This window comes from Ammospiza nelsoni, chromosome 16, assembly GCF_027579445.1.
Source record: "Ammospiza nelsoni isolate bAmmNel1 chromosome 16, bAmmNel1.pri, whole genome shotgun sequence".
NCBI classification, from domain to species: Eukaryota; Metazoa; Chordata; class Aves; order Passeriformes; family Passerellidae; genus Ammospiza; species Ammospiza nelsoni.
Genome location: NC_080648.1, coordinates 9524557 through 9596645, shown reverse-complemented (window position 1 = coordinate 9596645; position 72089 = coordinate 9524557). Strand labels below are relative to the sequence as shown.

Below are 72089 nucleotides of genomic sequence, written 5' to 3'. Positions count from 1 at the left end.
GGAGAGAGATCAGGCTTCCTTGGTCCAGCTCACTCTGAAGAATCACAGAATGGTGTGGGTTGGAAGGAACCTTAGGGATCATCCAGTTGTGACCCCCTCCCATGGGCAGGGACACCTTCCATTGACCAGGCTGGTCCAGCACCCATCCAACCCAGCCTTGAACACCTCCAGGAAGGACATTCACAGCTCCTCAAGAAGCTCTCCCCAGTGGCAGGGCAGGAGCAGGGCACTGGTCTGTGGAACACCCAAGGGAAAGCACCTGGATGGCAGCTGGACAAGGGTGAGATCACTGCTGTTGTGCTCATATCTAATTACTCCCAAAAAAGTGCTAAGCACCAGTGCTGTCTCCAGTGCTCCTCTGGCAGCTCATGCAGGGCATTTGGATCGTGCTTCTTCTCCCCAGCTTCAGTTATGTACAACTCCTTCACCCTATGCTTACCTCTGAATTGTTTTGGCTATTTTACTGCAACCAACTTTGCTCAACATGCCTCAAAGCTTCATGTGAAGATTCTTTACTTCTGTCCTCCAGACAGAAAACATTTGCTTGTTTTTCCTATAACCTTCAGCATGTTTCCTGCTAATCCTGCAGTGCTAAGGCAGTTTAATGCTCCATTAATTATTTTGGAGGTGGTGTGGGAACTGCACATGGTAACGACTGCGCTCTTCATTCAATGGGAAGTTCTCAGCACAATGTGCCTGGTCATCAAGGAGAGACTTTCCCCTCTAAGGGCAGTTAAAGCCTTTTCTTATCCTGCTTCTGACCCAGAGCTTTCCCCTTCTAATGCTCCTTTCAGTGGGCACAAAGCACCACATTATGAATTAACAGAGTTCAAGCAACTTTATGGAAGCAGATGAATCCCTAAATACGTAAGATGTCAAAAAAGTTCTGATACTTCAGGTTTCTGCCACTGAGTCACAGGAAGGGATAACATTGTGAGTTTGTAATTTATTTCCATATTCCTTAATCATATTTCAGTAGCTGTTTGGTTTATGACCTTTAAAACCGCCTCAGATTTAGATTGATAAATGGGTAGCAAATAAATTTAGCAAAATAAGCAATTTCAGCCTATGGAAGGTCAGCAGAGGGCTGTGCAATCACAGCTTCCATTAATATGTTATATTTCAGTCAAAAGCTTTTAAATGCTGAAGGTTTTCAGAGGGAAAACCTATAGCTGTGATGAATGGGTTTCTTCTAATAGCTGAATGGGAAATGAAAATCAAAGTTAGGGGAAAAGGCTTTGTTTCTGCAGCACAGATGGAGTTGGAAGTGGTTTTCCTCTGGCACAGGGCAAGACAGTTGAGAGGACTCAGTAACAAGCAAATTACATTTCAGCTCAAAGACCATTTGAATAGTCTTGTAAATGAGTTATTTGACAGAGATTATTCATAATAGCTATTATTATTATGATTACTATTATTGATATGAGGTTTGAGCTGAGGAGAATGACACAGGACAGGTAAACTAAATAGCAGAGAGAGAGAGAGGGGAGAGAGCTCAGTGATGCCAGCTCTCCATTTCCCACTGGCAGCTCTTCCAGCAGCTTCTGTCAAAGGAGGCTGACTGGGCAGGGCACTGCACCTCATTGAAGAGGAAAGGTTTCTGAAATTAATTGCTAACTGCACATTAACTTAGCTGTGTTCATAACCATGTGTAGGGCTCTCCTTTTTGCTGGGATATGAAAAGAGATTAAAGGAGAAAGCAATGCAAAATCTTGTTGGGAGAGAGATGATGTTTCCTTCGTGTTTAAAGCTATGGAGCTTTGTATGGGAGCCTGAGAAATTTGACCTGGTGGGTGGCATCCCTGTCCATGGCAGGTGAATTGGAACTGGGTGATCTCTAAGGTCCCTTCCAATCCAAACCATTCTGATTTTATATGTTATATGTTCTGTATGATATGTGTTCTATATGATGCAATAGGATCTGTCAGAAGAAGAATTGAGGGAGAATCATTAAAGGAGAGATCCATGAGGTGCAAAAATGCTGCATATTAAAAGGTGAATTAGAACTTGTTTCTGCTTCTTACAAAAGAGTACTTTCACAACAAGTGAAGTTAAAAATCCATTATAATCCTTTTGGGTGTTTTTTTAAAAAATGAAACAAATTTAGTTTCTAAGAGCTGTGGGTCAGAGCAGCCTGGATAAAAATCTCTTGGATGGCTCCCAGAAGGCAAAGTTGCCTTACAGTGACGTGACCTGGTCTAATGGAAAGTGTCCCTGCCCATGGCAGATGGTTGGAACTAGATAAGCTTTAAAGTGCCAATCCAAACCATCCTGTGATTCAGTGACTCATGGGACTGGAAGTTGCACAGGGCAGGGCGTTGGGGTGGCTCTGTCCCCCATGTGAGAGGTTGCTGGGGCAGGCTGTGGATGGGGTGGCCTCAGCCCTGGCACTGACAGGAGAATGTCCTGCAGCCCCCAGCTCCAGGGAAGAGCAGTCAGGGATGTGTCATTGCCCCATTTCCCTCGTCCCACAGGAGCACAGCTCAGTGCAGCCTTCTCCTGGCACCTAAATTAAAATGCATGACCTCTGAGGGAAAAACTCACCTGTGGGACCGATGTGCACAGCAGCAGTGTGGGGACAGGCTGGCAGGAGCAGGGTAGGGGTGGCTCTGTGGGAAGCTGTGAGGGTTGTGTTGTCAGAGGACCTGTTGTCTTTGGAGCAGGGAGCTGGTTATTAATGCTTGAATTGCCAGAGATGTTTTCTCTGATTTAGTATCACTTAAGTAAGTGATGTATGATTTCAATTAGGAAGCAAAGATGCTTACTGCATCTCCATGATGTGTTTGGATGGAGAAAAGTGCTTTGCACAGTCTTTCTGTTTCGGGGGAGGTAAATGGAGCACGGGGTGTCTGTGGGTTGCTTGCTGCAAAGTTATTTCAATGTCAGCTGGGAAAGCAAACTGTGCCAAAGTCACTGCAAAGCCACTGGGGTGGGCTCAGGCTCTGCCTGGCACCAGAGCCAGGCTGGTGAGTGCCATCAGGGGATGCTTTCTTTTGGGTTTAGTGCTCTGTGCCAGTTGGAAGAAGAGCAGCTCTGCTGAGTGCTGCTGACACCCAGCAGATCTTTCAGGGCTGTAAGATCCCCATGTCTTGTAGAAAAATGAAAGGTTTATCCTTGTCACTAATATGAAGTTCATCAATGTCTGCATTTCATGGACTGCAGCAGTTTGAGGAGCTTCTGTATTTATTAAAGTGCAGAAGCTTTGTCCTAAAATAAGGGGCCAAAACAAAAGCCAATGCTGAGCAGGCACAGGCAGTGAAATGAGGGAAGGAAACATCAAAAGACTTTTAACCAAGACCAGCCCCATAATGCTTGAGTCATTAACATCTGAAAGGGCTTTGTGTAGCAGGATACACACATATTTCTGCCTGGAATTAACACGTTGCACTCAAAGAGAGCTACACTGATGTCTGTCGAGGAGGCAACACCTCCTGCTCCTCCAGCTGTACCCTGTGCCCAGATCTGCTCCAAGCCTCAAACTGAGATGTCAGTGCCCCCATATGCCACCCAGTGTCAGCAGCACCTCAAAAACGCCCTCAGACCCTGAGTCTGTGTTTGCCTTCAGCTCCTGCTGTGTGTTTTAGCAGGAAGCAGCTGGAGATGAGGGAAGCTGCAAGGGAAGGGAAAGGCTTTGAAATAACAGAGGGCAGGGTTAGAGTGAACATTAGGGAGATCTTCACTGTGCCTGGAGGTGCTGACACAGGCTGCACAGAGAAGCTGAGGATACCCCACCCCTGGAAATGCCCAGGGCCAGGCTGGATGGGGCTTGGAGCAACCTGGGACAGTGGAAAATGTCTCTGCTTGTGGCGGGGGTTGAAATGAGATTCTCTTTAAGGTCCCTTCCAACCAAAACCATTCTGCGATTCTGTGTTCCCATGATTGAGATCATTGATGGAGAACAGAGAGGCATAAGAATCAGATTTTATTTAGAAATGAAATAAGTTTTAAAACTACAGGTGAGAAAATATACAGTGCCAAGGACAGCCAAATCCAGGATCTGTAACTTAGTGTTTTTCACACTGCCCATCATTCCTGCTTGGGTCAGCTGTAACCCAGCACACTCCAGGCAGTTGGGCTGTAAAACAGACAGAGTACAGAACCTGTGTAGGTGTGGGCTTGGGGACCAGAGCCACGCTGGATTTGGTGGGAAAGTGAGAGGCTTTGGCTGTCTCCTCACACTCTCCATGTGAATGTTGCAGTAGCACTGTGGTTTTGAGCAGATTAACTGATACCAGTACTATTATATGTAGAAAATAAATGCCAGTGATGATTTAAAATGCTGTTTTCAGAACTTGCTTGCTGCCATCTCTCCTGGTGAGAGATGTTCCCATGTTTCAGCCAAATGAACTTTCAGACTGCTGAGCTAAATGAGAGAGAGATAATTTTCCTTTAAGATAACATATTGAAGTGGTTATAAATGAATGAAAGTTACCTTGTGCAGATTAGAGGAGTAGTTGGGAGGCCTCTGTAACACAGTGAGAGATGACTTATTGCTCAGTGTGATGCATGGCCAATTGTGGCAGTGCTGCTTTCCTACCAGATCCCATCTGACCTGGAGGCAGAGCAGATTTCCTAGAAGAGGCAAATCCCAAACTTTGCTTTTTCCTGTGGTAGCTGGGACTTTGTCTTTCTCAGTGAGATGATAGAAGAAATCTTTAATGGGAGCTGGGGTGATTGGAGGTGCTGGGTGAGGCTGCTCTGCTGACTGCTGGAATGTCCTCTTGATGGTCTTTTCCAGCTTTAATGATTCTGTAATAATCTAAACCCACCATTCTTCCTCTCCTGCCTCCTCCTATCTTGCCCATGACCATTCCTGCTTTACCTGCACAGTCCAGCACTTTCCTGTGTCACTACAACATGCTCACTCCAACTTCAGGAAGGGTTTCCCCCTTAATTAAATGTGTTTTATTTACATTGTGTTGAACTTCAAAAGACTTGAGATTCCAGCCCTCTCCCAAAGCCAGGATCAGCTCCTGAGCATGTTTTCTATCCTCAGCCAAGGCATCCTTCAGGTCTGGGCTCCCACAAGCCACATTTTCAAGCTGAAGGTGAGGATGACAGCAAAACTCTTCAGATTCATGCACTATTCATGCAGTCCTCTAGGCTCCAGTGAAGCCCTTATAAGATAATAAGAAATTAATGAAACGTGGCAGTCTACAACTCCACTCCAGTTTTCATCCAGGGATCTCTGCATTTCACTAATATTTATTAACTGAGTCTTGTGATAGTATGGTGAGGTCTGAGATTAATTTTAGATCTGGGGGGCCCTTGCTGTGCAGTGAGTCTGTGCCAGGGTAAAACCTCAGCTCCTGTTTGCACCTGCTAATTGAGGACACAGGCACCCTGCTTTGGACTTCTCACCCCCATTTCTCTCCTTAGGGTGCTGTGGGTTTTGCTGACAGATTTCCTAGCACCTCTGGGTTCCTCCAGCACCATGGGAATGACAGGAAAGCTTTGGATCCAGTACCTAAGGAAGGGGGAAGCAATAATAAACACAGCTGTGAGTCGAGATTGGTACGGGTGGAAGGATAAAAGGGAGGATGAAATGGAGAACAAGGTCAAAAATTGTGCCCTATTTCTCAGCTTTCCTGGGGCAGATGGAACTGAGGTGTCTTGGGACAGAAAGTTACGGATGAGAAAGGGCAGGAGATTGAGCAGGAAAGGTTAGGGAAGGACAGACCTGAGTGAGAAGGGAATGGCCAAAGCAGGACATGGAAGGTGACAAGAAGGAGGTGCAGGAAAAAGACCTTTGAAGACTGACAAAAATAATGGTCTGGGAAAATTAGAGTTATCAGAAGGGATTAGAAAGAACCTGTATTACCTGTGTGCTGCTCTGTGTGCAGGGTGGTTGTGGCTGAGTCACTCCCTGAACATTTCCCATTTTTAGGGAGATGTTTTTCCAACCCAGTTTAAGTGTGGTGGTGGCTCTGCCTGAGATCACCCACCACCAGGACTGTTCTCTCCCACTTTGGCATTTGGAGCTCCAGCCAAGACAAGGGGTGACCCTCTCAGTGCCTGTGCTGTCCCTCACTGTCCTCATGAACAGATGTGCTAAAAACAGCACTGCCAGGATTGATGTGGCTGCATATCTGCAGCCTATTAAGTGTAACAGTGTACAGGAAGGAAGAGGCCCATAATATTTCAGGTTATTGAATCTGTCTGGGTAGCCCACAGATGCGAGGAAGCCAACATTCTGTTTGCTTCAGAAATGGGAATAATTCAAATCCACAGGCTAATTCCCTTTCACAGAGATTTCATATGTTTCATTGCCTTTTCTTTTTTTTTTTAATAAATTGGACAATTAGATTGAAAAGGACCTGTTTATTCTCTGTGCTTCCTAAGCAATATTTGGACGTAAGCTCCTTCTGTACTTGTATGAATTTAATTTAAAACTGTTTGTTTAGATCTGTGATATTAAGAAATGGAACACCTTTCCCACACAGGTAGTAGCATCCTCACAGAGGCAAGGATGTTAAAAATTGCCTGAGTGACTCCACTGCAGGCTGTGTTGACTCTTTCATGGTGGTGGATATCAAATGCTGAAGGAGTCTCATTGTAGGCAGATGTTAAATAATCTACTTCTATCCCTCAATTCCTGATCCTAGCCCCTAACAGACAGTGAGTGTCTTAGTCCCAGAAACCCCAAAGTCTGATATTCTTTGTAATGTCTCCTCCTGTTTTTAATTGTAAAACTCAGTCAGCTCTGTTGATTTTCTGCTCCTTTATCTAAAATCCTTGGGAACAATCTCATCCCAGCAATTTAAACTAAGACTGGTGTAATTTCATTTCTCTGCCTACTGAAATTAGATTTCCTTTATATTATGTACAGTTGTTTGCCATCATCCTGGTGCAATATACAGCACCTTTGTGTCTTTTCTGCAAAAATCAGTTGCTAACTTGTCATGACAACCCCTCACACAACCATGTGGCAGCACAGGGTGCTCCTCACGCTTCGTGTTCAAAGTCAGGAGTGATTTACATTTGTGAAATGTCACTTGCTGAGGTTACTTGTACAAAAATCAGTGCTTATAACAGCTGCTCACACTGGGTTTTTGAAGCGTCTCACCCTCTTCTGCTGGTTTCTGGAGGAGGCTGAGCCTCAGAGGAATTTGGGGTGACAGGGAGCTGTTCCTCTTCCCGAGAGCAAAGGGAGTGCCCATGATCAAAGCCAGAGGTGATGGTGGCAGTGACAGATACTGCCTGGCTGTGCCTCTTCTTTTGTAATCCCAGGGAGCTGGCATTGATTCACTTTCATTCTCAAAGACAGGGGAGAAAGAAAGAATTCCAAAGCACTGGATGGGATTCCAAAGTACTGAATGGGATCCTGCAAGGCAAAGCCTAAGGGGTGATGTAAACCTGAGATCTCGAATTCCTGTAAAATCACTCTTTCCAAGGAGTGGAGCAAGTGAGGGAAGAGGGTGTTTGCTTTCAGTAAATGAAATGAGGTGTCTAAGTGAAAACCAAGGGCTCCTGAGGGGTAGGGGTAAGCAAAGACTCTCCATTTTGGGGTGTGTTCATCATTCAGCTCTGGAAATTTGTGACACTGAGATCTCATGGCTGGGACCTCCCATCTGAAGTGCTCATGGTGACCCAGGGCTAGAGGCCAGGGCTGGCTCCTGTTCCCTGCTTCAGAGCAGGGAGGGGCTCTTAGGGGCACACTTCCACACAGATTTCCACCCTGTACTGTACATGTCACCAGAAATCCAGAGGGGTGTTTCCCACCTGCCAAGGTGCTCTGCCTCTTGCACCTCCATGTGTGAAAAAGGATAATTTATTTAAATTTATGATGGCTAACGGGCTTATCTAACTACAGTTAAAATAACTTGATGAATTACTTGTGTGATATTTGGAATCATGGCTGTGAGAACAAATTAGCTGACTGAAAACTGGAGACTGATATTGCTCATTAATAATGCATGGAGGGAGGCTGGTGCTGGCTGAGCAGGTGGGCTGGCTCCAAGCATACAAATGGGGTGTTTCCATGCTGGAAATTTTCTCTCTGTGCAGAGATTGTGGGCGAGTTGCAGGTCTGGGTGGCCAGCTGTGGCTGCAGAATCAGGAGTGTGTGTTTCATTGATCAGGGGTTCTGCTCCTGGTGCTTAGAGCACTGGAGGGCTCAGCTGGAGGAGCTGAGGATCATGTCCCAGTAAAATGCATCTCCATCCCACGGAAAATTGGATCAGCTGAGGACCACAAAGAGCAGGGGGACTGAGGAGCTCGAGGATCGTGTCCCAGGGAAGTGTATGGCCATCCCACAGAGAATTTTTGCTTTTCAAATATCTCCAAGAACATGTGACTGTTGCCAGCTTCACTGTGCAGGTAATACCAGCAAGGACATTTGATTCTAGAGTTTCCTTTTAAAGATTAAGTGGTACCCTGGACCACCTGTATTAAGCAGAGTGATGCTTTCCTTCTGTTAGGTCTTATTTAACAGGTCAGATAAAATGGTGGATGTGTAAAGAAAGCCCTCTCATCACCGGGATGTCATGCAATAGTCATTGCTCTACATAGAAATGAGTTCTTGCAGAACAAAAGAATGGGAAAATCTTTAGGGACTCAGGATTGCATTAGCCCTGAGGATTTGCGGGTGGCTTGGTGTGCCATCAGATAAGGATGATATAATACAAACAGGGCACGACTTGGATAATTGGGGGCTATAAGTGAAGTGACATGATTGCTTGATTAGGATAATAGTTGAAGCATGTGGAGAAGGAAATTATAATTTATATATTGCTGATTGTCAGGTTTATTTTAAGGACATAATTTGAAGTTTGTCAAAATCAGAGAGATCCCGAGTATAAGAAAGTCACTGAAAGAAAAAAGAAAATTCTATCAAAAAAATTAAATACCTGAAGCCAAACAAGAGGTGGCAAGCAAAGGTTGGAGAAGCCAAAGGCAGGAGCTCCTGTTCTTAGAAATGGACAGAGCCAGGAGGCAAACACTTGTTTGATGGTCAGGAAGGGCACTGGCTGTGTGTACCTCATCCTTCAGGGGTGGGTGCTGCTTGAGCTCAGCTGGGTGCAGGGAATGTCCTGTCCTTGAGCTCAGCTGGGTGCAGGGAATGTCCTGTCCTGGCTCTCCCAGCTTCCCACACCCCTGTGCTGGGACACAGGGCATGGTCTGAGCCAGCCAGTCCCTCTGCATGGCTGAAGCCACCTGCACAGAGCCACCATCCTCAGCTGTGGGCAGGCATTGGAAAAATGGATCTCTCCCACCAGGGACACCAAGATCGCAGGGATTCTGCGGGTCAGAGTGACCCCAAGATGTGTTAGAAAGTCTCTTTTCCCAGCCTGGTGGTCGAAGAAGGAGTCAGAACTCTTCTGTTCTCATTCCCAAGGTTGTTTATTGTATCCTATCTATAAAATTATTTCTTCTGGCCTGCTGAGGTCTGTTCAGCAGCTGTGCCTCAGACAGAGGCACACTGGTGTTACATTTTAATACTAAAAACTACGTGTACATTATTTACCATAACTTCCCCATACCTATCACCTATGTTAGACAGTGAGCTTCTACCTTAAACCAATACAAAAGTGCCACCATCACAGCAGAAGATGGAGGCCAAGAAGAAGAAGGAGAAAGGCTGGACAGGCCCAGATTCCTCCATCTTGCCTCCTGAAACCCCTTCTAAAAACTCCAAAAAATCTATTTTTCACCCTAAGACAAACTAATTATTTTTCTACTTAGACTTTTGTGGCCTAATTACCATCCTCATCCAAGGTTGGTAATTTTTTCCATGGGTCATAATCAAAGTCACAGGGGTCCTGGGCTCTGTGCCAAGGTCTCTGAGCCCCCTGGCAGGGATTTGGGCAATCCAGGACAGCCAGAGGGATGTCCTGAATTCTGACAGCCATGGTGCTGTCATGGCCCACAGGCACCTGCAGTGACATTCAGGCCTCCCTGTGTCCCCATGTCAGGAGCATTTGAGGACTTTCTTCAAGGCAGCCAGATTTCTGCCTGCATTGCTGATTTGTTCATCTGCAGTGTCTTTAATATGATTAATGTAGAGGGGTTTGCAAACTGATCAAGACAGACCTGGTCTGCCTGTAATTTCAGTTAAATTACAGTGATGTTCAATTTCAAGCATACCTTTGATATGGTAATAGAAAAAGCTAATTTAGCATATTGCACAGCCTCTGGGTAAAGTGGAGCTGATACTGAATATTGATCAGATCCATACACAGGTAGAAATATTGGGGAATAGTGATAAATATTTCTGTAGAGTGTGAATGGATTTATCTTGTTATCCTTCTGCAAGCTTGTACCTTAACTCCTAATACTTTTGACTGAAGCTGTTGGAGGCAGGCTTTCAGCTCGCTTCCATTGTGCTCCCATTATGAATCAAAAGTTTATTTGCCTCTCCAGGTGATGTGTGGGAAATAATGATATGGCATATGAGCTCCCACCTAGCACAGCCACCATCAAAATGCCACGGTGAGTGAAGCTACCCATGTGTTATGACCTTGATGCATAATTTAAATAGATGATTTTTCAAGACAAATAAAACCTATCACATTAGGCAGGAGATGAGCCACCAGTATATGCTACAAATACTGCTCCCCCCTCTCCTAATTAATAATACAAAATAGTGTTGGAATAGATTTATGCTTGTCAGCAGAGCAGTTAACTGTCATGCTGCTGATGAGTCAATGGCTTGTTGTATCATAAGTGCCATAATACCCAGATCTGGGCTGGGCACTAAGCTGTGATATGGCAATTTAGTTTTCACACATCATTTACTTATGCTTTTATTTCTGATTATCTCTGTTTTTTCCCCCTTTTTATTTCAGTTCTGATGCAATAGGCTCAGAAGTGACCCAGGTCACGATGTGAGAACTTGCTGCCACAGGCTGAACTTCAGATGGAGGTTTTGGAGTGCAGGATGCCTGGCACAGCCAGGGAAACAACGAGCTCATAGGAGCACCAGTGCCTGGTCTAACTAGGAACCAAATTTGGAGGCCACAGAGATCCTAAAAGCAATAGGGGAATGCCACCACAGGTAACTGAGGTCGCATTCGCCTTCCCACAGCAACATCCAGTTCAAGAATTCAAATGGATTGCAAAAGGAAAAGTGTCCTGTTCCCAGCCATGCATTCTTTAGAGGAAGGGTAATGTGAGGGCTTTTAGGATGCACCAGTGGAGAGCTGTTGCTGCTCCATGTGGGATTTAAAGTGGAATTTAAGATGCATTCAGGGAGTGCAGGAAGGGCCTGGGTCAGAACTTGGAGTAAGATCTCCCATGCACTTGGGAGAGTGGAGGGATCTCTGTCCAGCAGCTCTTCTCTGCATTTTCTCTCTCCTGGTGATATAGTAGAGAATTCACAACGAGAGTTTATTTCTGCTGCCCTAAATCTCAAAATTTTTTAAAGGTCCGTCTGAATCGTCTTTGTACTTGTGATCTACACAAAGGAAAAATTACAGTCCATCTGGAGTAGGGGCTGGAAATTTGTAGAAAAAATGCAACAAATCTTTTAGAAGTAATTTCAGAATGTTCAGATGGAAGGGGGTGCTGGAAAAACTAGTATTGAAAGAGAAAATATTGTATATGTACGGGTAGCTGCTAACACTGTGATATATATTCTGCTCCTCTGAAATATGAATTATTTATTCTATGTAGCATGGCAGCAAATGGCACCAGAAATGGTTCTGACCATTTCTTTGTCCTGGTGCTGGAGCAAAAACCTGTTTGGGGCAGATGTCCTCACAGGAGGATCTGCAGTCTCAGCAGCAATAAGGAAATTTTAATTTTTTTCCCACCTCATACTCCTGTCTGGCAGTGTCAGCTCTGGAGTGTGGACCCTCCAGGAAAGGAGAGATCTGCACAGCTGAAAGAGGATGGACTTAAATTGGATCTGAGGAAGAAATTCCACCCTGTGAGGGTGGAGAGGCCCTGGCACAGGGTGCCCAGAGCGGCTGTGGCTGCCCCATCCCTGGAGGTGCCCAAGGGCAGGTTGGACAGGGCTTGGATGATCTGCTGCGAGCTGTCCTGCCCTTGGGGGGGAGGGCTGGGACAATCTGCTCTCTACGGTCCTTTCCAGCTCAAACCATTCTTTGAATGTCCTTGTTCACTGAGGGCAGAACTGAGGTGCTGCAAACAGCATGTAGGTGTCTGAAAGTATCCAAAAATTGGTAAAACGAGGCAGATCCTTCTTTAAGTGTCAGGTTGTCCTTCCCTTGGGCACTGTGCTAACATTGCCTTGTACCCAATACACATTTTGCTGAGTCTGTTCTACCTGAGTCAGGGAAACTGAGCTTGACTTGCCTGTGGCCAGTTAGGTCTGGTTTATATCCCACTGCCCATCACACATTCTTTGCTCATATCCATAAGATAATAAGGCTGAAAGATGAAAATGGGTATGCTGATAGAGAATATATAAAAAGAGCAGATGATGCTGAGTAACGACCATTAAATATGTAATAAATCCTTGGTGATGGTGCAAAGCTTGCATCTGCTCACAAGGTGGAATTATTTCATTGCTTGCAGGCCTCGTACATGGGGATATGTCAGGGCATCAACATCTTCAGGGACACATTCATAATAAAGATAATACTAGTTTTCATAGCAATGTTTTTTCCTGAGAGGCAAAGGTAATTAAGTGGTTAAAGAAGAACTCAGTTTGCTACCTAATGTAAAAAAGAACTCATGCATTTTATGTCACCTACTCTTCCAACTTTCACCAGTGTCAGGCCACATTGGTTTTGCATTTACGGTAACAACCTTTCAGAAGATATGAGACAGAGCATGCTAAGTGTGGGGTTTCTAATCACCTTTCTTTAGTGTCTGATGTCTTGGCTACCCACAGACCTTAAATATGATCTGATCATGGCTCTGAACTAAACAGATTTAATGGTGAAATAAAAGAATATATCCAAAATGAGGTGGAACTAACAAATGAAAATAATAAGGAAATTAAATGTCAGTAATTGAAAAGGTTTCTAATGTCTTAGATCCAGCACAATAACTCTCCTTTATGATTTATCCAACCTTGACTCCACTTATTTGCTTCTGGAAATTTTTGTAAAGGTATATAGATTGATATAAGTGCTGTATTTTCTACACTTACTCTACCTAGACTAATTGAAAAGCTGTTGCAGAGAGGAAATTGGGTTGGTCTTGGGAGTTTGTGATTGTGCTCTAATCTTCAGGAAGCTGTGGAAAATCTCCAGAAAATTAATTGTTTAGACTTGAAAGCACTCCATTAAGCTAAGGTAATGGCAGATTCAGCATTCCTCAACAGTGATCTCGGGTTTCTTCAAAACCTTACTACACTAATCATTATTTCTACACCATTCAGTCCCATATTTTCTAAGTTTGCATAGCATAAATTGCCAAATTACTTCTGCAGTTGACAAGGCATCATGGCAGAGGCAGGTGCATTTTAAATTATAGTAAGGTTTGCATTTCCTGGTTTAAAAGAAATCACTGTCCTAGGGCAGTGGAGTTCCCACCCCCAGCACTAGACGGGGTGTTCAAAATCCTCATAAGAATAAACACATGTTGAAAGTTCATTTTTAATGTTGTTCATGTGTGTGTGTATGAAAAGTTAGCTTGTTTTTGGGTTAGATCCCTGTGAAATCCATCCCATAGGGGACCACAGGCCCCTCCTGTGCTGCAGGAGCAGCCCCTGTGCTGCCAGAGCTCTCAGCTCTGAATCACTGCTGACATGGCATCACAGAAGCATCCCAGAATGGTTTGGGCTGGAAGGGACCTTAAGGATCATCTCACCCAGTTCCACCTCTCTGCCAAGGACAGGGACACCTTGCACAGACCAGATTGCTCCAACCTGGCCTTCCAGGGATGGGGCACCCACAGCTCCTCTGGATAACCCGTGCCAGTGAAGAATTTCTTTCTAATACCCAATCTAACCCTGGCCTCTGTCAGTGTGAAGCCATTGTCCCTTGCCCTGTCACTCCAGACCCTTGTGCAAAGTCCCTCTCCATCTTTCTTGCGGCATGTTTAGGTACTGAAAGGGGCTCTCAGGTCTCCCTGGAGCCTCCTCTTCTCCAGGCTGAGCACCCCCAGCTCTCTCAGCCTGTCCTGTGGTTTCATACCCCTTCTGACCTGCAGTGCCTTCCATTATTTTCTTTCCTTTTTATGCTTTTCTTTTTAACACTGTATTAGTGTCAGAAAAGGCCCAAAAATAAAAGCTTTCCACAAAAAGGCTGCAACAAAATACTGGATACCTGGGAGGGATAAATGAGACCTTGGAATTACAGCCTGCACTATATGGCTCAGTCCTGCTCATTGGTACTAAAGGCATTCATTTCTGAAGGCTGTCTGCTTTGGTAATTTTTGTGAAATTCCTGGAGAAGCTGTTGCATTTTCCCATATATTATAATGAAGTATGGCAGGTTTTAGAGAGATGAAGGACTTTGCAAAGGTGCAGCAGCCTGACATAAGCATTCATTCTGAGCATGAGCTGGTTCCTATTTTATCTAAGCCTGATTCCGTCATCCTTGGAAAGGAGGTTGCTTGGTTTTTGATGCTGAATCTTGCTATAAGTACTTATTTGGCATGCCAGTGAATAATAAAAGCTATCATGATTTGACATGTGAAATGTGAAGTCTCAATTACTTTTATGTTGTTTTTCCTTATGTAGATAGAGAGTGAAAAATATATTTTAATTAAAAAGTGAAATACGATATCCAGATCTCAGCATGCCTCGTGAAGAACAATCTGAATTTTGGAGTGCTTCCTAAGACTTGGGGCAGAGCTTATGCTGCACTTCACAGGCATGGGCAGCAGCTGTGGCTGATAATACTGACTGATTTATTTGGCCATTATCTGACAGTTTCTTTACTCACTTTAAGGGAAAAAGAAACTGCAGAGACATCCTGCATATTCAGATAGATGTTTTTGTAACCTTCCTTTGTGCATTTTACATTTTGATTCCTTTTCCTTTGCAGACCTATTTTTTAATGCATATGAGAGTTATGAGAGTGTGTTTTGCACCTTCCTGCATCACCTCCTGCCCAAGCCCTTTAGAGTCCCTTGACCAGCCTCACCTGAATTTGATCACAACCTGAAGGCTCAGAGATATTAAATCTCTGAAAGTGCTGCACCAATAGGCAGTGAAGGAAAATTTGGCTCAGGTAAAAGCAGTGTGAATTTGGTTATTTTGCATTTTTGCTGATGTGTGGGTTCTTACCTGGCATCTAAGAGGGGCTGGGTACAGCAAATGCAGCAAACCAAAACAAAACCAAAAGGCACGGAAAATGCAAGGGTAGTTCTGAACGTGTATTGGGAGAATAGTTGCCCCTGTATGAAGGAGTTGAGCCTCTATCCCCCATGCCACTAGAACCTGGCATTAGATTATTTTGCTGACCAGAAATACCAGCAGATCTGTTGCTCAAATTAATGCCTAAGTTAAAATAAAAAAGATACATCTTGGCATGTAGGACATAAACATCTCCCAATGCATTTTGAAGAACTGTCTCTGAAAATTGAGTGTGTTTTCCTTGCTTGTGTTTCTTTGTAGTCATTAAAGGCACCTCTCTCACTGTTAATAAACAGTAACACATTTCTTGAAGCACTCTATTTCAGATAAAGACCTTGGCTCCTACTCCATTAGGGTAACTGGACTCAAGCTAAAGCTTTTAATGGAGCTCCCTCTAATTTCCAGATGTAGTGCACAGCTTCAGCAATAGAACAGAGCCATTTTAAAAATAGATAATTCTATTTACACAACACTTTGCTAAGCTAAGGCTGTTGAAAGTAAACAATCTTTAATATCCATCCCATAATGATGCTTGTGCTTCCCTTTGAAAGCTCCAGTTGCTTGGGGCTGAGATCACCACATACTGACAGATATTTCAGATGCTGCTTCCTCAAAGTGGCCTCACTAACTGAGCCTAAATTTACTCCATGTCTTGTTGAATAACATTGGAATTGAGCCTAAATTTGCTCCATGTCTTGTTGAATAACATTGGAATTGTAAGATCCTATGCCATGAGATTGGCAATCACTCTGCTTGGTTGTGTGTAGTTTAAGCAGTGCTCTGTGTATTTAAAATCAACAGCTCGAAAAGGAACCAAAATCAGGTATGACAAAAATACAGATGGTTAGTTAACAGTGTTTAAATAGAATAATTAAAAAACCCTATTATCTGCATATCTTGCTCTCTTGAAAAAAGTAAACCGGAAAATTAAATATTAAAAATATGCAACTTCTGTTAATGTAGAAAGTGCTGCAGTTTTCTGTGCTTTGCTCCAGAAATGGCCCAGAGGCTGTTTCACAAAATCTCAGTGACTTTAGCACCGCAGCAGGTGGAAGCTCAGGAGCAAGAAGAGGGAATGGGGACCCCCTTGCCAGCCCTGTGCATCCTCAGTGGAAGGTTGTGCTGGGATATCAGAACCTTCCCAGAGCAGGGCCAGGGTTTGCCCTCTCCCTGCCAGTGCAGATGGGGGAAGGTGTGGGACGTGTGGTTGAAGATTTCTGCTCTCATCTCCTGCTGAGGGATTTTATCCCCATCTCCAGGTATTGGTGAATGGTCACCCACAGAGATCTGAGGCTGTTTAAGCTTTTCAGTAGGGGCTGTTATGCATATTTGGAGTGTGTAAAACATGCTTTTAATTGGGTCAAGGGGTCCATGAGTGAACACACAGGGTCTTCCCACATTAGCCCTCTTGACCCTCAGAGTCAGGATAGAGTTTGTAGTAACTGTTTATTTAATATTTAATTTGTGCTACCAATCATATTTACTCACAAGGAACAGATTATATTTAAGCCCTGGGAAGCCAATGAGTATTTTACTACCAATTCCATTAAGGCCAGCATTTTATTCCTTGCCATCTAAATCTCCATGTTTGAGTAGGAGAGCTCATTACTTTAAGTATGAGAGCAATGGGTGAACCTTTCCAATCACACCATCTATTATTATATTTAATACTGGGGTAGCTGCAGTGCTAGAAGGACTCTTCAAATAAACAGTCCCTAAGTATGACAATGGCAATGGAATGTGCACTGTGAAATTATCTAATTACTGACACTTTGAGTCTGTATCAACAATTTGTTTTGAAATAGAATATAATTAAATTATTTTGCTCCAAGTACATCCAAAGAGCAATAAACTTTCACAACAAAGAGGGGAAAAAATTGCCATGTAAGAATGATTTTGAACATTTGGAGGATAATATTCTTGCAGAAAATGTTTGTCATGGCTACCATTATTGGACCTGTTTTCTGGGCTCTGTTAAAACCTCTTGATGGTTATGGAAAAGAAAAGGAGGTTCCCAAAGGAAAGGGAGAAGATAAGAATAGAAACAGATGCTACAGCACCCTAGAATCCTTTACTGTTGGTTATGGAAGGTATCCAGAGTCTGATTTGAGCAGTAATTGCTTTGTTTGGTCACAGCTTTGAAAAGTAATGTAGCAACATGAACAGATGCATCTAATCTGTTATTTGGAATAAGGATGATTATAGATGCTTTTCAGGGTGGAAGGGCATCACTGCAATTTGTTGATACAGATTGTGAAACAGAAACAGGAGTTGGAGTGTGAAGTAATAGTCAGAGTTAACCGGTGTCCTGGTCTTGGCTGGGATTGAAGTAATTTTCCTCCAGCTGAAACCAGGACAACTGGACACTTGGAGAGATGCTTGATGCCACTCTGTGAGTTCTGCACAAGGCTGAGTGTGTGAGCGCTGCAGGGCCAGGCTGTCAGAGGTGGAAGCCCTGGCAGGATCGTGCCTGTGCTGCTGGAGATGGAGAGCAGGAGCCAGGGGAGGGATGGGGCTGGGAGCGTCCCCTGTGCCTCGGGTGCTGCTGCTCTGCTCTGGGACACCCTCACACAAAGTGCTGTGATCCTCTCTGTCTCCTGGTGAGCTTTGCTATGAGTCCCCAGTGGGGAGAAAGACTCCAGATGTATTTCAGGGAGGCCTTTCCAGTCCCTAGCACATGCACCCCTGTCAAGAGTAAGAGTAAAATTCAGAAAAGACGTCAAAGGAAAGAAAAAATCTGTTCTACGTTACACTGCTTGTACCTTGCTACAGCTCCTCCCTGCTTGTCTTTAACAAGAAATCTAGGTTGCATGCATTTTAAAAAATTGTTGCTTTTCATCTACTTGCAAAAAAAACCTTGGGAGTAGCATTCTCCTCTCATCATTTTTTGGAATTAATTAAAAGACATATAAGCCAGCAGCAGCATAAAACAGCCAAGAATGTCATCTCTCAAGTATCACAGGCTTTAATAAAAGTCAGTGGCACCGTTTGTGACCATCTGATGTTTATGGCTGCTGCCTCTGAAGTTCATTGTGTTTCAGCAGCCACCTTGGCTCGTCTCCATTCTTGCTTTAACCTCAATGACTTTGGCATAGTTATTCCAGGGCTGAACTTTGCCCATTTTCTCTTCCACAGAATATGAGGTCTGCTGCTTGCTTATCAAATATGAAACTGTGTACAACTGGGCAACTCATGCTAATGGAATCAATACAGCCAAAGAGATCTCACAACCTCGCTGCACTTTTTACAATTTACTTTGTTCGTCACCCATTAATTCTTATATTGATTTTGCTATAAAACACAAACTGCATTCCTATCACAGCCCAAGAAAAAAGCACATTGATTATATTGGAACAAGGTACGTTGTAAAAATGAAATGCCTAAAACATTTAAATGTAGTAAGCTCTGCTAAAGTCCATAAATCACATTGTTTAATGTTGTGAATGAGTGGTGCTGCCTTAAACAAGGGAAAAATATGGGACCATAAACCAATTTTGACACAAAATAACAGTCTGTGTTTCTCTGTACCTGCCATTCTAGAAATGCTATCAATAATGGTTATGGTTGTTTGCAGGTGTGGGGGGGAAACATTCTCAATATCCCCTTTAGAAAGTTCCTTCAAAGTCACTTTGTAAAATTGACAACAGAGGTGTTTTACCTGGCTATAAATAAATCTGATTATTACCATGTCCTGTTTACTTTTATCATGCACTCATCAAAAAACTTTTTGATGGATCATTACTAATGATTGTTTTGGGAGCCAAAGTCAAGCCATGGGCTTGACTGTTATTGATGGGGAGGGGCAGCAGCTGCTTCCTACCAAGCTCAGTGACCACACCATCTGCTGAGGATCGTGGTCATCCTTCCACCAGCTTAGAGGGAAGATGGTTCAAAGGGAATTCCACTTTCTGCAGCATTTTGAGTTTAAACCTGAGCAGTGAAAACCGCTGCTAAGGTATAATTCTGCACTATTGAGAGTATCACAGCAGTGAGGACCAAAAAAGGAGAATTTTGTCGTGATTACAAAAGAGGTGCTTTTTATGATGGAAGTTATGACTGCAGAAATCTGTTCTAGTTGAGAGTCCTTTAGTGTTTCAAGCCTTAGTCATGATCCAGAACTTCACTAAGCCCAGTCCAAGGTCAGGAAAGTTGTCTTGGAGAGCCTGCAGCCAGCAACAGGACAAGTGACAGCAGCCAGTCAGGGATGGGTTTGAGTCCAGCAGGAAACAAAGAAAGGATGGGGGTAAGAAGGATTGGGACTGCTGTCAGCAGCTTAAAAACCAATGCTGTTTCCAAGGTTTTCAGGATCTATGGAAATAATTTGAATAGGGAGGAAAAAAGAGAGGAAGGCAGGAAGAAAGAAAAAGATGGATGATCAAGATGGATATTGTGCATTCTCTTAACATGAAAGGTGGTCAGAGAGGTGATCTTGGTTTCCTGCTCAGTGCTGTGTCTGTGCAGGGTACTGGTGCATCATCCCTCACGCCAGGTTTTCTTTAATGAGCTTGGGAAGGGGGAGAAGAAGAATTAACACAGATCAGAGAGCATAAACCAGGGATGGGACTATTTTCTGCCTAAAGCTTGGATGGGTGCTTCTGTTTAGTTCTTGTTTCATCTTGTTTGATACCTTTACCTTTTTGATTCATTTTTTCTTGTGTGTTTTCCTCACATGTGAATCAGAGCAGCTGCTGCCGAATCTGGGGCAGCTCTGCCAAACTTTTTCTGTCAGCTAAAGCCTCCCTGCTTCCAGCTACATCACTCTAAATCCCAGCAAAACTCAAGTGACTGTAGAGGGGCTGCTCTACACTTTGTCTAGCAAGAGGAGAGTTTGTTCAGCTCCTCTGGAAACAAGAAGATAATCTGTTTTAAGGGATGTGAGAACTCATTAAAGCTGCTGAGGGCTGTCCTATGGGAAGGCTGGTAGAAGTGAAGCTGGGTGACCACCCCTGGGACAGGCTGTGGCACTGGAGAAGCACTGAGGGAAGTCAGACCATCTGGAAGATGTGCTGGGTACAGATCCTGTTTTGCAGGGATAGAGTTTTATCTGCAGGAAGCTGGCAGATATGAGACTGACTTTGCTCAGCAGGAAATCTGCAGCTGCAAAATTCCTGTTAATTCCTGGGTGCTTCCTTATTTGAATTCATTAGCAGCAGTTCTCACTATGTGGCTGTCAATCTTTATTCCTTTTAAGATATAATGGGTTTTTCTGATGGGAGGTTGCTCTTGTCCCTGTTAGGTCAACACTGTTTTCTCCAGTTCTTTGGGAAATTGCACCACTGGCAGAGCACACTAGTTTTGGTTTTTCCCATAGCTTTGCAGGACAGCAGGGCTCCTTCTTTCCCAATTTCACCCTCCCTTTTCCTCCCAGTCTTGGGAGCAGGGGGAGTTCACAGAATAAGTTCGATGTTGAAACACCTGTGAAATTGTTTCCTACTCTGCAAGAGCAAACTCTGTGAGGACTATGCTTATCTGCAAGATCACCTCCAAGGCTTTTTTAAGTCAATGATCAAAGAAAATTATCTCAAATTTCTCATCAAGGAAAGCTCTATATTTTCGAGGTTTAAACTCCTAATTTTTTATTGCAAAGATCAGTCCTATAAGGTCTGAGAGTTTTAGTAGGGACATTTTGTCCTGATCACAGCTCCTTTGGCCGGTGTCTGCCAAGCTCCCCTGGCCTGTGTGAGTGAGGGGGGGATATTGGTCCCTACCAGAACAGTTGCAGAAACACAGAAAAGCTGAGAATCTGGAGAGGAAAATAACAAAAACAAGAGCCTCATTTATTCTTTTATGAGTATTAAGTCCATCTAGCTGTCATGCTTTGCCTGCAGGCAGCGTGTCTGGGAGGGCAGGTTGCTGTGACAGATGGGCAGGAGCTGCTCAGAGAAATGGCTTTAGATGGGCAATTTGCTGTGAGTTGGTGGAGCTTTTACAAAGTCATGAGTGCAAGGAATTAGAGGCAATCCTCTTGCAAACACTGGGAAGTGAAAGCCTGGATCAAGCTTTTATAAGGCTCTGCTCAAAATCCCACTGTCACCACTGCCGGTGGCTGTTTCTTGGCTGATCCCTTCCATGCACTGGGGACGTGGAACAGTAACCAAGGCAGGAAATACAATTTATGGGGTTCTCTGTGGGTCAGCCCCTTCTCAACCAGGGGCTTTGTCTGAGGCCAGCAAGCAGAGTTATAAGAGGCAAGTTCAAAGGCTGCCCCTGAGCTTTCATTTTCTCCTTTGTGGAGCTTTTTTAATGAGCAGCTCCTGCTGCCCTCTTCCCTTCTAACTCCTCTGCAGCACCTGTAGGAGGTTAATGATGGAGCCAGGTGGAGCTGGGGCTCAGCTCACACATTAGGAGTCACTGAGTGCTTTCACCTGTTAAAACTAAGGTGTATTTACAATCCTGCCCTTCATTTATTTAATGAGGATAATTATCCAGTGTCAGAGCAATATGAGTCGCTGGTGATAAGGCATCACTTCTGGAGATGATGTTTTCCTGCTGGTGGCTGAACTGGCCTGGGGAAGCAAAAGCAAAGCTCAGAGCCTGCAGAGCGATGGTCCAGATCTGAGTGAGTTGAAAGGATTTCCTCTCTTCTGAGCTGTGTCTTTCCCTAAGTGAAAATTGAAGTTGCTGTGGTGTAATGCCAGGAGCCAGGGGTGAAAGGGAAGGTATGTGGAGGGGCAAGCTGGACCTACCTGGTTTGTAGGTTTTTCTGGTGCAGGATTTTTCTAGTTTTTTCTTGGTTTACTGTTTTCCAAATTTTTGTAGGTCAGTGTCATGGTATTAGTTAAGCAGTTGCTTGCACTTAACAGATGATATATGTAGCCCAACTTCTGATGTGCTTTAGACAGCTGATTACCCAAAAGGTCTTCTTTTTGCTGGGGGAAAGTTCTTTTTTTCAGCAAGTTGTTGCTAATTGTAAGTGCTATTCTGTGATGGCCCAGTCTCCACTTCTAAGAAGGTGCTGTACCCTCAACTTGAAGTGCTTTGTCTCTGTAGCTGCTTGAATTGCTACTTTCTTCCTCAAACATAGGTAATTGCTATTGCTGCAAAATGCTTTCTTGGATGACTATCAGTTGACTTGTATTAATATTTACAATCACTTTTTCGTTGGTAATTTTTTTTGCTACAACAGGACATGAAATGCAAATTAACAACTGTAAAGATTAAAACATAATGAAATAGGACATGAACTCCAGAGAACTAATGAGTAAAGTGGCTTGAAGGCACAAAAAGATGTTCTTCAAAAATAAACATAGAGGTGAATAATAAGATAAATAATTTTGAGGCATTAAACCAAGAAACAGAAAGAAATACCAAGTATGGGATAAATTGTTTCATGTCAAAGTTATAATTGCATTCTTTTTTCTTAATAGAAAGATGAAGTTTTTTCCTAAAATTAACCAGCTGTATAATCACTATATGGTAGATTTTTTTCCTACCTTACAAATCAGTGCATCAGTACATCTCTCTGTTTGTATAACTTATCTGGCTATTACACAAATACATTGGTTTAGTGAACTGAAACTGTCGTGTTGTTTTGTTTAGTTTCTTTTTAAATATTATTTGCCTCTGGTACTTTCTGTTTTCTAAAGCAGAAATCTGTATCTGAAGCTGCTGGGTGCTTTATGAGGTGTTTAAAGCTTGTCCAAACTGACAGGTATTAGTTCCTGCTTCAGCAAAGCTCCCAATATTTATTTTCCTTCACGAGACTCATTTTGGTGGATGGCTTTAAGACAGTGCACGATTCCTTTTTTGTTTTTTAAACCAAGGGCTAGAGGCAAAAATCTGTGCAAAGCTGTTGCTAGCTGCTTTTTGGGGAAAGCCCCTCTTTGATTAGATGGCTGTGTTGGTGCATCTGAACCCAGAGCTGATGCTGAGTTAATTTCCGTTGCTCCAATGTTGGCTGTGTTTTGGCTTTGGTTTAAGTGGTCTTGGATCTCGTGAAACCACAAGGTAGATCTAATTCAGTGTATCTTTAATGCTCTTTCACATCCTGCTTAGTATGTTATGGCTTTAGCACAGTGCAAACTTCTACATGTACACCTCAAGTCTTTAGGTATGAGCCTGTGTGATTCCCCATAAAATTAAGGAGGAGGTTCCCAAGGTGCTGATCACAGAAGGGTTAATCCTTTAATTTGTTATTGTTGTCAGGGCTGGGGTTCTCCCCCTGCTCATGGTTAAGCCATGTACAGAGGAGATGGAGAGGAGCCTCCAGGGAGTTGCTTTCCCTGATTTGATAAGGTTAGGAGAGCCCTTGTTACCAGGAGGATGCAAATCTGTTTGTAATCCCAGGCCAGTGGGGTTACACAGCTGTAGCCTGAGATGTTTCTTGTCTTGGCATCTTCCATCACTACCAGGGTTTTCTGTTTGTTATGGGCTGTATTTTTTGTGAGTTTTCTGGGGTTTTGTTGTTTGTTTGTTTGGGTTTTTGTGTGTGTGTGCAAATGCTTTTGTTTTTTTGGGGGTTTTTTGGTGATTTTCTCCCCTGTCCCACTGGGGAGGGCAGGAGTGAGTGAGTGGCTGCTCAGCTACCTGCTGTCTAGCAGGTTTGGTGGCTTCAAGGGTGCAGCTTGATTGGTGAGTTTGTGCTTTCCAACATGGTAGCATCTCAGGATGTCAGAGCAATTAAACTTAGCATAAAATTAATATCCTGTATGCCATTTCCTGTAGAAGATGCTCTATCCTAGTAGATATATCCGGAGGAAAAAATCCTATATACATTGATAAACATTCTCCTCCACCTTTCCATAACCTTGGTGGCAAGTTACACACATATTTTATCTGCTGGATGCGGACTTGTCTTTAGGAAGTGTGTGTTTTAGCTCTCATAAATAAAACTAATGGGTATGATTTTCATTTTTGCTGGGGACCTCTTGTATCTAGTTGGGGATAGATCCTCAGCTGGTGCTCATTCTCACAGGACAACTGCAGCCAGTGGGGCTTGGGTGCCTAACTGTGGTGGAGAATAAACCCACCCATGGTTTATTCTCTCGTGTTTCATGGCCCTATTGAGTAAATGCAAATTTACACCCAATCATTGCACAGGGCTTGAGTTGGAATGAGAAACAGCTCTAATTAAGTTTAGTAACTGAAATAATTATTAAGGTCTTGCTCGTTTTCTCAATAAAAATATTCCAGCTGAAAGGATTATATTTACAAGTGCTATTTATAATTAAGCATTTCACTTGATTCACCCACAAACAGAATGTAAATCATGTTTTGCTCCGCTAAAAGGTGCGGAGAAGAGAAAGTGTCTCTGAGTAATTTATACCATATTTTGTGGTTAGCAAAAACGCAGGTTTATGGAAACAGGGTGTTTGTTGATGTCTGAGTATTTTACTTGTGAAGGTGCCTCATTTCAGCTGGGCTCCATTTGGCAGAGGAGTAGGGAAAAGGAACAGCTTGGTCATCTCCTGGAGCTGCTGGGTGAGCAGGGCTGGGTGCTGAGTGTGTCCCCCTTCCGTGGCTGTTGGAGCCAGCCTGGGCTCACGGCAGCTGTTGGCAGTGGGAAAGGTATTTCTGCAGACTGCAGTAAAGGTGTTTGTTGCAGTCTGTCTGGGGATCTGACTTTGAGATGAGCTTCTTTTCCAGCCTCAGTGGTTCCCTGCAGGCTCCAGTGTTTTGGGTGCCCTGAGCTGCTGGAAGATGCTGCAGCTGATAGATGGGATGTTTCTGACCCACCCCTGGCTGCACTGGGTGTTTTCTCTTGGGGAAATCCCATCCAAAAATGTTCCTGAAGAACGGCAAAAATTGAAACAAAAGGAAATGTTTTCAGTTCAATCTATGAGCTTGAGCCTTTCGATGGGCATGTGGTCAGTAAAGCTGACACAACAAAGGAGCATGGTTTCATTAAATGATTTAATTTTATACATAAACTATAAAAGCATATTGTGTTCGGCTTAAATTACCTGCCTTTTAAACTCAATTTTTGCTCTGCTTGAGGTATTTATCCATTGGTTATTCCAGGTACTGGGGAACTGAGTCTTCAATTTACATTTGAAAAGGAAATATTTTCATTACCGTGGTGATTAGGAGCTCCAGCTAAGGGTTAGCCTCTGCTTTTGCTAGATACTGTACAATCATAGCTCAGAAAGATGACACCTGCCTTAAATGCCTCATAATCCAATAGGAAGAAAAGGAAAATATATGTATCTAATTACAAGGGAAGGGTCTGATGAGCAGAGGCCCAGGAAGGCAATAACCAAGTGGCAGCTTGCATGGGGCTGTCATTAAACCCTTCCCTGTGGAGAGGGGAACGTGAGTTGTGCTGCCAGTTCTGCCTGAACAGATTTCCAAAATTAAGAAAATTTAGAATTAAAGGCCATCTGCTGGTAGATTAGGTAAATAAAAATACACCCTAATTGGATTTGGTGCTCATTGCAGCCGTCTGGGTTATAAATGATAGGGAAAAGGTCACATTCCTTCAGGCTATCTGAAGTGGAGTGAATATATTGTCTCATCTTTTTGTGACCCCTAGGTTAAAAGGTAGCATCAATTCCACTGTTGTCTTTTTTTAGCCCTGGAAAATCTCACTTGTGATGCTGTGAACAGCTCAGCATCCCCTGTGCTGCCTGGACCCCTGCCAGAGGGCTGTGTGTTTGCATCCCTGCCCACCGTGTTTGGAAACAAGGAGATTTTTAAATGGCAGGACAAATCAGCTGGGCTGGAAGCTTCCAGCTCAAGTAATTGCAGTTCTGTCATCTCCAGTTTCAAATTTGGTGCTGCAGACACAACCTCCAGGTGTTAGGGGAATAGTGGGAGCAAAGCCAGCACAGCTGGACCCTGACTGGAGAGGTGGGGTGAGCAGGAGGGGAGGGAAGGAAGGAAAATAGGAGGAAAACAGTGGGAGGACTTCCCAGGCAGGAAGGACTGAGCAATCAGAGGATGGAATGCCAGAAAACCATAGCTGTGATTAGTGTGATTTTTGCTTGTCCTGCAATTAGTTGTTGCCCAGAGAAGCTGTGTCCCATCCCTGGAAGTGTCCAAGGCCAGGTTGGATGGGGCTTGGAGCAACCTGGGTAGTGGAAGTTGTCCCTGCCCATGGAACTGGGTGACCTTAAAGGACTCTTCCAACACAAAACATTCTGTGATGGTTGAGCAGAATAAATACAAATCCCCTGAGTCAATGAGCTTTAAGTTGCCCTCCAACCCAAACTATTCTGTGATTCTGTGACAGCTGGGAGACTCTGAAGAGTCATATGGTGTGAGGCAGAGATGAGGAATGTAGTGAGCTATTTCCAAATGTGAAAGTCCCCCCATCTGGAATATTTGTCTCCTTGTCAGTGATACCAGAAGGATGCCTGGCTTGAGAAAACACAAGTTGGTGGAACATGAATGATGCTTAAATCATATGCACTCAGTTTAAAACAAGAATTAAATTTAGGTACTGAAATAACTGTATTTTTAGACTGAGATCAGGAGCCAAGACATTCCAAAGGAGGAGAAAGATGTTGCATAACTGTCTCTACAATTTTCCCTCAAATGAAAATGTGACTATGTGGAGGGCATTGAGGATGATGGACTTAGTTCTTTTGAGATTTTCTCCAGAAGTATTTATTTTCAGTTTGGAATAATAACACACTAAAATCAATTATTCTGTAAAGATGTAATTACAGAAATTAATGTTTCAGTGTGAAACTCCACAGGTGTTAGAACTTTCAAGCTGATTTATCACAGGTAGGTTGTCTTCTTCCCCTATTGCTAGTGGAATACACATACTGCCTTGAACATGGAGTTTTTGGGTGCCCAAGATACTTAGCTGCAGCCAGCACAACACAGCCTCTGGGCTGGGTAAAGAAAAGCCAAGAATTTCCTGGAACACTGAAACAAATCCATGTGAATTCAGTCTGTGTTCAAGGAAACAAAGCCCATGAAGATAAATAGGGCTAATCCCAGCCCAGCCCCAAACAAACACTGCTGTTCAAACCTGAGACAGATAACACAAACAACCCTGGGAAAGCAGTTTGGAGAGTATCAAATCACATGACAAAGCCAATGTATTGCTCTGTGACTTCCAATTAGAGACTTGCTGCTGCATAATTAAGTCTCTGACGACACTGTATTTAAAGTCATGTCAGTCCTTTCATTTATAAATACTTCTCTGCAGGTGCTTGAGCTCCCAGCTGGAATCTGTTTTTCTAGGATCTAATCCTAGAAGTGGGGAATTTTTTCCCTTCATTTCAATTCTGAGTGGAAAAAACAAATCCCCCTGAACAGCAAAGGTACACGAGAGGGAAAAGATTTGAGTATTCTCAGTATGTTTTAGTTCTGCTGTAGGTCCCAGCTGCAGACATGTATATTTTATTATCAGCATAACACATGCGTCCCCATGGTCGCACATTTCTGTAAATCAGGAGTAATCAGACCTGGAACCTGTTCTCTCTGATGTATTATATACTTTACAAAAGTTGCAAAGGACATTAGCTCACCAATGTTTTTTCCCTTTCCTCTATTTATACTCCTTTCCTAGAGGATTCATGCATGCAGATGAACATATCCTTGTTTTTCCTGCACTCTTTGAGGGTTCCCAGGGTGATCCCCCTGGCTGGGGTGTTGGTGAGAGGCAGCCCCTGTCCCACGGTGCAGGCAGGCTGTGCTGCTGGGGTGGGTTTGTTTGCAGGGTGACAGGATGGGCTGGTGGGTGCCTGGCTATCCCAGAGAGGCACAGAGACACTGAGGGGTCCTAAATCTCCCCAGGTCTCAGCTCATGATGCAGGGAGTGGAGGGGACTGGGCAGCAGCCAGTTCGTACCCTCATTTTCTGTGTGCACAGAGCTGAGAGATGCCAGCCTGAGCTGGCTGCCAGTGCCACTGCTCTTCTGCAGGGGTCACATCCCCCAAAGCAGCACAGCCTCTGCTGCCATCAGGCTCCTTGGCTCAGCAGTGGCTTTGCCAGGCTCAGGAGTTCATGGCATGGCATGTGGAAGGGTGAGGGACATCCCTGCTCATCCTCTCGTCCTGAGCAGTCACTGCCCGTGGCAGGGGAAACAGTTAAATGAGTTTATATTCTTCATAATAGCTTAAAAAAGTACTCAAGCTGTTGGTCATTACAGTATGTTTAAAGCCAGGTGAGAGTGCCTGCAGGTGCTGTAGGTTGCTGCTTTTTCTGTGTTGATTGAGATGGTGTGGAGCCCTGAAGGACAGGGCATCTGCACAGTCCCTGGGGTGAGAAGGGCTCTCAGTGCCTTTCTGCCAGAGGGGGGGTGGATACAGCTGCTCCTCGTCCATCCCAAATGACATTTTCTCCATCAAATCCAACAGACAGAAATAATGACGCCCACAGAGCTGTGTGTGTGCACTTCCTGAGGACTGAACCATTTGATTTGCTGTGGAATTTCTGAATGGATAACTGAACTCCTAAGTCCATTAAGCAAGGCAATTTACAGGGCTCTCAGGCTTTGCCCATGGAAACACATTAACACAGTTTCCCATTTGGCTTGTTGGAAAGCCATTATCGTATATACAAAAGGGAGAAGAAACGTAATCCTGTTTTTCAAAGTTGGTTTGTTGTGTTGAGTGGTGAAACCTTTGACAAAATTGAAGGGAAGTGGAGAGGAATGCCATATCCTTGTGTTAGGAGTGCTCTGACCAGCCCACATCTATCCAGACAGCATTTGCTGCTGCCACTGAAATCTGCTTTTTAGTGCTTTAGATATGATCTAGCAAATGAAGAATGAAGGTAATCCTTGAAGCAGACCAGGGATATGAATCTTGGCATACCTGAGTGCTCCCAAAATCACCAAAATATACATGAGGAGAAATGGCAAATTGTCCCTGGTGCCATCTCTGACAATTTGCCACCTCCAAAGAGATCTTTAAGATTGATCACTTGCAATGAGATCAGTTGTGTTTTGGGGTGTTGGATTTGGTTTTTAAAAATTCTTCTTGATATGCTGGCTTCCACTAACCCCCTGACCCTGAAAAAGCATTTATCTCCTTAGGTGTGAGAGGAGAGATGTATTTGAGGGTAACAGATATTATGGAAAGAGGGTATTCTCTGGGATTGGGAGTACTTTGTCTCCCTGAGTCTTGGTTTCCCCAAGAGGCATCCAGTCTCTTGCTCGTGGCTCTGGCTCTCAGTGGGTTCTGTGGACAGAGCACAGGTACTGGATAGCTCTAGGGATGTAATTTGTTTCCTGAAAGTATTGGCTACTGACTTTTTCATTCTAATTTTGAGGAGAAGAGGAATTTATCAGCAGTTAATACACTTTGTCTTGGAGAGGCAGCCTGTGTAATCTTGCTGTTGGATTTAATGCATTAACAGCATTTTGCTTTCTGTCAGGGTGATGCTGCCAAAGGCAGGGACAGCTGTGGAAGGGAATACCAAAGTAAACAGGACACATTATTCAAGTAGATGAGTAATTTTAGCCTTACCTTGCTCCTTTATGTTTCCAGCAGAAAACACTTTCAGCACATCAATACTGGGAATTAGCAGCAAATCTTGCTCATCTGCCAAGGTAGCCAAGGAAACACTGTGTATTTTCTTAGGCCCCTGTGAGAAATCCACTTGAAAGTGACAAAATGAGCAGGACATTTTTTCTTTTAGTGGCGACAGTATCTCCAGGGAGATCTACCTAAGGTCAGTGTTGTACAAAAATCACTAAGTTATGCAGTAAAGTGTCTCTATACTGAGTTAATTGCTGCTAATCTCTCAATTTCTTGTGCTGGCTTCTATTGTGTATTTTTTTATTATTAGTTATAATATGCCTTTATACCAGTAAAGGTATATGTAGGTTTGAGTAACTGTGCTCTGACTTAGGAAGATGCCTTCCCAGCTCCCTTTGACAGGAGTTCATAATTTGTAGGTAGAAAGTCCTTATTTCTGTTGACTTCAATGGTAATTTTTTTATCAGTTTGCTGCTCTTTCAGTCAGATTTCAATATCTGTCTAGGTGGTTATGCTTTACTTAATAGTCTCTAGAAAATTGCTCTCCCTGGCAGGTACAGCTGAAGCCTTATGGGTAGTCAATAAGAGGATGGTTCTGTAGCCTTTTTAATAGAAAGGTGTTTTAAATACCAATTTCAGCTAAAGTAGGTTTCTATTGCCTTTTTTTTTTTGCCTATGGCACAGCATCTAGCTGTAGTGGCTCATTTTGCTTCTATGCACTAATTGCTATCTGCTGGCTGAAATTCTGGCAGTTTGTTTGAACAAGATAAAATGTGCAAAAGTGTAGGAAAGAAAGGAAAGCACATATAGGCCATCCCTGCAAAAAGAGGTGCATTTGCAGGAGAAAATCACTTCAAACCTATTTAGTGGTCTGACAGTTTAAAGATGACATATTTGTACACATACAGGGAGAAATGGCCTTTAAAAGTAGTGGACACTTTTTATCATTTTTGCTTCTGTCGATACAAATGAAAAAAACCTTTAAGGATAGTTCCACAGCACACAGGTAACTGCAGCTGAGTGCCAGGAGGCAGACTTGTCCTGAAATGCTTGAAAACTCTTAAGGAAAAATTAGGCAGGAAAGAAAATTGGAAAACAGCACTAAAGTTGCCTCCAGAAGATTCAGAGATATTAATGTGAAAGAAGAATCATGGGATGATTTGGGAAGGGACTTTCAAGACCACTTAGTCCCAATCTCCCTGCCAGGACAAGGACACCAAAAAGCACAGAAACAAGCTCATTAATTCAAAGCAGATGAGGAAAATGCGCAGACCAGGTGTTTCATTGTGACCATGAGCAGTCAGTGTGTGCCACCATGTGTGTGCTCACACCTATCTCTGTGAGTGCTCCTCAGGCTCATAGATATTATTTGAGAAGTGCTACTTGGGTGCACAGTTTTCCTTGTTCTTTCCTTCTCTTTTTCATGTTTTCTCAGCTCTCAAAAAACCCGAATGACCTTTAGAAAGGAGGAAATTGAAGGTATTTCATGTTTTTTACCTTGCCCTGTGGTGCTCTCAGAATAGTCAATGTGGTTCTTCAGGCTTAATCTGGACCTTAGTAGACCTTCAGACCTGGAGGGTTTGTCCATTTTTACCCATCAGTGAAGGGGTAGAAGTGACGCAGGATAGAAAGCTGTTGCTCCTAAGTTATCTCACTACACAAAAACTTCCTTGGTGTTCCTCTTCAGAGCTGTCTGAATTTCCCCCAGCTTTCTGGTGAGATTTAGGGTTCATGTGCCTTTCCCAAGGCTCACAATTCATCATGAGTTTAATGGTGCTTTCAGGCTTGCAATGCAAGGTGAGGCTTGCAGGATCGGTGTCTCTGCAGGTCAGTCTGAAGGTCAGGCAAGCACCTCTGTGTAACGTGCTTTATAGAAAGCAGGATGCTATTTCCTAGATTATCTTGTGTGACTTAACACCAGGCTGCAGAGTTTGTCCATCACTGAACTGCTGCAGCATGTGATAACCAACATGATGTGAAGGCTCTGCAATTCGTGCTGATGATTCACAGCAGATCATTTGATATTTAGGGCTCTGTTCATTAATAAGTTATGCTCCATTTACCTTGTTTTCTGTGGAATTTATGAGTCAAAAGTGCAGAGTGCACCAAAAATGACCCATTCATCAAATTCCTCTTCTCTCTGTATGATTGGCTAAGCCATCACTGCAGCCCCCAGGGGCACATTGCACTAAAGGTGTGTCCCGCGTGAGAGCGCAAAGCGGCCCCAGGAGGGAAAACAAGAACTCAGCTTTTGTTTGAGTCTGCACGTTGCCCCATTTGGCGTCTTTGAGCTGTGTGGGCAGGAAATTTCCCAAGCCAGTTTGTTTTCTTGTTTGCTGCAAACACTGCCCGGGTGTTATGACAGCAAGGGAGGTGTCCTGCTTGTCTGTAGGTCCCACTGAGCGCCACTTTTGATAGTTGTGAGGGAATTGGGGGAGGAAAAGGTTGCTCTGATAATGTAGATCTATCTGCAGCTTGTCTGTCTGCACATTAGCATGAACCAGATCCGTGACACAGAATAAGGGTGAATTTGTTGAGGAGACAGAACCACAGCACAAACCAGCTATGGGAGCGCATGGGTGTGGTGAGGTGAGGAGGGTATCTGAAATCAGAAAACATTCCCTTTGCTTGGAAAAAAACAGGAAAATGTCTGCAGACTACAGAATCTCTAGCTGGCATCTAAACAACAACATTTTTCTTTTTTTTAATGTTCTTTTTAGTTAAGCACATACATTTTTACATGTTGGCACAATTACTTACACATTGACATAAGCTAGAGAAGCAGTTTAAGAGCCATGAAGATGAAAGAATAACCATTGCATATATCCTTCTGATTTCCCACCACCTAATGGGCAAAGCCCTAGGGAGAAGACAAAGAAATAATAATTAGAGCATACTGCTTTAGAGGATGAATTGTGAAGATGTCTCCAGAGCTGTTGGCAGCGTAGTGTGAAGATACAACAGCTTTAAATGACCTGTCTAGCTGGTAAAGCAGGGAGACTAATGTAGATTAATTCACAGTTTTTAGCACTTCGTGCCTTGTTTAAAGCTGCTGTTGGTATCTACAGCCTCCCACAACATCCTGCAACCCTGCCAGACCCCCTCCTTTCCCTGGGTTGCTTGGTGAATAATCATTCACCATTGTGGGTATCTGGCACATGGTCTTGGCTGACTTTGGGAGAATAGAGGGTGAGGAAAGTGGGATTTAGAAATGAAAAATAAAACTTGATTTCATGTGATATGAAAACTTAATTTCATATGCAAATAGCTAAATTCTGCATGTTGGGGAGCTGGTTTTTACTCCTTTCCAGAGAGTGAAAATGTATTGGATTTCCAGAGGTCTTGAATACAAACTCAGAGTATTTTTATAGCCGACCAACAGAGGTTATGGTTTATGGTAAAAGGGGCATTTGAAGCAAGCAGTTAGGATTCACCTGCAAGTGAACAACTCATGAGAAAATCTCTGTTAAAAATATCTCACCCAGCACTGCTTGCTACCTGCTGGGAGTTGGACCAGGCTGCACCAGAGAGATGGGACACAGCCTGGAGACCCTGGTCATGGTTCCTGGCTCTCTCTGTTCGATAGACCCACCATTCCGCACAATTTAAAACATTTAAAAATGTCTTTAAGGTTTGAAGCTGAGTCAGGAGAGGCCAGACATGCTCTTGGGGCTCCCAAAACCTGTGTTGGGTTTCCACAAAGCCCAAGAGGTTTCTTATATTGTAGCTGGGGTGTGTTGGTCAGTGGCTTGGAGAGAAGGTGGTGAGGATGGCCATTACCTCAGATAAGTCCTGGCTGTTGTGTTGAATTTGGGTGAACTTTTGTGCTTTGTGTGACAGAAATACAAACTGATATTGGCTGGAGCTGTGCCTTCCCCACATTCCTGTGAGTGGAGGGCAGGAAAGGCCGGCAGGCAGACTGGGAAGGGGAAATCCAGCATGCTGGCAAAACTGAGGTATGATTTATTATGCACAAAGAATGCTTTTTTTTGGTGTTGAGCCAGCTGAGGGTGTGCTCAGCCTTCTCCAAGAAGGGAAGTTCCAGGCTGAACCTCTCCAGAGCCACTGCAGGACTGCTGAGCTCATGTCCCAGTGCACATTTCTGCAACAGGGCTTGTGTTTGTGGGCGCCAAGCCTAGAAACACTTTTAACACTTTGTGCCCTCTTTTAAAATAAGAGGAACTCCTGATGGAAGCCTAAAAGAGGAAAAAATAATCTCCATAATTTGTCTTAATTGCTGTAGTACTTAAAGAGAAAAGAACAATCTCTGTGTGTGTGTGGATGCAAGAAGTATTTGGATTTGTTTTGGAGGTCACGAGTATTAGAATTTTATGAATGTAATTTCTGTTGGGAATCAAGTCTAATGGCAATGTAATTTATATGAAATATATAGCCTGAGAGTGTGTCTCAGTTCCACTAAGTTAATGGTAAAACTCCAGTGTCCTCAGCAGGAAGAGGATTTGAAGCCTGGAGAAATGTTTTATTATTAAAAGTTTATTAACACTTCATGTGGAAGGGCTATCTTCCTGTGCCCTGTTATGTCTGCATAGCTGGAAGAGGTGAAGAACTAAACAGTGGAAATAAAGCACCAAACATTCCTTCTAGCCTGAAATTCTCCACAGAGTTTTGTATTAAAGAATTGTATTGAAAAAAATTGGCAAACAGATTAAAATACAGTTCTTTTAGACAAAGAGTCCTTGGAGCAGGGTATAGAGAAGAGCTGTAATGGATTTTTATCCCCCTGAATTTTGCAGTATAATAACTCCTACTGAATTACAAAAGGCAACCTGCACAAGCTATGAGGAATTTTACTTGTTAATTTTCCATCTTTTGTCATTGTTCCTGTGGGACTGGCTCTTCACACATCTGATGACTCTTCTCCTTCTCCTGTTTCTGTCTGCCTGAGATTGATCTCACTCTACTTTTTCTACATATTTTGAAATATCTCATACTTTTTCAAACTTAAAAGGAATTTTTGGGCCCTAAAAAACAAACTTGTTGACTGTCTCATAACAGAAGTGCCCCATGTAATTTTCTTTTCATCCATGTGTACTTCAATAGCATTTTTTAATTGACTGCCCTTTGTAAGATCCACTGCAGTTATGGGTATTGTCCTGGGACATCATTTTTAGAGATTGATAATCTTATCATTAATTCCCACTTTAATATCAATTAAATGTGCAGACACCTTGGCTTGGTGCTCCTGTGGATGGAAAATGGGTGGTCTGTGTGTGACTGAAAGGGCATCACCTGCACATGGAGTTGTTTGTTGCTTTTCTACCCTTGGATAAATTTAGTTAGTTGTTAGTTAGAAAGGCCCTGTATGGAAAGGGAAACTCTTGGCACAAACCAGAAATATTCTGGGTTTCAGACCCATTTTGCTGCCAGCCTGTGGGATTCATGGGCAGTTTATGCATGCAGATGAGGGAAAATTGGAGTTACTCACTCAAAGGATTTCAGCAGCTCTCCCTGGGTGCTTGTCTGCATCTTTAGGCAGTTAAATACATTTATCAACCTGGCTGTCTGCTTTGAGAAGTGTCTGGCTGCTTGAACACAGAACTGGGATATCCCTGGATACTGGGATGGAGAATGTCCATGACCTGTGGTGGCTGAGGCTGTTCTGGTGGTTCTATTACTTGTGTTGGGTTGGTGAGGTTAAGCTGCTTGTTTGTGGGATGATGCTACCAACCAACACCCCAAAGACCCCCAGGACCTAAAGAGAACTTGAAAACTCCCTGCACAGCTCTTCATCTCTGTTAGAGGCTGGAGAGAGACAAATTTATTACTACTTCAGAACATTTTTCTTGTTAATATTTCATACAAGTAAGTTCCTGAAAGGCTTGAAAGGAGTTCTGAAAAATTACTGACTATTAGTTGTTAACACTATTGATAGTGGTGGAAAATTCAGAGTACTGAGCACTTGGAAGGACCTGCCAAGATGAAAAGGCTGTGATTATGGGGGTGGATATTTTTGATGTATCTCTGGAGCAAGCCAAAGGGCTGTAAGGCCGTGTGACTTGTGGGAAAACATTTCTTCTTATAAGCATTTGTAGGAGAAAAGCCTGCTCCTAATCAGTGTTGAAGTCTGCCTAATTCAAAAGCAGATATTATGAAATAAAATCTGAAATGACAGCTGTGTCCACAGCTGCTGTGCAGCAGGTTGTAACCTTTGCTGATGCCTTGAAAAAACAGAGCAGTAGTTGATTCATAGCTGTCAATTCTGCTTTCTTCTTTTTGGCTGCATGGTGAGATTTCCATTAACTGCACTATTTTCCCTTAAAATTGTCCAGAGTGGAAGATTTATTCTGCTGCTTCCTAAGATTTCTTATTCTTTTTCTTCTATCCCATTCTGCTGGTTCTTCTATTTTGTCATGTAGCTCTGCTGATACGATTTTAATTGAAAGCCATATTTATAGACTTGACATCGTGCAGGATTGGGGCTGGGGAAAATTTAATTCCTTGGGCTTTGTGGAGCACCCAAATCGTGAAGGTGAGGAGGAAGCAGGGCTGGCTCTGGGGTGCTGTGCTGCAGCTCCCAGGCTGAGCATCACTTATGACTTCTCTCCAAGAAAATCAAATTGAAGCTGCGAAATCAGCTGCCACCTAAAAGGCACAAGCATTTAGGAAATGAGATGTGGGAGAGGAACATTTGAAGCAATAGAAAGCACTTGAGATCTGCTTTATGCATAGTTAAATGTCTCACATATTTGCATTTGAAAAAACCAGGCACCCCAGGTAAGGCCTTTTGCCAGAGAGTGTTTTAACAGCTTTGAAGTCCAATTCATATTTTCTTTTGCAATTTTTTTCCCTTAAGGCTCTATTGTGAAGGCCTGGAAGCAAGCAAGTATTATCCACAATGTTTCATTTTAATTCAAATTAGTCTCAGTCTTCATGCTTCTATAGCTACCAACTCGGTGAGTTAATGGCATGTTTAATAAATAAAAAAATAAAGGTGGAAAATAATGTCTGAGACTTCAAAAAAACCCTACAGATCCACAACAAGAAATAAAAACCAAACACACAAATACCTCTAAATCCTTCCAAAAAGTCCCAAACCAAACAAATTCAAATTCCAACAACCAAAAGACCCCCACCCAAAATACCTGCCTTTCACTTGGAGGTTGATTATGGATGCTGAATGTGGGCTGGGTTCCTCCAGAATCCCCCAAAATTATTATGAATTCTCTGTTGCCTTGAGGAAGCCTCTGGAAGGGATGTGTCCAGTTGAGACCTGATCTGTGGAAGTCTGGTCACATAAACTTAGTAAGATTTGTCCTACAATTTCACATTTAAACAAGGCCTATAAACATTGTACCTTTATCCAGCATTTAATGAACTTGGCTGGAACCAGAGTGATGCTTAAGAGACACCATGAATTAAACCTGTTTTCCTTTTTTGTCCTTTTCTCCCTATGTTGCTGCTTGAGAAGGACCAGTATTCAATGGCAAATAATTTGCCATATCTAAATCATGAGGTTTCAAGTAGCAGCAGTAGCTAGCCATTTATTAATCAAGCATTAGTTATGGTAGTTAAACATTTAGGGGTAATAAAATGCAAATGTGCTTTCAGCACAAGTTGTGGTTCTTAAAAAATAAGAAATTAAAAAATTGTTGCTGTAAGGTTATGGGCAATATTAATTGCTGAATTTATTTCCTGTAGCAGACACTTCTTATACTAAATGGTAACTTAAGAAATTGCTTTTATTAGCATATACAACATGGCTTAAATTGTCTCGTCTGCAAGGTAAAACATGAAGTCTTTCCTGGAAAATTCTCATTTTAGCCTTCTTGCTAGTGCAGCTGTTTTAAAAGGTGGCAGGCAGGCTGACCCTGCTCCTCGTCTGGAGAATATATGAGCACAGAATAGAGTTTGCTGGGCTCTAAAGATTGCTCTGCTGTGAAATGGGAAGTGAGACCACAAAGCTGGCCTTTCAGGTCAGGATTTGGTGTCTGTCTCCAAGCAGGAAGGATTTGCCATCTGTTAATATTAGCAGCTTTTGTGGATGTGGGAGAGGATTTGCCAAGTGCTGATGGAGGTGAATTGTTCTTCACCTGTTTGCCCATCTCTCTTTCTTCCATGCGTAATACCATGCTGGCAGGGTAAACACATCCATGTATTTTGGTAAGTAAACTTAAATAAAATCTAATTGGGAAATATTGTAAATAGAAACATCAGGCATGTTACATTATTTGTGAAGCACATCTTTGAGAATCAGAAAATGAGCATATGTGATTTCAGTTGCTCAGGTAGGAATTGACATTTAGGAATTTGGTATCCCTTGGCAGTCTGTTATGGAGACCATGAGAAGCAGCTGCTTTCCCCTTAGATCATAAAGATTTTTGCTAAAGGGGTGCATTATCAAGAAAAAAATTTCTTCTTTATCCAACGGACTTGGAAACAGTGGAGAGAGCTGTGTGTCAGGGGAGGTTCAGATGAAATGTTATTTTTCTTTCTACTGGAAGAGTGATTAGGCATTCAAATAAGCTGCCCAGGTGGTGGAGTCACAGTCTCTGAGAATGTTCAGCAAGAGTCTGGCTGTGGCACTTGGGGTTTGGTTTGGGTGTGATTATGGCAGGGGTTGGGTTGATGGTCGGATCAGATCTTCTTGGAGGTCTCTTCCAATGCTGGTGACTGTGATTGTGTGATTGCACCACAGGAGAGATCCCCATGGTGGTGTTGCCAGGCTGGGCTGGTGGAGCCACAAACAGCGCTGGGGTGCTGAGACTGGGGCTGGCAGAGCAGCTGTGCTGGATCTCATGTTTTGTTTTGGAGATTACAGCAAAAATGTGGCCACAATCCTCAGCTACACCTCTCCTTGTGGAGGATTTAGTGAGTAAAAAATTGCAGTGATAACACAAGAGTGGAAGGAAAGCTCCAAGGTGAGGGTGATGGAAGCCCAATGCTGCTGCCGAACACCTGCATCCACTGCTGACTGGAGTTTCTCTTTCACAGTGTATCAGAATATAGGAGACATTAAACAGATTTTATGGGCTAATCTATACTTTTGATTGGCTTTAATGATCTTTGCAGTCTGTTATTTATATGTGGCATTATTACACAGCGAGCATTGTAATGCATGAGGTCATTACTGCTCTGGCTTTACAGCTTGTTGGTTTTGCTGCTGAGCTAACCTGTCACATGTGCTCCTGGAGATGTGCCTTGCTTCAGGATGACCCTCCTCTGGCAATGGAGGCAAGAAAAATGTAGTAATGATAAATCTAAAATTCCTCAGGAAGTGAAGGGGTGGTTTGGTGTTTGTGAGGTCCCCAGGATGAGGTGAGAGATGAGAATTTGACTCCTTGTTCTCAGAAGGTTGATTTATTATTTTATGATATTATAGATATATGTATATATTTTTATAATATATAATATATATTATATTATATAAAATATTTTATATTATATATATTTATATTATATAATGCTATACTAAAACTATACTAAAGGAAAAGAAAGGATACATCAGAAGGTTTCACAAGAATGAATAATAAAAACTCATGACTGACTCAGAGTCTGACACAGCTGGCTGTGATTTGCCATTAAGAAAAAACAATTCACATGGAACCAATCAAACATTGGTTTGATTGGTAAACAATGTCCAAGCCACATTCCAAAGCAGCAAACACAGGAGCAGCAATCAGATAATTATTGTTTTCATTCTCCTCTGAGGCTTCTTAGCTTCCCAGGAGAAAATCCTGGGCAAAGAGGATTTCTCAGGAAATATAGTGACAGGGAGGCAGCTGATGAGATTTTATGTATCCTCATCCTGGTGGAGTTGGACCTTTGTTGACTTGCTCCTGGAAAGGAATGACTCATTTGCAGTGGACAACAGAGCCACACAAAAAAATTTCTAATGATAACATCTTAAATCCTAGATAACAAAATGTAAAATCCCTCAGGTGACTTGTATAAAGCTTTTTAGCCTCTTTACATTTTTTCTGGACATTCACCATAAATCTGGGAGAAAGGCAAGTAAGTGTGCAATGCTGCTTTCCATGGCCATGCTTTGCAAGGTAGACTATTGCTCTGCAAATCCTGATGGAAGTGGTGCCTGGGGCAGGGAACTCTTCAGCTGTGAGATAACTGGTGTGCTTTAGAAGAAGGATGAAGGGTGCAGAAGAAACATTGAACTCTCCTTTATATCCTCTCTGTGTTGGAGCAGCCTTTTACATCAGCTCCATTCTCTGCCACACTTCCCATGAGTTTCCCTTTGCTACCTTGTACTACTGGACTGGGATTTGTCCTGTTAATGAAAGTAGCAAAAATTGTCTGAATTATGTTTTATCACTAAGTCTAATTTTTATTTTTTTCTAAGAAAGGTACATTTCAGAGGCTCCTGCTTTGATTTGTGCTGCAGAAATTGCTCCCCTGCTGCAGAATGTGGGTTTTTAACACCAGCTAAACAAAACCACCTGATGGAAGGAGGTTACTAAAATGACTCATGCAAAAGCTTGAGCAAAAAGGCATTTCAGCTATTTATTGCTGTAGTGAGGCAGACAAAGCTGAGTGACTGAAAAGCGGAAGATTTTATGCCAAAGAAAAATGAGTAATTGCAAATGTAGTATTTCTTTAAGCTGATTCATATAATATATTGAGGCAAATTAATGTTTGTAGAGTAATAGAATATCCTGAGTTGAAAGGATCCCCAAAAGATCATCAAGTCCAACTTCTGGTCTGCACAGGACAAAATTGTCCAATTTATCTTGTCCAATTTTGGACAAGAAGGACAATTGATATCCAGGTGTTGTATGGCAGGACTTGGGGTGCTGGAGTGCTGGGCAGCTGGTGAGCATTCAAGAAAGTCCAACCCTGACCTCTGTTATTGTGAAGCCCTTCCTTCTTGCTCTGTCACTCTCTGCCCTGGTCCAAAGTCCCTCCCCAGCTCTCTTGTAGCCCCTTTAGGCACTGGGACGATTTCTGTGCCACAGTCCAGGTAATTTCTGAATGGTTCAGTTTTGTGCCTCAGCTCTGATTTCTACACCCTCACAGGTTTTCTGCACCTATTGAGGGCATTGCTCATTGTGGAAACAGAGGATAATTTGCAGCAGATATTTCAGGGACAAGCATTTGGCAAAAAGGGAGACTTTTTGTGTCCCTCCCTGCCATGGGGGTCTGACAACATCTTCCTGCTATAATTGCTGAACAAATTAATGTTTTGAAACTGCACAGGGCACTCAAGAAGCCTCATAGATGTAGATAATTGCTCACTTGGATCCACTTTCTATTATTTTTTTCTGTCTTATAAATTAGTCAAAGATGAATTTTCTGTCACGGACTTGAACCAGTGAGAATCTGAAATTTTCTTTTGGTGGGAAAGTTTTACATTTCAAGACAACTAGAACTGAAATGAAAAGATGCAATTATGTGATGAAAGACAAATACTAAAGAAAAGTATGTGAATTATTCACAACTTCTTTATTATTTCAATAAGATCATGTTATTACCTTTCTATATTTCTGAAATTTTAATATGATGAAATATTTTATTTCAATTACTTGAAAACATATTATAGTACCTTAAACATATGTAAGTGGAACTGAGTTAATATTTCAGCATGATACAAAATTTGAAATTTAATTAATTGAAATAATGGGTAAAAAACTGGGGTTTGTGTTCCAGAACACAATGAGTGTTGTTCACATTTATGTTTGGCTTTCTCTGTTTGTCCAGGATGGAGGTATTGCTTATATGTTCAGTTTTACAGGAAGGGATCTTCTCTAGGAGAAAAACTCCATTGAAGTTTGAACTTCTCAGTCTGGTTTTCCCCCTATGATGAGAAAAACAAAAACTTAGAAGAGAACATGCAATGATGGGAATCTGTCCTGTGTTTGCTGTATGTCTGTCCCAAGCCAGCAATGTGAGCACTGGGCTGTTAGTGTCATAAACGTGGACCAGGTTGAATTTGAGGCATGTTGCTTAGGTTGGGTATGTAGAGTTTAAGATCTTTCCCTGAATCTCAGGATTTTATAGTCCATAGAAGCACTTGGTGTGTGTGAGGGTGAAATTAGAAGGGATGGAGCTGCTTTTACTGGCTTGAAAATTTATCTTTTCTTGATAACGTTACCATTGGAATAAATAAGCTTCAAAGAAACCAAAGAAGCTTTTTCCCTCCTCTCTGTCTCCTTGCAGATAATGACAGCAGCAGTGCTCTGCTGGGCTGTTCTGGCTGCTCTCCTTTCCTGTGAATATCTGGCAAACCCAGACAAAGCATTTTAATGGGCAGCTTTTGGTGGTGGCATCAGAGCACCAGGTTTCATTGGAGTCCTTGGTGAATGGCTTATCCATTCCACCAGGATGCTCCAAACATGGTAAAAGTAGAAAATAGAATATTTTATTGTGCAAGAGCCTTCTGTACTGATAGAATTTTTCCCTCTCCTCCACACTGTGCCAGCTGTGGTGTGTCCTGTGTTATCTGCAGTGGTGGTTTGTGTGTTATCACACAAATCTGCTGATACAGTGTCTGAACCTGGTGGGGCATAACTGGTGTGGTGGGCCTGGGTCAGCTGAATGTAGGAAAGTCATAAATCTTGTCCTGGTTTTCCAAACCAAAAGTACAACAGCTTCCAGAGATTTTGTGACATCTCCCTGGAGGCAGCAGGGCTCACAGTACCTGGCTCAGCAGGATGCTGAGTGTCTGCCACACTGGGGTGTGCTGGGGCTCTTTCCAAGTGAGGCCCTTCCCAGAATCTCCTTCTGCCTGCAGATACTGCGAAGAAATCCAGTGTACAAAGGAAATGCTTTTTGTAGCTGCAGCCATCTCAGTGTCAGCCATGCACGGCTCTGGTGGCATTCCTTCTGCCTGCAGGGCAGACCCTCCCCAGCAGCCACAAAAGGCTGAATCCAGTGGTCCCTGGAGCAGCAGAGGCTGGGAGGGGAGTGGACACATCTCCCCTTGTGGATGGAATAAGGAAGGAGAGGGCTGGCATTTGACTGGCATGTAAAGCCGCGGGAAAGCCAGATAATTTAAAGATTCTTGTGGCAGACATTTCACTCAGCCAGCTCTGGGTTTGTTGTTCTGCCCATAAGCCTCCTGCCTGGACTCCCTAACTCTTGATAAGGTGGACAAATACAATATTGTGAGTTTAATGCTGTTGAGAATCTCTGCAGCACAAATAATGGGACAATGGGATCTTGCCCTGCTGCCTCTGTGCCATGGTGAGGGAACAAGGGCAGATGTTCCTGGCTGGCAGCAGGGAGGCAGTCTGGGCTGCTGGACACTGCAGACAGTTATCCAGAGGTCAGCTGTGTGCTGATAATGAAATATTGATAAGCTGCACATGGAGGGCTCTGGGGGCAGAGTCTGTGTGTCCTGGCCCTGTGCTGGGTGAGCGGAGATGGTTCAGGGCTGGGTCCTTGCTGGGGTCTCACTGCCCTGCCAAGGGATGCTGTGCTCTGTGCTGGCTATGGCAGGACCCTGCTGGTCCTGCGGGGATGGGAGGTGCATGGTGCTGGGGCAGGAGCTGTGCACTGACCTGCAGCCACACACCCTGGCTGGAACAGGGGCATGCCACGTCCACATGTGCAGTGTTTGGCACCTTGCTTCTCCTCTGTGAGGAATGGTAACCATAAACCATCAGTATAAGGAGAGATTTGTGAGGTTTACATTTATTAAAGTTTGTAAAGCACTCTCTGCTGCTGCAAACAGATGCTGGTGCTGGTACACAGGATTATTTTACTTCTGCATCACTTGGGAGAGCTGCAGTGATTTGCTGGCTCTTGGGGGATCTGCAAAGACTCTTGGCTGCTTTGCAGTCCCAAATGAGATTTTTCTGCATCCTTAATGCATTGAATTTACTGTAATATAAAAAACATCATGACACCCAGGTGGTTTCATATCAGATTTCATATGAATAATATTATGGCCAAGCTCAACTTCTAATAAGAAACTGAAAGCCACTGCTCTTGCCTTTGTCATTATTTGGGATTTTATTGTTTTTGTAATGAAGAGAAATAGTTTGATATAAATGTATCTTGAACATGATCACCAGCAGGAACATTTTTGCCCTGTATTTCAAATTTCGTTCAAGACAGAGTTTTTTGGTCTGAACATGGATGAATTTATGTTTTTGTTCCTGAATAGGATCCAAATGGGAAGGGAGAGAAGCCTGAGGCCTGAATGGCTGCAGACCCAGGACAAAATATTTATAATTGCAAGTAAAGGATGGGCATCACTGCTGCTCATGGTGGCTGCCAATGCTTTGTACAGAGAGCAGACTCAGGTCAGGATATTCATCATCCCTAAGGATTTCCATCGCTGGTTGTTTCTGGAAAACTTCCCTCATCTTTGTTGTCAACAATGATTACACAGAGTTCATAAAACACTTATTTATTCCATTTTAGAGATAGGATAATATCATTAAATGTTGAAAAGAATTGTGTCACATGTGGAGGGAATGATGTTAAAACAGAAACTGCTGTGGTTTAGAAAAAGGAAAAGCAGGAGGCCAGTATCTACCAAGACAATCTGAGAGCAGGCAGAGGGAGGAGAAGCCTTGCTTAGCATATGACTAATGGCTTGGCCAAATTGCTCTGAATTGCCAGGCCTGTGACAGACAGAAGAATAAAGCCCAGATGTAATCTGCTCAATTTGGACCAGAAAGGTTGCACGATGTTTTCTCCCAAATGAAGCTTTCATCTCTGGTTGGTTTTTCCTTTTTGTGTTCTTTTTTCAGCTTTGATGTTGGATTGCGAGTGGAGCAGGGCTGAGTAGAGCTGCCCATGCAGGGTGGTTTGGACACCCCTCCCCACCAGGCTGGCAGAGAGAAACTTGCCTTTTATATTAATTTATCTTCCACAGAATCTGCATTTTCTATGGAAATGAGTTGAAATCTGCTGAGGTAATTTTGTGCTTGGCTATTGATTAAGCCCCTCCTGCTCAGTTTGTTGTGCAAACACTCCTTTTTGTTTCTCCTTGTTGATGATCATGTCTGTGCACTTATCAGAAAAGAGAGGACTCTTCTTTATGAGGCCGTTGGTTTCAGACACAGCTCTCTTGTCCAGCTGTTCCTTTCCTGTGACAGCTGGTGGGCACCCAGGATGGGCACTGCAGGAGGGCATGGAGCTCATGTAGCAGCTGAGGGATAGTTTGGATTTTTGTGTTGCTAATGAGAACATTTTTTGAGCTGATTGAAATGGGTGTTAATATTGAAAGAGATGCTGTGATGCTGATCTAAGTGTGCAGACAGGTTGTATAGATCCCTGCTCTGCTATTCCAGAGAGGAAAGTCTTGGATGAAATTATGGTTTAAAGCCCAAGTGAGGAGTATGGAAATTTTTAATGTATAATTTAGAATAAAGGTTTGATTGTAATAATATATATCCCATTTTGACATTTGCAAAACAAAGGGTTTCTCCAGCTCCAAAAGTATGATTTGTGAGTAACCTTAATTGGTATATAGATTTTTGTTTCAAATGAGAGGAACTAAAAGAAACATTCTGACTGGAAGCCACATTTTTGTTTGTTCTTTGACAGAAGAGAAATCCGGCACATTATCATGATGAAAATATTTTCCTTTTTTTGCACACTTCCAGGTTTTTCTGCTTGAAAACCTCTGTTTGCCACAGGTCTGCTTGGTCCCTGTTTGAGTGTCCTGGGAAAAGAGCTGCTGCAAGAGAGAGGATGGCAAAGGACAGAAAAGGAAAAGCTCATCCTTTTCTGGGACACAACAGCAGAGCTGAGAGGTCCCTGGGACTCAATTGTGTGCTGCTTTGAATCTATGTCAAATTAATTTTCTGCCTGTTGGTACAATGACAACCTCTGGCAATGGCATTGCCTTGAAAGGCAATAAACAAGGAAATTGCATATTCTATTGCCAGTGTATTAATTTCATTGTTTGAAACATGAACCCATTTTCTGCCATTGCCCTGGGTAGTCTGTGTGTGCAGGTACAAGGCACTTGGGCAGGTCTGTCCCTTGTCCCTGCAGAGCAGGGGAGAGGACACAGTGATTTTCCTGCTGGTGTTTTGGTTCCTGACCCTTCTTGGCCTCTTGGCAGCACAGGAGATGTGCAGGGCACCTCAACAGGGTCCCACTTCCATGGGAAAAGGAAGCGTTTGCAGTCCTACTTATCATATAAAACCTTTAGCCAAGGTTTCTGTCCTTAAACTCCTGACTGCTCTGTGATTTTTATTGAAAGTTGTTGCTTAAAAATGTCCTTTTCAGAGAGATAATCGTGTCCAGGTGCAGGGTTGTTTTTTTCAGTGTAATTCCACTGAATTATCATTCATGAAAGGGACTGGAGATGCTTTTCAGGCTGAAATTTAAAATTGCCAGAATTAGAATAGAGGTTAAAAAGTATTTCTTGTAATACATGTTTAGTTTTGCTGGAGACTCAATTTCCTTTAGATTTAATCAAGGTTATTAGAACAATGACAGGGCTGAATTTGCTTATAAATTTGGTGTCTGGAAACAGAAATTGCTACAAGGTTCTTCACACAGATGTGCAGCATTTGCTGAATACCTGGGCTGATATGTCACAATGGTTAACTGACTTATAGCGATAGGATAAATAAATAGCTCTCTGAAAGACCCTGAAAAACTGTGGCTCAGGATTGTAGCTGGGTTGTGGACAAGGTGACTATATTTTGGTGCAAATAAATTTATCTTGCCATGTTTCAGGACTAGTTCACTGATGCACAGGGGGAGGAATGCTACTTACATCCAGATCAAATGCCTGCTTTAAAAATATCTGCAAACCAGATTCAAACAGTGAATCTCTGTTGAAGTTAACAGAGAATGGAGAGGTGCTGCTCTTTAAAGAATAATGAAGAAATTGTAATTCCACAAGCAACTGGATCAGTCCTACCCCTTTGACTCCTAAACTGATTATTTTGTCTGCTCTTAGGGAAAGACTTTTTAAATGACTCAGCAATTGGGATAGAGTGACACTGAAATGGGGTGTGGAATAAAGTGCTCCTTCTTTCATGGCCAAGAAGCCAGGTAACAATTTCAAGTGCTCCTGAACCCAATACTCTTCCAAGTTACATTTAGAACTGATGATTAAGCTGCCTTTAACTTTTTAATCTTGACCTGATATTGAGAAGTCTTTAAAAAGATGTTGAGTAAAACAACGGACTTTCTAATCAATCACGCAAAATTATAATATATTGGAAACTTATTATTAATAATGGACTATTATTCTTTATGTATCACATCTTACTATCTAATCTATCTATATTAGTTACTTTTAAAAGGAATCGGGTGATAAATTACTCCATTAAAACAGAACGAAGAGACTTAAACTCTTCAGCAGGAAAAATTACAAAGTAGGTTTTTACAGTGGCTTCACAGCTTTGCCAAGCACATCACACACTCCTGGATTCCTGGGAGCTGAGCAGCACGTGGTGCTTCCACCAAGGGGTTGGCATTGATGTGGACCCTGAGTTCTGGTGCAGAGCTGGGCCTTATGAAGGCCATCTCTGCAGTGCAGTGTGTGCATTCAGCTTTGCTTTTCAAGCTGGTGAGGATGAATTAGATCCAAAAGCCTTTTTAGCTTGGGCTCCTGTCATTTTCCTTCGTGTCTCTGGTGCCTTCAGCAAGACCGCGAGTGATGGATACTTCTCTACTTGACCCAGTGTAGTTGCTGATAAAAGGAAAAGAAAGCAACAGCACATTCCTCAAGCTCTCCTGAGGCTGTGGAGAAAATCTGTAGGAGAACTGGAGTGAAGAACAGAGTCAGGACATTTGCATTCCAGTTTTTGCTCTGTAATTTGCCCATCTCCATCTCATTTTCCATCACTTTGGGGCGAGTTTTGTAAAACTGACGGAAACAGTCTGCTCCTGTGTGGTTTGTTGCTGTGGGCACCCTTTCCCTGACAGGTGTGGATTTATTACACTGTTTCCTTGATGCACTTATTTCCTCCCCTCCAGCATGCTGTGAGAGTCTCTCCTCATGGTCCCCTGGGTACGTGCCAGGCTTGGGGAGAGGAAAGCAGAGAGATGAGCACATATGTGCTTGCATCCGTAATGGGGGGAGGAAAAGTCTGAAAAATAGCACTTTGCTGTTTTCCTGCAGGCGAATCAAGAGCAGATTTTGTGGGGCTCAGGGAGAATTCTACCTCTCAGATTTCTGACCTCTCAGCTTTATGACCTTTGAGGCAGGTTCAGACTCAGGTGGGCGACCTGGGCTGGACAAATTGCTGAGGGCATCAGCTGTGAGGGGCAGTTTGAGTTCTCTGGGCTGGGAGAATCATGATGTTTGCACTGTGGTGTGCAGGTGCAAGCTCATCCACGTTCCTCATTGCTGCAACTTATTGCAATTAGAATGGCACCTAAAAGATTGGATTGGTGTCACGTGGCACGGGGCACTGGGAGAGCAGCCAGGTGCAGAAAGAGAATTTGGAAACTCAGATGAGTGGAGAGAGAAAATCAAACAAATGAGTAGAATGGGATTCATCTACTTGCATGTTTTAGCTGTGCAATGCACATAAAAGGGAAAAATCAATTTACTTGAAATCCTAAATAAATAACTGATAAAAGAACACATTCTTCTTGAATTGAAAACAAAAAGGAAATGGTAAATAAATGATTGTCTCAATAAGTATAAAAAGCAGCAGTAGCAGTAGTCCTCCTTTAGAGGAAGGCTGAAGGCACTACATTTTCATATGAAACAAAATACCAAATTGGCATAAATTGTGGATAAAGGCCTACTAGTAAGAGGCCTTTGTTTACTGATGCTTTAAACAGCTCATTTTTTCTCCTCATTTTGATTTAAAATAATCTAAAATGGTGGGGAGGGATTTTCTGGGAAAGAAGCACAGTGTGCAGCCTAATCTTCCATCCCACAGACTTTACTGGCATTATCATAAAAATGCTGGAGGTTTTCTTGGTTTTGAACTCATTTTTCTGAAATTCTTGACAAATGAGCCCAAGTGCATTAATAATGGAGCTGGAGTGATTTTCATGTCTGTAGGGAAACAGGCAGTCAGTCTATTTGCATTTTGTGTTTTCATTGTCTTTGACAGCTTTGGTAACACCCCACTGGCAAAAACAAAACCTTCACCTGGGGTTTGCTTTGGCTGGGCTGGGATCTCCCAGTGCACTGCACCAGTGCTCTTCCAGCTGGTTCTGTTTTAAACCTCAGCATTGATGGCTGCTGACTTGTGGGGAGCAAGCTGGAAACAAAGGGCAGTGCAGGTGCTCTTTGTGTGGCTCTGCTTGGAGAGTTCCCATCCACTTCCCAAACACATCTCCCAGATTGATTCAGCTGTGTTAGTCAAACCTGTCAGTAGTAAACCCACTGATTTTGGGATGTGTTGGTGGGTTTATCCACTGCCACTGATGAGTAACAGCGAGATTGCTCAGCTGAGGGTGTGATTGCCTTGAGTTGAGCTGGGTGTCCCCAAGGATGCTGCAGCTGTGGGAGCCAGGAGCTGGTGCTGTCAGTGCTCCTGGCACTCAGTGCACTTGTACTCACTTCATAGCAGAGAATTGTGGGCTCACAGAATGGTTTGGGTTGGAAGGGACCTTAAAGATCACCCAGTTCCCATCCCCCTGCAATCTGTGCCAAGGTTTCTGCAGCCTCAATGTTTTTGGATTTGATACCTGGGTTTACAAGTTAAAGCAAGACTTGTTACACACTGGGACAGCAGTGGGGTGTGTAGAAGGGCTTGGGTTGTACCTGGACATTGTACCAGTAAAGCTGCAGTAGGGTAGATGAAACCCTTAATATGGATAAAGTTAACCTGCCACAGAGCTGGTTTATTCCATTTACTGTTATTGCTCACTGCAGTGTCTGAGTGAGAGCCCATTTGGAGATGTGGCAGGAAATAAATTCATTTCTTTTCTTTTGTCACCAATTAAATGTGCTGTTGTATACCTTGTGGCTAAATTAGCTGTGGTTTCCACTGCAATGCTATTTTGTGGGTAAAAGAAATAGGATAAGAAAGTGAGTTTTTTAGGCCAAAACGCTTGAGTGGTGATTCTGAATATTACCCTAACCTCTAATATCATAGTAATGCCAGTATGAGCTATACTGGCAGAGTAAATGCTGTAGCTGTTCTTGGTTGAGCCTGCACACACAACATGTAGCAGCCACCTTTCTTGCCTCTGAAATAGAGGTCTCCAAATCTTCCTGGGTTCAGTTTCAGTACTGCCAGCAGTAACTTGGGACTGTAGATAGTCTTGGCCTAGTTCACTTTTTTATTACTGATAGATGCATTTAATCTACTTTATTTACCTCATTTTTGTCTGATGCTGTTGCATCATGAGATCATGTGTGCCCATGCATGGCTCTAAAGCTTCCTGAGCATGTAAGATGTTGGTGTAAGGTGGTCCACAGACCTTCCTCAGCGGGACAAAAAGCTTATTGCTGTTGTTTTTTTTCCCAGCCCCCTTTGTCAGCATCTTTGCTCCATCCAGTGCCTCCTTCTGTATCTTCTGAGGGTTTATGGTGCTTCTGTGGTGCTTCAGAGCAAGAAAATTCATTGTCCTCCTGATGACATGGTTTCCAGTTAAACAGGACGTTGTGCAAGAGTCATAGACCTCTTAATCCTCCATCTTTGTAACTGGATATTTTGGCATCACTAGGATGTGACAGGCAGAGTCTACCCTGGACAATGATGCTGGGAGTGAAGCTGTTCTGAACAGCTGTCCATAGGGAGTGATGGAAAATGCAGTCTTAAAAAAAGTGACTTTTAGGTCAGGTAAGTTCATTTCAACAGAAATCAGAGGTGTAATACTTCCTCTAAGCCCACATAAAGCGCTATAGGGAAGCCTGCAAATCTGCTTACTTTGCTAGGTAAAGCAGAATCTCTTTTTCCTGTCTTGCCTTTTAAAAATAACTGCTTGATGCAGTAGATTTCGCCCTCTAGAACAACAAATATCTTGCAGGGCAGGTGGAATTTTAAGACCTTATTTTGCTGGTGCTGCATGTTTGAAACTTCTATTGAAATTAATGGCGATTGCAGTCCTGTAACCGTGTTAGCAGAGAACCCTGTGACCTTATAAATGCAGGCAATATTGTGAAGCAGCTACTGCCTTCAGGTGGTGAAGAGCAAACAAAACTGCACTTTATATTAGACATCATTCATTTGTCCTTTCTCTTCTTCTATTGCTCTCCAGGTCCTGATCCTATTAGCCACTGTGTCCTTTTGTAATTTACCAAAGTAATGCTTGGCACAGGGATCCGGGAGGTGATTTCCTGCAGTGCCTCCATCAGCATCACTCTTGTAGCAGAGCCAGAGCCTGTGAACAGTTGAGCTGGGGCAAGTTCTTGCAGTTCCAGTGCATGCCAGAGCCTGGTTTATTTGCTGGCTCAGATATAAATCTGTTTGCATTGGCCTCTCTCGCTTCCCCCAGCCCTGCTGAGCAAATGGATGGTGTTTGAGGGAGCAGTATATGCTAGGAGTGGGCAGAGGGCAGGAAACTGGATAAATGGCTCTGTAATTAATCTCTGGTTCTTCCCAATTATTCTCCTCTTATCTGTTACCATGGTTAATTGAGTTTTTGCCCAAATATGACCTCTCCTCCTAATTCCCACATGAATAATTTTCAGAATGACTGTATAACTTCATTCCCTCCAGTCTCCAATGTGTGTTTAAACTCCAAGATGTTAGATCAAAATGGTGAAGATCAGTATTTCCTGAAGGCATCCCATTAGTGGCTTCTCATTGGGATTCTATGGTTTTCAAAAACTCAGGCGTTTCTTGACTTTTGCTATGTTAGGATTTTTTTTAAAATTCAAGTGAGTACATGCTTATCAAAAGAGTTATTCAAGAGTCTCAAGTCACCTATCTGCTCTTGAAAACATCTCTGTGGGGTTTTTTTTCTAAATGCAGTTTTGTAGTTTGTTGAAATTTCCATAAGACTTACACTTTTGGTGTTTTGTGTTACTGTTGGCAGTGTAAAGTTTTGTAAATTTAGAGACTGTAGATTTGGACAATTTCTCTTTTCCTGGGCCTACTCTTCCTTCCATTAACTTCTTTAAAATGCAATTGAATATTAAATCTTTTTCCTCCTAAATGCATGTTAATCTAAATGTTAGAGCATAGTATACATTCTCTGAAAGAATAGGAATTTTTTGTTTCCTTAAAAAGATATCAGTAACAAAAGGTCTTGAGTTGTAGCTTTTTTTTCTCCTCCCTTCCCACCCTACCCATAGAGAAATCAAAGGCAATATGGGGTGAGCCAACCTTCCCCAGCCAGCACTGGAAATTGGATTAGATTCCTCTTCCCAGCTCTGCCTTCATCAAAGACAATGTCTGGAAAACAAAAGAGTCAACATGTTTATAGTTTGAGTTCAAAACACTTGAAAAAAGACAACTCTGACAGAAATTCTGATTTGTTCCCCTCCACATGCCTCTTCAAACACCACGCGTCAATGATGGTGGTGCTGGAGCAGCTCTCCTCTTCCCAGACACCAAAAGGGATGTTGAATCCCACTGTAGCACTAATTACCGAAAATGTCTTGGTGTCCTTTATCTGAATCTTCAAAGGGTGAAACTATTATTACAGCAAAATACCATATCCCATGAAATACTGCAATTGAGTGTGCAAGGCTGTGGATCAGGAAGATTGCCTGAATTAACTCGACTTGGTGATGAATGAGAAGGGCAATAACTTCTCAGAAGAGCCATAGGAGGCAGGCAGCAGCTTGATTAGCAGTGATATATCATGGGTGAGGTTCTAGGGAAACACAGATCCAGAAAAAAAAAGTCAGATTTTTACTCCTTCATGAGGCTGTGCTCTGGGGAAGGGACTGGCGGGTAGGAGGAATGGAACTCCATGGAAAGCAAGTAAAATGCTTGCTGGATGCTAAGGTCAGAGGCACATGGCTGTAGGAGCAACCTGCCTCTGGAAAAGGAAGAATTGGACAATGGGAAAAGTTTCCTGTTCTCTGTAGATCATGGCAAAATATTCATCCTGAGAATAATTTATTATGAAATAGAAGAGAGTGATAATGCCTCTAGAAAAGAATTCTTGGCTCTCCTCTTTCTTACCCAAAGGTAGATCTGTGACTCCACAGAAATCTGAAGTTTATTTTGATTTGCTGAGTTTAAAAGAAAGAATTATGCCAAAGGGTCCGGAGTCTTTAAGCTGCTGTACTTTATTGAAACCAATGAGGCAGCATCACATTATACCAGCTAAAGACATGGCCTTGATATACTTCGTTTCTGGGATGCAAATACAAAATCTCTTAATGGGGACAGATATTTCAAAATCTGCTTTAAGTTTTATTTCTCTCCTAATTACTTAGTTCTAAATTGTCCAGGAAGGAAATTCAGCTTTCATTTGTTGGGTTTGGACTAATTTCTATTCATGACATGGTTTCAAACAGCTGGGTTTCTGAGGACACCGTAGCATGGACTAACTTTCATAATCTGATAGCAGTTTTTAATATTATTTGTTAATTCATTATTTCCTTTTTCTGTTGAAGTACAGATTTATCTTATTTTTAAATCTAGTAAAATCTCAAGATTGTTTGAGCTAGTTTTTTTGTATTATCTTATACTGCCAGCTATGCTTGACTAAAATCCACTGAAGCTGACAGGAAGCTCTTGATAGATGTTGGGTGTCCCAGTGGCACATTGGCTGCCCCTGTGATGCCCAGGGGGTGCTGAGCATCAGGGTCCAGCCAGGTGGGCCACACCAACACATGCTCTGCGAGGGCCTGGGGATGTCTAACTTGCCATCTGTAGCCAAAACCACAACGTTCTCCTGTCCTTCTCCAGTGTGCATTAATGGTCTTTTCATTTCACATTGGGATGTTTCCTCTGGAAGGTGGGAATAACCCTGGGGTGGCAAGGGAGAGGGAGTAAACCTGCAGGGCCGAGGGGCTTGAGGGGGGGACACCTCAGGACCCCCTGAGTTAGGAGGAGCCTCTCTGGTCTGTGCTGACTTTCCTGGTCCTTCTGCCTCATCTCAAGCTGAGCATGTTCTGAAGCATTCCCGAGTGTTCACTGCCACTGTTTGGGGCTGATTTTTCCCAACTGCATCTCTGGACTAGGAAAAAATCACATGGCGCTTTAATCACCTAAAGCTCAAAAGCAGGGGAGGGAATAGAGCAAGTCTCTTGATAAAGAGCTTGTAAGTACAGGCAGCCTGCAGAGTAAAGTCAACAGGTCTCTGCAGTGCTGAAAGCACAAGAAGTTCCTGTGGTGGGTGACAGCTCTGCTGCTTAAATGTTGCACTGGTTCAGTGCTTTCCCCTCTTGAGCATCTCCAGCAGATGCATCTTTAACATCTCCTGATCAGGCAGGAGGTTACAAACTCTCATTTGCTTCTTTCTTTGTCTCAATGCATTAATCAGTTCACCAACACTTCTTATCAAGATTTTCCCTATAACACAGACAATTTAGCTTTATTCTGTGACAATAAAACCACCAGATTAATGCAAACTCTGCTCCTTCCTTATGTAAAATCTTGTCATATGGGAAGACTGTGTACCATCACAATTTTTACAAAAGCAGCCTTCCAGATTTCATGTAATGTTGGTTAGGTTTTCTTCGTGAAGCACAGTGAGAACCATCTGGTCAATGTAAACACTTTTCAAGATGACTTCTGGTCCTTGGGAATGAAGCTGCTAGAGAATAGTCTGGTCTAAAGGGCTGTGTTGCTGTAAGGTGGGGGCTGTGTGAAGCCTTCCCAAGGGGTGGATTCAGGGACAAGCTGGGTGTGATGCACCCTGTCTCAGCACACACTCCCCAGCAAGTTCTGCTATCTCAGTGCAGAAGTGGAAGAGTGACCTGTGTCAGCCTCTGAAAAGGGAGGCTGAAGGTCTGTGCTGGAGGGTTTAGTTTTTTGTAACATGTATTAGTGGCTTATTCCATGTCAAGGTCCTTTCTAGATATGGACCTAGGGGGATAGAATATAAGAAAAATAAAGATAGTGTAGAAAGTAATCTCACCCCTAAGGAGTTGCAGCTGGGCCAATTATCAAAGATCAGGAACAGGCCTGACTTTAACAGGCCACAGCTGTGACCAGTGAGAAGAAGATGCTATAAAAGAGTGGGGTGGCTGGGTGAGAAGAGAACTGGAGTCAGTGGCTGCTTTGTGAAGAAGAAAGAGGCAGTGCTTGGAGGAGATGACCATGAGAAACATCAAGAAGGTTTGGAACTTTTGTGATAGGAGACAAACAGTATGGAACCCCTGCAATGAGATGGCAACAGACCTTGAGCAAACACCCAAGGTGAGCTGCTCCTGTCATTCTGTTCCCTCACTGACCCTCCCCAGTTAGATGTGGCTCTCAGAACCCTTACCTGTTTTAAATCCTTGGGGATGTGTGGGCTGGGTGTGCTCAATATGAGATTTTTGCTGTCCTGCCTCTGCTTGCAGCAGTAGAGGGAACAGTGTGCACTCAGTGCTCCTGTGTCCAGCTCCTCATGCACTGGAGTCACTGAAAAAAGAGGAAATTTCTGTGGTCATGGTGGGCTGCAGGTGTAGCTGTGCTAGCAGGTATTCCAGAAGGTGCTACTCTGCTTAATCTCACTTGAGATCTGTAAGTAGCCTGAGCAATTAAAAGACAGAAGATGAGACAGCTGCCAGCAGGGCAGAGCACCAGCCTTCTGCAAGGCACTTGGAGCTCAGAAAGGAAAGAGGCATCTGTCCAAGGTTTAACTTTCAAAATGAGATGAGCACTGGGAAGGTTGTGCAAGAGGAAGCAGAGACATGGCTGAGTGTGTGAGGATTAAAAAAAAAAAAGACTATTGCATGTATCACTTTGAGGATTTCAGACATCCCTAGCAAAGTACTCAGCAATAGTAAGTAACGTACTGTATTTAATAGGAGAACATTTGATTTTCTACCGTGTAAAAAGCTTTTTAGATCCAAAAGATTCCTTATGGTAGAAATGTAGCTTTGCCCTCATTAAGCTCTTATTTCTCAAGTTCATACAAAATGCTGTGAAGTTAAAAATTCTATGTTTTTAGAGATTATAATAATGAGGTTTAGATCCTTTTCCAGTTTATAGATAAAATGCCATATTAAATGTAAGCAGTATTATATTTTGTTATGCAATTCTGGATAGCTCTTGCTTAAAGATAAATCAAAGTAGACCAAAGAAGAATATTTTTGTAATGTAGATTTATGGCAGTGCAGAATAAAGTGCTGCTTCTCAGTTGCAGGTATTTTTGGCATTCTAGTTAAAAGTGTCAAAATAAATGATTAAATTTAAATTACTCAGTAGCAGCTCTGCTACCCCCATCCCAATATAATAAAGTAAATGCTAAAAGTGTAAGAGACAAATTCAGCAGCATCCTCCTGCTGTGCCAATAATGTTCTCCCAGTTGCTGAGATATTTGCAAGTGTTGCTCCGTGTCTACAATGCAGAGGATAGAAAACAAGGATCCTTTTAGTCTGGGGGAAAGGACGGGAGTTGTCCTTGCAGGGGAGAAGCAGGGGAGTCCTCAGGTAAGGATTTAATTCCATTGTCCCCAAACCAGCCTTGTGCAGGGGGAAGGCAGAGCCCCGCATCCTTCATGCATCTTGCTGGCTCCTTAACAAAATCCTCAGAGATTGCACACGAAAAGGGGGCCTGGAATGACTCTGGGCTATGCCTGCACTGAATTAGGATCTCTGTTGTGAATGATGCACTCGATTTTTGCTGCTGTATGAGTGGAAGCTGTGGGGTGGCAGTGCCTCTCTCAGGGGGCAGTGGGCTGGGAGCCCATCACAGGGACACACTCAGAGTGAGCACTGTGCTCCAACTGCTCCTTTGTGGGCAAAGCTGGCACAGCTGGAAACAGCTGGCACAGCTGGAAACAGGGTTTGGGTTTGATGTGTAGAGCCCAGGTGTGAGGAGACCAGCCTGTGCTTTTTTATATGCTCAGTCTTTTGAGGAGAGCAGAAAGAGCACCAGGCAAACTATAGAGGAAGCAAAACAAAAACAATTTTAATTATAAGCCAGTTGCATCATTTTAAGATGAAATTTGTACATTTTTTGTCTTTAATTTTGACTTCTCCACCACAATAACCATTAGCAATATTGTTAACTTAAATACTGTGCTAAAGAGAAATTAATTATCTGGTGAAAGGTTGTGGCACAGCAAAACCTACAGTGAGAATTGCCAGGTCCTTGCACTGGCAAGCAGGGAGAGCAGAGCTGAGGGTGTCCTGCCTGCCATTCTGCTGGGACCCCCATGGCTGGGGGATCTTGGGCCTCCTGAGTGCTCCAGGTGGGCCATGGGGATCTCTGCATCTGGAACTTGACACCCAAGAAAAACACATTGCTCTGGTTTCAATTACACGTGTGGAAGTGGATGATATTCTATGAAAATTCAATAAACCTTGAGAACAGCAGCAGGGCTGATATCTGTAATTTAAAATAATGGATATGAAGAAATTGTTTCTCATTTATCTTTACTGCTGAGTTTCAGAAGCACCAAAGAGACTTCATTAGGGTTTTTTTTTAAATAGCTTCATTTATCTCAATCAATGATGGGTTCTAGAGGTGGCTGACTATTATGTTTAATAATACACTGGATAAAAAATATCCCCGTCCTTTCACATTTTTTGACATATGTGGAAAGAATATATGAAATCTCTTCTCAGTGGGAGATAGAATTAGTTGGGGTTTTTTTAAAAAAACACTTTATTATGCAAGATAAATGTGCTTTTTGTCACACAATGGGATCTGTAGGCAGAATATTTAAATCTTTGTTTTACACAGATTGAAGTTTCATTAAAAGAAATATCATAAAGCTGAGACTCCAAAGTAAATACTGTGACCAAAACATGATGATTCAATCCTGTCACTGCCACTAACAGAAAAATTATGACCAGGAAATGAAGAAACCCAACAGACAGCACTGCTGTGGGCTCACAGTCAATGCTACCACCCCAGTGCTGCTCCATGGGGATAGAGGAATTAAAGGGGGTGAGATTTAAATAATAAAAAAGTGGATTCTAAAAATCAGTAATCAATCTGATGTCAGACACACATGGGAAGATTGCAGCTCATGCTTGTAGCTCTGTGAGCATTCAAAGTTGTGACGGTGTTCACAGGGGTCTCAGGTTGAGGGAAGAGATGAGGATCTGACTCCATGTACAGAAGGCTTGATTAATTATTTTATGATATATATTACATTAAAACTATACTAAAAGAATAGAAGAAAAGGTTTCATCTCAGAAGGCTAGCTAAGTTAAGAGTAGAAAGGAATGATAACAAAAGTTTGTGTCTTGGACAGAGTCTGAGCCAGCTGACTGTGATTGGCCATTAATTAGAAACAACCACATGAGACCAACCACAGACGCGCCTGTTGCATTCCACAGCAGCAGATAATCATTGTTTACATTTTGTTCCTGAGGCCTCCCAGCTTCTCAGGAGGAAAAATCCTAAAGAAAGTATTTCTCATAAAAAGATGTCTGCAACACAAAGTGGACAAGTATTGTGAGGGAATCAGGTTTTCTTTCGTGTCATACAATGTTAGCCTGCTCATGCACTGTGTGCTCCAAGGGCCATGTGCTGATTTGGCACAGCCCAGTTTTGGTAGCAGGGAAGGGCCACAGAAGTGGCTTGCTGGAAGTTTCCACCAAGCTCTGATGGCTCTGAAGATGGGCACATCAAACCACAACAGGCCACCACACAAACAGGCTAAAACCCAAGAGTTTCTGTGAATTGGGTTTAAAAAAGGCATTGTCCTTCAGAGTTTTTAACAAGGAGGTTTTACCTGGAGGATTTGAATATTAGAGTCTGTCATTCCTCAGCTCAAGAATATGAGGAACCTGGTAAGCTGCAGTTGTGTTCTAAACTTATTTTGTTAGGATTTGGCAGGGAAACTATATTACCAATGCTCTTGGGTTATTGTGGTGGAGAAGTCAAAATTAAAGACAAAAAATGTAAAGTTTTCACCTTAAAACATTGCAACTGGCTTATAATTCAAATAATTTTTCTTTTGCTTCCTCTGCAGTTTGCCTGGTGCTCTTTCTGCTCTCCTCAAAAGACTGGAAACATGAGAAAAGCACAGGCTAGTCTCCTCAAACCTGGGCTCTACACATCAAACCAAAACCCTGTTTCCAGCTGGGCCAGGATGGGTTTGGATGTGTGGAGCCAACAGGGAATGGCTCAGTGGTATAAGCTCTGCTTTGAAAAAAATTCAGATGATGTGATAGTGACAGGGAAATAGTTCTGTATGTGGGCACCAGATGCAAAACACATCTTTATTTAACTTTGATAAATTGTAGGTGAAATGCAGAGGAGCTGTGTAATTACAAAGGGGAAAAAATGAATATCTTATGAGAAGTTTTGGAATAACTTCCTGTGAAGAGCTGGGCTGGCAACTTCCATGCTCCAGAAGCAGATTTTTTTTTTCCTTTTGCTGCAATATCTGACATTGGGACCTCATGTTTTAACCCCAGGAACATCAGTTTGTTAATTCAAACCTTGTGGCTAATTTCTATGCAATTTTCTGGTTGAATAGCCATGTTTCCAAAGGATAAAGGACAGGGGGAAAGAATAATTAAAAAGCATAAATGGAAAGAAGACCTTTGACTTTCATTGGCATACAGGGGAATAGGGAAATATGGTCTGCTCCTGCATGGATGCAGTTGTCCCAGCTTTGTATCACCAGTGGAGGATGAGGCTGGGAGATATTAACCCATATCCATAGATCAGGGTGATCTGGGTGTGCCAAGGAAATTGTAAAAGTAGGTGAGTTGGTGATTGACAATGAGTTTGTGGCAAGTAATGCTCCTGATTCTGGTGAGGATAAATACAAATGTGGTGATGATTGAACATGCCACATCAAAAAGAGGTTTTAGAGAGTTTGCCATGTGCTTTGAGGCTTCTTGCATCACATCCTTAAGTATCAACCTAATTCAATCACATCCTTAAATATCAAACCTAATTCAATGAGGGCAGAGAGGTTTAAGCTAGTGCACAAATAAGATTAAATCAGACAGGAAATGTGTAAAAATGGGGATCTTTGGAGGTTTTGCTGCATTATCTGGTGCAAATATTAAGGCTGGCAATTTATCTTTACATTTAGAGGCCCCTGGCTAATTAAGGGGTTTTGGCAAGGATTATTCTGCAACCCCAGAATTAGGGAGAGAACAGTTGATGGGATGGTAGTTAATGAGTTAACTGAAGTGCAGAATGTGCTGCTTTGAGAGATCCCATCAAACATTAGCACAGTTAACATGCAAGGATTAAGTTTTCCAGATATTGCAATAGATTAGACCCCTCTCATAATTCACCCCAGCAGTTTGCCTGAAATGGAATAATCAGACACGATCTTGGTTTGGAAGTTACAGCTTATTGATTCAAACACAGCATTTCTCCTAAGTTGCTCTGTTCTTTACATAAATAAATAATAAGTCCCTAGAAATCTGTTTTAAAGAAATCTACGGTGCAGAGTTTTCTGTCAGAGTTTATTTTCTTTCAACTCACTCCTAAGAAAAATCTCATTGCTTTTGGTTCTGTGGGTTTTTTCTTCTTATTGCAGCTCAAACATGGATATGCCCTGACAGTGTTTTTAGTAGGCTCTGTGGCATGTCATGCACAACCAGAAGTTTTCACAACATATATTGTGGAATTGTGTTATTTAACTTCCAGGGTTTAAAATCCATCTACTATTCTTATAGTTGCTTAAAAATAGACAACTGGTCTTCAGGTAGAAGAGTCAGAGCCAAGCTCTACTTCCAGAGACAAAGCTTCAATTGATTCATTGAAAAGGCCAGGAAAAAAAAATTATGTCGTTAGTTTTAAAGGTAATGCATTTCTATAGACACTTAAAAATAGACTCTACATTCACGCTGGATTTCTCAGGCTTCTGGTCCTTTGAGATCCTATTCACTCTCTTTGCTGAGTGCTATTGAGAAATATAGTTTCCAAAGGTTACGGCTGCTCCTGGGATCAATAATTCTGGCACAAGGAATGAGTAAATCTCAACTTTCCGACACATTGGAGTATGGGTTTCTGTGCAGGAGCAGGATGTGACTGATCTCTGGGCTTGCTGAAGGTTGTGTGCTCATACAAGGTTACTCTGGAGGTGGGGACACTGGGGTTTTGTGATGGTGTTCACAGGGGTTTTTGGTTGAGGGAAGAGATGGGGATCTGACTCCATGTTTCAGAAGGCTTGATTTATTATTTTCTAATATATCTTACATTGAAACTATACTAAAGGAATAGAAGAAAGGTTTTCATCAGAAGGCTAGCTAAGAATAGAATGGGAGAGAATGATAACAAAGGTTTGTGGCTTGGCTCTCTGTCAGAGCCAGCTGGGCAATGATTTGCCATTAATTAGAAACAACCACATGAGACCAATCACAGATGCACCTGTTGCATTCCACAGCAGCAGATAACCATTGTTTACATTCTGTTCCTGAGGCCTTTCAGATTCTCAGGAGGAAAAATCCTAAGGAAAGGATTTTTCATAAAAGATGTCTGCAACAGGGGTTTAGGTTTTGTGCTCATACAGGGTTAGTCTGGAGCTGGTGACATTGGGGTTTGCTTCATCAAAAGCCCCAGAAACAAGGGGGGTTCATTTCATTGTGGTGCTCCAGCTCTGGGATTCCAGCTGGGAGTGGTGTGCCCATAGAGGTTGTCTGTCTGTCTGTCTGAGGGCTGCCCTTGGGCTCTGGGCAGGCAAAAAAATCTTTTTTCTGTTGGGGAAAAATGATGGGAGCAGGCTGGTAAACCAAATATTTCCCATTGGTTCCCTGGTGGATCCTCTAAACCTAGAGAAAAGCTCTGCAAGTGGAGAGCTCTCAAGGGCAAAGTCATGAAACCAGGCAATGTGCAGTTATTGTTTCTCATGTTTGTAGTGGAATTCAGCTTTGAGCAGTGCATGAGCCAGAGCCACTACATTAGCTACTGTCACCTCTAATAAACTGTGCATTAATCATCAATCATTTGTCTATTTTCAGGGCATGTTCACAGTGTACTTAGACATATATCTAGCTAATGCTTCTTGATACTGTTGTATGGGAGATCTAAGCCTGTCACTTGAACTTGTAAAGTGTTTTTATTAAATTCATCTTTTCATGTCTGTGTTTTCAAGGTCTGGTCTGGAATTGTCCATGAAAATATCAAGAAAACACTTTATTCTAAACTAAACCTGCTGAACTGAATCAAGCATCTGACAATATACCAGCCTGTCTCACCTTGCTCCTGTATGAATGTTTTATTTTGAATGCTCTTCTACCCTTCTTGATGAGGAAACCCATCCCACAATGCCTTGTGGCCTGACTAAAACTTGTACAATCACATCATACCAAGTTTGGCCCATTTTGGACCACTGTCCACAGAATATTTTTTGTTGTTTTTCTCTTATTATCTACAAATACATCCTGAAAACTGAAGACATAATCCAGGCAACATATTATGACATTATTCATGTCAAGTTTTTCTTTTTTTGTTTTGGTGGTTTTTTGTTTTAATCCCATGAAAAGATTGGGAAAGGTGCAAACCTCAGCATTTCTTCTATTTGACATAGATGGCCCATTTCTCCCTGTTACAGATCACCTTTTTCCTGTCAAGGACACTCAATCCCTGCACTTTCTCCTACAATACCATGAGTGGTTTTTGAGTAAGATGTTACACTGATTTTCCCCTGTACTTGACCTTCACTAAGTCTTCTGATGAACTTATATTTTTATGGCTCACTCTACCTAATTTATATAAAAATGTTATTCCTTATGAGTGATATTTATGGTTTTGAGAATGAAATTCAGAGGAGAGCAGTCACGACTCTCCAGCTCCCCACCTCAGTGCTGTGTCTCAGGAGGTTTGATGTGCAGGAACAGACTATTCCAAGGGAAGAGGATGTGTTCTAAGACCTGTTGTAACTCATCTGTGGTTCTGCAGAACATTCATCTTTGCTGAGCTTTTTTTCTCTATCTGCATTAGCAATGGGAGTTCATCTAAAATAATAGGCTTGAAAGCTCCCTAATATGAATCCTGCTGGTATAAAATTTCTCCTTTTTCCCCACAGGATTTTTGCTTGTTGGTTTTCTTTGAGATTATTGTAATATATTTGAATTATTTTCTCCTCTTAGTTTTTTAAGATTCCTCCTAAGTGAATAAATTTTAACACTAGGGCTGCAGCCATTCATACCAACTATAAATCCCAAGGAAGCTCAAGAGAAAAGGGGAGCTGCTCTCTGAAGAAAGATTCCACTTCACTTAATTTTCTTCTTTTTATGTTGTGTCATGTCCTGTGGGGCTGATTCCAGCTGTCTATGCATCATTGTGTAGTTAGACTAGAAGGGACTTTTAATACCTCTGTTACTAAGAGATTTTTGTGGGACTCAATAGTACAGAAGAAAGCTAACCTAGACCACAGCTACTGGAGTCTGGACCTTCCTTCCACTCAATTTGGTGTGAAATTTGTCTTGGTTTTAGAGGCAAAATTTAAAATATTTTCTTGCTGCAGAGGATTTCCTTTGGGGGATCTGTTCTTGAGCAGTTCTCATGCCTGCAGGTCTAAAGGGCTGGTGTTCATGTCCCTGTTCTGCAATTAAACAAGAATCAAAGCATGGCTTTGTGGTGTTGTTAAAATAACAATATCACCTGCAGGGTGCTCTAAGGATGGAAGGGTTGATGCTGCTCATGGTAAGAAGGTCTATGCAGAAAGCAGTGTGCACTTATTTCTGCCATGAGATGCCCAGGAATTTCAGGGGAGAAAGTTATACAAATTTCAGTTGCTGATTTTTCTGTGGCTTTCCTGGTTTGGAACACTTTCCAGTTGTTCTGAGCAGACAATATAATGCATTGATGATGCAAAATTGGCTTAAGCAGGTAAAACATCTCGGAGATGGTTAAAAATGGCTCTTCAATCAGAGACACCTCTGTTCTCCACATTTTGGAGAATGCTGCCAGTTTCACTTGCAACCTAATCTGTTTATCAAGTATTCCTATTTTCTGGCATTGAGATACATAATTTTCAGTGGATCAAAGATACGAGGTTTAGCTACATTATACATTGTTTAGTTTTGTACCTACAGATAAATACAACCAAGGGCTTCGTGATTGTTCCTAAATGTTTTGTTGTGTTTGAAAGAAGGCATGTACCTGTTTGAGTTATTTAGACAATTCTGAAAAGTTTCTGTTGTCCAGTAATTCAGATAACTCTGATTTGATAACCCATGATGTTTGTTTCAAGAAACACCTGGGTGATCCTGGCTCCCAAGGATCATGGTCTGCAGCAAGATAGAACCACACTCAGTGAGGTCCATTGAACTCTTCTGGAACTAAAAGGAAGGAAATAAAGCAGGGGAAAGAGCATTAAAACCTAAATTTGTGAACTTCTTAAAAGTGTTGCTTCAATATGGAATGGGACAAAGAGAAAATGAAAAACCAGCAGAGATTTCAGGCTTGTTGCTAATTTTTGGAATCAGATGGGATTAGTCACTGTCCTCTGTGTGTTCTCCAGATGTTTGCTCAAGTTTTACTGGACCAAAATACAATTAGACTTTCATAGTTCACCTCAGGCTTCCTGGGAATCCAAGTTTCTCTATCCCCCAAAGGTCACAATCTCCACAGCTCAGTAGGGCTGATTTTATTACACAGATTTGTACTCCATTAACACAGTCCATAGGTTATTTCTAATCCACAGAACTGATTTATTTAATCCTTGTAGATGCCATTTGTTACACATTACTCTCAGCATTTATTCACGGCACAAACAGATGGTCAACGAAACCAATTAACCTTTCCCAAGCTTCCTTTCAGACTTTCTGTGGGGTTTTTTTGAGTCTATGGACAAATGAACAAAAAACTATCAGGAGACTTCATGCCAGAGTGTGATGAATAGGAAGGCAGACTAGCACATGTGCTGTGCTTAAATAAACCTCATCCTGCCCTAGGCTGGAGCTCTGGAGGGAGGACTCTGGCTGGCAGAACAGGCAGAAGAAATGAGCTTCCAAAAGGTGAAGTGGCCCAAGTCTGTCTGTCTTCTTGCTAAATGGTGTGGAGTGGTTTGTTGTGTTTTTTTTTTTTTTTTTTCTTTTTAATAAGGTTTTTTAGATATGAGAAATATGTATTTTGAAGTGAAATGACAAGTTCTGTTAAAAACTGTGCTCTCAATCATGAAAGCCTTCACTAAGTGCCTTGAGAAAATAAAAAAAAAAAAGAATAAATCTATTTTATTAGCAATAAATGTAATATATGAGTAATTAGCAATTGCATCCTGCCCTTCACTGATAACCTGGAAGACAGACCTCATAAATTTAGAACAGTATTCACTGCTAACTTTTATAACAAAACTATAAATAAGTATTTAGGTGGATCCTATCTCAATCTGTTTATCTGTGTAATAAAACCACAACCTCATTTGTGTTGTACAAAATATCCCTTGATTGTTTCATGGATGATTAGTTTATTACCAGAGCATGTGGTCTGTTGGATGGATGCATCTCTGTTGTCCTTTTTTCAAATCCTGAAGAAAATGGGCTGAAAGGCTATGGCAGGGTACAATGGGGCTGTGTCAGGGCTCAGAGGGGGATTTTGGGCAGTTTATTTTGTCTCCACAGGATTTTTCAATCCTCTCTGGCAGATATGACCTTATCTAGAGAGGGGCATTATTTTGTTCATAAAAGCTCTGTTTATGTAATGACCACAGTGCTGTTTCTTACATGCCTAATCGTGGAACCACAGAATGATCTGGGTTGGAAGGGATCTTAAAAATCATCTCATTCAAACCTCCCTGCCATGGTTCCACTAGAGCAGGTTTCTCCAGGCTGCATCCTATTACCGCGCCTGCGTGGGTCGCTGAGGGTGAGAGAGAGACGGTGAACCTTGTTTCTTGATCAGAAGGCTGATTTATTATATATATCATATATAATACATTATTACTATACTAAATAGAATAAAAAGTGAGTTTTGCAGAGCTGCTAGGCTAGGCTAAGAATCGATAGAAAGAATCTATAACAAAGTTGTGCCCAAGGACTCAGTCCCCTGGCTTGCACTGGTGATTGGCCCTTAATTATAAACATAGCAAATGAGCCAATCAAGGCGCATCCCATTACATTTCACAGCAGCTGATAATAGTTTACCTTCCCTTCTGAGGCCTCTGGCCTCCAGAAGACGCAAAATCCGAAAGAAAGGATTTCTGTGAAGAAATGTCTGCGACAGCATCCAACCTGTCCTTGAGCACTTCTGGGATGGGGCAGCCACAGCTTCTCTGGGAACCACCCTCACAGGGAAGAATTTCTTCCTAACATCTACTATAATCTGTATAACCCTCTCTTCTGTTGGTGTGAAGCCATTCCCTCTTGTCCTGTCACCCCAGGCCCTTGCTCCCTTTGAGCAGCTGGAACCTCTTGGAGAAGTTTCTTGGGGTCTGAGCTGATGACTCTGCCAGCAACAGCCCTGTGCTTGTCTCTAAACACACACTTGGCACTTTGTCATTTTCTTGGGTTGTCAGGACTATTTGAGCTCAGAAATGGAAATCCAAAGGTGTTTCTCTTTATTTACATAAAGTGTGCCAAAATGTGTGACTGATCTGACTCTGGGTATCTTCTCACAAGAGTGCAGACTCTGCCATTGATCCAGTCCTCTGGTCACTCAGATTGTGCCCTGTGGACTCTAATTACTCCTTTGGCTTCTAATTACTCCTTTGGGTTAATCCTCATCTCAGATGAGTCCTGAGCCCAGATCAGGGGCCTGGGGCTGTTCTTTCTCGGTATCACAGCAGACACTGAAGTTCAGCTTCTGTGGGAAATTACATTAAATAATCCTAAAGATTCTTTCCCCTTTGTCTCTTCCTGTGTTAAAAATTCTGGCTCTGCATATGGGCAGCTGAGACAGATACTCCCTTTTCCCTCCAGCCCCTTGCTTTGATGCCTGTGTGTGGTGGTGCTCCATGGCTTGGGTTCTGCCTGCAGCAGGCTGGATCCCCCCCTGCTGAATGGCAAAGAATAATGATTCAAATGAAAGCTCTGCACCTTGGGTCCCTCTCTATCATGGCAAGAAAGAAGTAAAGATTACAGAAGAAGTGACTGTATTCCACAAGTCTGAGTCTGATCTCTTCTGTTTTGCAGATTTCACTCTTAAGGAAAAAAAAAAAAAAGGATTAAAAAAATCAAAAATCCTAGATTTTCAAGAGGAATCAGGGCTGTCATGATCAGCTTGGATCTTCGCATCACTATGCAGGAAGAATCTCTATAAGAGAATCAAATGTTTGAGGACTTTGTGTCCTGTAACTTTGCACTCTGTAATGCTGAGCACATCTCCTGGGCAGGTAATTCTCCCAGCAGAGCTGAAACCAGCCACAGAAGCTTTACTGCAGACCCCCAAGCCCCTGAGAAGCCCCTTTCCTTCCCTGGGTGCAAGAATTGGCAGTTTCTGAAGTGAGGGTTATTACAGTTTTAATATCCTGCTCTGCTTATATGTTCAGTCAGTCCCATAGTTTTGCACAAATATGAAAATTATTGTCTGAGAATGAATTCTTAAAATCCCATTATCATACATAGTAAAATCAGATGGAGAAATCCTACCTAGGGCAGAGGTGGCTGATGATAGCTATAAAATAAGCGATAAACTCCTGGTGCCCTTGTGACCAGAGGGGCACAGCAGGTTTGGAGTTTCCATCCTCATCTTCCCAAAGTGTGGGAATGCTGTGTGAACACATCAGGAGAGGTGCTGGGCTCACCTCCACCTGCCCAGGGCACAAGGGGCTGAGCTCAGGCTCTGTTCATGCCCTTGGAGGGAAATTGGCTCGTCAGAACAGCAGAGAAGAGATGGTGGTGGTCTCATGGGGGTCTGAGGAGGGCGTTTCTCTGGTCTCATTATATTATATCCTGTGAGACATTATTTTATGAGGTATTATTTGAGAGCTCATGAGCATTTACAGGAAAGACGTATGAGCAGCAGAAATGCTGGTTTGAGTTACCCTTGATATTACTAAGGTTTTACATATAAAAGCCTCAGGTATGGCTGTTTTTACCTATTAATTTTCTTTATTATTTTATTTTTGACAGTCATTGAGTTGGCCTGGCAGTGTGATACCCTACTTCAAGTGTTTCATATGAAACTCCCATGTTTTATGAGGGTGGAAGGCAAAAGACTTTCCTATGTGCCTGCTTTGTAAAGCAGGACTCACACTCCCTCTCCTTCAAATAAAGGGCATTTATGACTGATAATATATTTCATTTCCCCAAACCTTAAAATCAGAGGCCTAAGTGTAATTTTGAACTTGACATTCTCTGATTAAAATTTAAAATTTAATAGAGCTCTGTATGTGTCCAGTTATCGGGAAAGCAGTATCCAGCTTCCAGCTGGCTGCTCCATCTGCTGAAGCCTCTCAGGAGCTAACAGGGAAATTGGTGAGGTGGGGTGTTCTGGAGAAGGATCCAAATCCCCTCCCTGTTGGGAGGTTTTTCACCCATCTTTTGGGGAGATGCTGCTCTTTGCCTGCAACATCCCATGGGCATCATCCTCATTGGGGTCAACAACACCATGGCAGGCTGTGCTGGCAAATGAGAGCAAGGAAAGCTCTTAGAGAGCTGGGGCTTTGACAGGAACTCTTTAAGGCAAAGTTATTTTGAATTTTATTTTCTTTAATGCCTAGCCTGTGTCTGGTCTAGAGAAAGCTGAATGGCAGTAATGTTTATTTGCTGTCCCTTTGCTGGTTCTCTCCCTTTCTTTTATTGTTATTGGTATGGTAAATGCCTCAGTTCAAGCAGCTGCCAAGCAAAAGTCTTGTTCAAAGTTGTGTCAGGGGTATTTTTAAGGCTTCTTTAATAAAATCGAATAACTGGTGAATATTTATCTTTTAACTCCCATTTAAATTGTATGTCAGAGCATAATAGAAGCTGACTAGGATGTTATCTGGTGGAGAAGAACTTCTTGTGATGATTTATGTCTTTATGACTTTTCTGAAAAAAGTTTTAACTGAGTCGCTAAGTTGGGTTTTAGAACCTTTGTGTTTTGAATTTGACAAAGAGTTAAGTTTGTGGTCCTTCCACAGGTGAAAATATGATATTTGTTGCAACTAGACATTATCTGGCTTGGTGCTTCATCTCCACGGATGGGAAATTACTCCCAGCTTTCCAACTGGAAGCTGTCCTGCATCACCTACATGACACTGGCAAAGGCTTTGTCAGTCAGGACTTTTGGGGAGTTTGTGTAAGATAAAATCTGCCCCTTCATGGGCCGCTTCTTTACTGAACTGAATTTATTCTCTTTTTCCTTTTAAAGGATCTTTTCATATATATACTGTAAAAGCACTTGGAAGCTCCAGAGCACAAAGCCAATCTGTCTTTACCTCCCTTTGTCTCCCACAGGAAAACCTCACCCAACCCTAAAAAGGACCAAAAACCCCCCCAAAATGTCCTTCTGTCCTTTGTTCCTTGCTAAGGTCTGGTTGTCCCTGTCCTCAGCAGCAGATAACCTCAGCAACACTTGCAGAGCTGGATCAGGTGCCAACACCAGAAAAGCTCTGAAGTAGGGAAAAAAAAAATAAAAATCCATAAGTAACCCCAAGTTTAGCCTCAGACAGTAAATTTCTTAATTCCCTTCATGAATAGTTTCTTGTAGGAGTTAATTACATTTCTAAAGCAATGATTGATTATCCTGATGTGGTTGAAACCACTGGAATTAAATGTAAGAGCCTAGAGAACACTGAGAGCAGTATTAATATGCAGAATGTGCAAGGAACTATTTTTTCCAGCTCCTTCCTGAAATATTTCCACACCTATTTGTGCTTGGCTCCTTTTCTTTTACACTTAGGAAAGCTGGTAATTACAAGTTTACTTGACCTCACAGCCACTGTTTATATGGTGTTGTGAAATATTTCATCATTGATATATTTCTGCTTATATGTTGTGGTTTACATTAATCCTGCAAAATTTAATGTTATATTTAATGTTTTATATTAAATCTGCTAAAATAATCTGCTGAACAGCAAAAATCAAGTATTTAAGTGTCTCTAAAGCAGAATATCCTTTCCTCTAGAGTTTTGCCCACTTGGATTTGTGGGTTTTCAGCCATTGACTGTTGGGAAAAAAAGCATTTCAGGAGCTCCTTAAATTGAGAGTTAGGTGTCTTGGTTCTCTCTGTCTTAAAACAGGCTTCAGTAGCTTTAAGGAAAACTCTCCTGTACATTCCTCTTGGTTCACACTGAAGGAGATGTAAAATCTTTTTTAAAGTTTGAAACCAACTCATCTTTTGGCACAAGGGATCTATTCACAAGCAAACATTGTTTTTAGCATTAAAGTTGAGCTGGTTTAAATTGTGCCAGTTCCACTGAGCTCCATCAGTCTATTCCAGTTGGAAATGGAGCTGACACGTTTGGCAAAATCTTGCATAAGGCTCCATTAACGCACCTTAGTGTGAGGTAAAATCCAGCAGTGTGACCACAAGCTCTTCTATTTTTATCTGTTGAAAGCTTTGCTAATTGTTCTGCCTAATTGGACCTTGTAGAGTCTGGAAAAGTAGTCTAATTTCCTGCTTCATGTGGCTTTTTTCCCTCTGCTGTCAGAAACACCCCGAACATCCATTAGTTTCATTTGCTATTTAGACAATAAATTAATTTCTTATGGTTTTCCTGTCATTGTGCTTGCTGCAGATTTAATTAACAGCACGTAATCTCTCTATATTATTGCTGCCTGTTACTTTTGTATTTATTTATTTATTTATTTGCTATGTTATGTATTCATCATTATTAATAGCAGTATTTTTTTATCATATAGGATCCAAATCCTTTGCTGGATGCCCAAATGACCTTTGGTAGTGGTAGACCTTCCCCTCTGCCTCTGTGTCCCTTGGGAAAGGCTGTAAATGCAGGATGGAGAGGCTGCAGTGGAGTCACTGCACCCACTGGGCTGGGGCTCCAAGAGTGCCTCTGTTAGTGAGCATCCACTCCCACCTCCCAGGGAAGCCACACACCTGCCACCTTGATTTATGGTTTCTTATTGCCAAGCTCCCAGTCAGACAATCTTTCAGTGTCCACTTTTCTGCAGTACTGCGTAAAATATAATTAAAACTTAGAGTTTCAGTTAGGCCTGTCAGTTTGGGAAATGACTTGTTGTGGGAAATGACTTCTTTTTGGGAAGTGGGCAGTTAAGGGCATGGAGGGGTGGCAGCCCGTGGTGAGCAGCACGTGGTGCTCTTGCATTAATGATTTTTTCATTTTTAATGAGTAAATCATTAATGTAAGAGCTGGTTTTGGCATGACTCAGTTTCTCCAGGCTGGCAGCTGGGGGATATTCCAGGTCCCCTCCTATTTTGGTTCAGTGGCTCTGAAGATGTTTCTAGCTACTTCTCATCCTCTTGGCTGTTACCAGGTGGAATTAAACCATGTTTACAAAACAAAAATCATCATTTTCTGCTGTTCTGCAATGGGTGGTTAAAGCAGCTCATCCCCTCAGTCCACTGGTACCTCCAAGTGTTCTGCAACACTTCCTGTGCCTGATGCCAGCAGGTAGAGAAGCAAGGGAGGATGCATTTCCCAGAGAGGCAGATATTCACTGCTGTTGCCCTTTATTTGTGATAGAGGCACAGAGCATCCACCAGCACCATTAGCCAGCTCTGAAATGAGCTGCTGAGATTTTCCTGATGGGAACTTTTTCAGCATGTCACGTGGTGAAACTTCATCTTATCTGTTTTTCCTCACACTCTGGTTTCTGAGCTTTTATTATAACAGAGCACTGACTCTTCTGAATATTTGATTAATGGAAACTGGCCTTTTGCATGGGTGCACAGTGCAATATTTCATATTCGGTATTAGGTGCTGTGGTGAGCCCAGCAATTCTGCAGAGATAGAGATTATGCGGCACAATGATAAAGTATAAAAGGTGATGTGAAGTTCACAAGGGAGGAAAGAAGAATAAAAAGAAGGAAACCATAGACAAAGGTGTCTGGGTTTTTACAGCTTCTTGATACAGCAGCTGCATTACAATTCTGGTGTACAGGTGCAGCAGAAGCGCTGAAACACCAAATTGAATGAGGCAAATTTGCCTTTAGGACAAACCTCCAATTTATTGACATTTGTATAAGCATGTGGTGATCTACAGATAAAACCCCCCTGGAGAGCTCTCTGGCATTGTTGTAACAGGCCAGCAGAAATTTCCAGATCCAGGCAGCAGTAGCTGGGATGGATGGATATCCTTTGGTTATCCTTCTCCCTCCTTAGAAAGCAAGAAATGCCTGGCTCAGATAAAATAAGTGTATAAATCATTGCAAATGTGTATAATATTTATGGTGCTAATTTATAATGTTGGATTTATCTCCTGCCTGGTGAGAGAGAGTTTTTTCTGATGCCCTTAGTGGCTGCTGCTTCCCAGTTTTTATCACTTCTTGTCAGTTTTTATATCACTTGAAAGGCTATGTAGGAAAGTGGAATTCGTATCAGCACGTTACAGTATAGTTAAAAATAATTTTGGTGGTTGGCCAGGTTTCCTCCTGAAGGAACAGAGGGCTTTCTCTCGGAGGACTGGTTAATTGGGACTTTGCCGAAAGGTAGAAATCTTTTTCAAAATCTGAATTGAGTGAAGGACTTGGCAAGGCAGAAGATGAAACAGTATAAAATGCAATCCTAAATTTTGAAACTGCGCCCAGTTTCAAAAGTGGGCTCCCCTGGGAGGGTAAATAATCTTCCCTTAAGGAATGTGTTTTCCTTTTTGA

General features: G+C 42.4%; 1 long non-coding RNA gene across 1 annotated transcript; it reads left to right on the top strand.

The window, feature by feature from the left end:
- Nucleotides 1–21645: 21645 nt before the first annotated feature.
- LOC132080733 (uncharacterized) lies at nt 21646–45400 on the top strand. Its single transcript, XR_009419603.1, has 3 exons — nt 21646–21773; nt 44265–44429; nt 45123–45400. It is a non-coding gene; the product is annotated as an uncharacterized LOC132080733 (long non-coding RNA).
- The last annotated feature ends 26689 nt before the right edge of the window (nt 45401–72089 follow it).